At 43.3% G+C, this 70716-nt stretch overlaps 3 protein-coding genes and 1 long non-coding RNA gene across 4 annotated transcripts in view; 2 read left to right on the forward strand and 2 right to left on the reverse strand.

Annotated features, from left to right (window-relative positions):
* Nucleotides 1–20842: 20842 nt before the first annotated feature.
* SOCS1 (suppressor of cytokine signaling 1) lies at nt 20843–23734 on the reverse strand. The gene is made up of 2 exons (XM_066330251.1): nt 23583–23734; nt 20843–21828 (listed from the first exon to the last, which is right to left on the reverse strand). Exon 2 carries the CDS (start codon nt 21751–21753, stop codon nt 21130–21132), a length of 624 nt encoding a protein of 207 aa, XP_066186348.1. The 5' UTR covers nt 21754–21828; nt 23583–23734; the 3' UTR covers nt 20843–21129.
* A 21784-nt stretch (nt 23735–45518) lies between these two features.
* LOC136368171 (uncharacterized) lies at nt 45519–47129 on the forward strand. Its single transcript, XR_010744785.1, has 3 exons — nt 45519–45571; nt 45684–45748; nt 45859–47129. It is a non-coding gene; the product is annotated as an uncharacterized lncRNA (long non-coding RNA).
* Nucleotides 47130–50355: 3226 nt separating this feature from the next.
* On the forward strand, nt 50356–52125 carry RMI2 (RecQ mediated genome instability 2). The gene is made up of 2 exons (XM_066330254.1): nt 50356–50632; nt 51712–52125. The coding sequence occupies exons 1-2, from the start codon at nt 50365–50367 to the stop codon at nt 51858–51860; spliced, it is 417 nt and encodes a 138-aa protein (XP_066186351.1). The 5' UTR covers nt 50356–50364; the 3' UTR covers nt 51861–52125.
* A 5508-nt stretch (nt 52126–57633) lies between these two features.
* Nucleotides 57634–70716, reverse strand: part of LOC136368264 (uncharacterized) — a 70571-nt gene continuing 57488 nt past the window's right edge. Inside the window, exons 55-68 of the mRNA XM_066330410.1 lie at nt 69769–69933; nt 68505–68670; nt 66964–67233; nt 66390–66532; nt 65901–66105; nt 64830–65017; nt 64045–64142; nt 63490–63674; nt 62210–62412; nt 61603–61792; nt 60866–60975; nt 58888–59007; nt 58363–58502; nt 57634–57861 (exon numbers count right to left, since the gene is read on the reverse strand). Coding sequence (XP_066186507.1) covers nt 57819–57861; nt 58363–58502; nt 58888–59007; nt 60866–60975; nt 61603–61792; nt 62210–62412; nt 63490–63674; nt 64045–64142; nt 64830–65017; nt 65901–66105; nt 66390–66532; nt 66964–67233; nt 68505–68670; nt 69769–69933 — 2226 coding nt within the window. The 3' untranslated portion in view covers nt 57634–57818. The remainder of the gene's footprint in view (nt 57862–58362; nt 58503–58887; nt 59008–60865; nt 60976–61602; nt 61793–62209; nt 62413–63489; nt 63675–64044; nt 64143–64829; nt 65018–65900; nt 66106–66389; nt 66533–66963; nt 67234–68504; nt 68671–69768; nt 69934–70716) is intronic.

A 70716-nucleotide genomic window follows, 5' to 3' on the forward strand; every position in this document is an offset into this window, starting at 1 on the left:
GCCCTTTGCTAGCTGACAGTCTTGTTATTAAAGGAGCAGTTTGGCTTGAGGGTAAGACTTTAGATCCTGGGATATGTGAACCCTTTCATAACAGCTTTGATCTTCACCATGGGAGGTCTAAAGCCTGCTTTCCATACCCAGTATCAACAGAAGAGTAGAAGCTTTACAAACAGTGGATTGTTTGCTGGTGTCATTAGTTTTGGCCTAAAACACTGGTCCTTAGCACCTTGCCTTGGAAGATCTGTTGCTGCTGTCACACACAGCATTGCCCTCACCACACAAGCTGCGTGTCCCTGCACCAAGCAGCTGCTGCCTGTGTTTGTTGGTACTGCTGGTGGCAGCTGAAGGCAGTGTTGCAGTCCCTGCAGCCCCTGTTGCAGTCCCTGCAGCCCGAGCAGGTCGCTCTGAAGCAGTGGGCACTGCAGCAAGGCCAAGAGCTGCTGGGGGAGCACATTCATGGGTTGCTCTTGCTTTCAAGCTCTGCTGTCTTCTGCTCTCCCCAGCAGCAATTTAGGAACTGGATTTGGAGCCACATGTCACATCCAGCATGTGATCAAACCTGTGTCAAAATGTTCTTTATGCTTAGAGCTGGAGCTCAGAACCCTCTCTCCACACACAGCTTTGAAGGTTGGTACTTGAAATGAGAAATGTCTAAAACGAAAAGAAAATGTTTTGGCAGCTCTGTGATTCTTGGCAGTGTCTTGCTTAATTGGGGAACATGTTCAACAGATGCCACTGAGTTAATCTCAGCAGGCTGCTGGGGGAAATGGTGCTTTGAAATCCTGCTAACAGGTATACACATTTCCTCTGATAGAGGTCACAGCAACCCAATATAGCATTCCAGAAATCCATTTCACTACACTCTGATATATTTTCTCCACCAAAATATTTTTTCTGTCACTTACCTCATACCCAGATGAAGTTTAGGACAGTTCAAGTGCCCTTTTAAGTTTGGGCCTCAGTGACAGAATTGTTCTGTTAATTCTCTTCCAGGACTCTGAAGTACACATTTTTCTTCTATACTAAAACAAATAAAGCACATTTTTAGAATAAAATAAGAAAATGTGTATACTAAAATATATGTAGAAAGGGAATCCTTGCATGGTTCATAGATGGGACATTTTACTGAGTGTTTTTAAATCAGTATAGGATTTTGCCCCATCTCACATCAAACCATATCTAGTAAAGGTGCCAAAGTAAACTAGGGATAATAGCTTTACAATAGTTGTGTTCCTGTAAGACACTTCTTCCTTATCCATGGACTTTAATTTTTTCTGTGCCTTCTTTCTTATTTCCTTCTTGCCCCTGTTTTGACCATAGAGGGTTGATATTCTCTTTCAGCCCCCTCTAGCCTTTTGCTCTGGGGTCCACTGCAGACACTCCTATCTCACTTCTTCCCTTTTTTCTCTTCAGACATTTCTTTTTTGCTTCTCTGGACCTGTGTGTATTTCTCCTGCTCTTAAAATATTAAAAGTGGTGTCCTTTTAGATATAAGTTCACTAAAAGTACTGTGCATTAGTTTCATTGACTGTGCTCAGTAAGAAGCTGTTATAAATATAGCTTTTTCCAAAAGAACTATAAACAGTCTAAGAAACTGAGATCTGTCAATAGAAGTATAAACATCCACCTATATTAAACAGACTCAGGAAACTGTGAATTGGAGTATTTACCATGTGAGTGTTTTCCTTTTGTGATTTATCAAAGCTAGATTTTGTGCAGGTTTTCTACTCAATGTGATCTTGATAATAGCTGAAGGTGTGTGTTTTTTTTCAGTAGGAGTGAGTGGCATAGTGCAGCCTAGAGTGAAAATAGAAATTGTGTTCAGCTTCTCATGGCACAGCAGCAGGATTTTCCCTTCTCTCCAGCACACTTCCTGCTGCTTTTCCCAGTAATTTTAACTACCAAATAAGGGCCATTCTGGGATATTTTCCTGAGCTAGTTAAGCTCAGTGATATTACACTATATTTGCCTTTGGTGATGTTGAATTCCTTGCCTACTTTCTATTGCTCTTTAAAATCCCCTCCATACCAATAACCCTGATTGTTGGTTGGTGTTTACTGCAGCAGTGTTTGCTCAGGAGAGGAAGGCTCTGTGGTCAAGGGGAGGATGCACATCTGAATGAGCAGCACCACCAGGCATCTCACCACAGTGTGTGGCTGAATGGCTGCTGGGTGCTGTCAGTACCCACCTGCCTGAAGGACTTGCCTGGGAGACAGGACGTGAGTGTGTGAGGTAAAATCTGAGGCCAGTCATTTCCTGTTCTAGAAGAGGTGAGTGACATGAGTTCTGAGGGGGGCATTGCAGCAAGACATTCCTGAATGTCCCTGGTAACAGAGCTGGCAGAAAATGCTCCATCCTCTAACAATGAATCGATTTCCTTCTTTCCATGATCAACATAAGTATAATTCACCTCTGGACGTTGTTACTGCTGCTGAGATGTGGGTTGTGTGTCTGACTGTGGCCAGTTCCTGTAATTTGTCCTGCAGCACTGAAGGAGCCTGTCAGGGGATGACTTGAGAAGAACAATACTATCGATAGTACTGTCTGCCACTTTTCATCACACTGAGTCAGTTCCACAGAGGAGACATTTTTTCCAGTCTGGGGTGTTTTTTTGGTCATAAAGCAAACCCTCGATTCATCACTGAGTAATTCTGGTGCTTTAGTCCAGTGTTTCCTCTCTCCAGCTAGTGAAGGTATAGATCTCCAGAAATGGATAAGGGTTAACTGGAAATGGTGATTAGAACAGGGAATTTAAATATAGGAAGAAAGTAAAATGTGAGTTAAAAATAAACTACTTTTTGAACATTGGTGAAGGTGGCACTTACTCAAAATGCTTATTTTTGAAACGCTAGATGGCATTCGGTGAGGCACGAATTTTGGATGTGGGCTGAAAATAGCTGGACTTGATTCCTGGTTAAAGGACTTCATCTTCGAATCTATATCTTAAAACTTCTGACAAGGAGCATTTCAGCTCTGCCCCAGTCAGACTGGGCTGCAGAATACTGGGATGCAATTTGTTACTTTCTATGTTACCTCCAGAAGCAGGGGGGAATTCTCAGCATATAAATACTTGGCAACGAGATTATTGTTTAAAGAAAAGTTTCATGTGTCTGGATATGCTTCAAAATCCCCTTGTATTTTTGAGGAAGAGCAGTGTAAATATGAATCACTGCTCTCTGTAACCATCAGTTCTGGAGGGCTGCCAGATGAGGTGGCTTTGGAGTCCTGCATTTGGCAGAGATCAACAGAGAGATGCTTGCTTACTTTGCTGAGCTTTAATGGAGCTATTTTGGGACCTGGAACTCCTGGTCATCATCCACACACATCTGAGCTAAATAATTCTCTCACCAGATTACTTTCAATTAAGGCACTCTGTCTCAAATGGGTTGTGGGCACTGTAGAGTAATTCTGGTTTGAATGAACAGACACCAGCTAAGTGACTTACTGCTACATCTGGCTCTAGCTGTATGTGTCTTTCTGATAACAGACCATACAATCAGCCTGTGTTGTGTGTAGGCTAAAGAGAAGTTTGCTGTTTCTTTCCTTGTTTTCAACCCTGAACCTTTTCCCATCTGCTTGACAAAGTTGAGTTGAAGTGTCTGTACTCTCCCTGGACACTCCATGTGGAACTCAACCTCATTTCTCTAGACTCAGGGAAACATTACTGCAATAGCAAAGGCAGCTTTAGCCTGCAGGACACTTGCTTGTGCTCTGTCATTTCTCCCCACAGAAGACACTGCAAACCCAATAAAATACCAGGTATTTCCTGGGCAGCCAGGCAGCACCATGACAGGGGAGACAGAGAGATCCAGGGCTCTTGAGCCTACCACAGGGAAGGAGGAGGGAAGCAAATGCAGTCCCTGTGGTGATAGCTGCTGCTGCTGTTTGACAGTGCCATCATGATGAGGGTGTCTGCTTGCACAGGATGGGGCTGTGAGGAGGAGGGAAATGGGACAAATCCAGTTGCAGTTCTCTGGAATGGAGGAAAACCTGTCTGGGGTTGTGTAAAGGAAGAAATCTTAAAATCCAAGCTGAGTGACACAGCTGCTGACTGGTCCTTCATGCAGGCAGAAAGAAGGTTATAGAAGAGGTCAGTATGCAGCTGCAGCAAAGCTTTCACACACCCTCAGCTGCAGTGCTCCCATAGGATGCAACTGTCTCTCAAAGGAAAAGGAAGCCCATTCTCTGACCAAGATTGATATGTATTTTCCCTTATTTACCAACCCTACAGAGAGACAGCCATGTCTAAATCTGCAGTCAAGTTCTCACCAGGCCTTGGTTTCATTGAAATGATGTGACATCCTGAAGTGCCCCAGTATGGACAAGATTCACTGGGGTTTGGGACCCTCCTTGTAAATAAAACTGTGCTCAGGACTCTTTACAGTACAGGTTCTTCAATGAGAGCATCCTTTGGCCTGGGAATGATGGTGAAGATTTTGTGGTGACTGTCACAAGGCAGTCCCTTAGCCAAATGGCACACTTGTAAATTTTGATTGGTTTTGCTCTTTGTTTTTTAGCTCTCTGCTTATAAACCCAAACTTCCTCTACAGAACAGAAGAATGCTCTGAGGGAAAAGGAAAGTTATAACAATTTCTTCTTAGAAAGCTTTTAGCTTTAACTAAAAATAGCTTAATCATAAATTACGTTGTTGCAGTGTTGAATCCAGTTATTCTTACTAAAAGAGATGAGTCTCTTAAAGGAAAGCTTTGGATCTCTTTTAAGACTAAAATATCTGTCTTTAGCTGCAATTTCTGCTCTTGAGAGTTCACTCTGTGATTACAACAGATGAAGCAAATGAAACTTAAGGTGACAGCTCACACAAGTAATAAGCAGGGTGACTTCTGTCCCATGGACAGGCCAGAGGGACACTTATGGCCATGTATATCTTACAAGGACAAAGCAGAGGGGCAACTTATAAAACTTATTAAACAGAGGGGCATTTATATTATGGTACCACAATTCACCACAAAGTCATCTCCATTTGTAGTGTGTATATATATACATAATATTCCAAAGACAGAAGAGCTAAACTTTCTTTTAAAAAAGACCCAACATAAAACAAATGCAAAAACTTGTCTTCCTGCAGTCCTTTGCCCACAACCCTGTCACCATGTTTCTCAGAATATGCCACTTTCAGCTTTTCCACGTGTCACTTATACTGTGAACTCCTCAGAGGTTTATAGAAGTCAGCTCCTCCCCAGTACTGACACAAACCTGCCTTGTCTCTGAAGTGATCTGGCATTTCAGATAACTTGGATTATGAGAACTGTCAGCTGTAGCACGTTCACTTTCAGTGCTCAGGTCTTTCAGTCTGTGCTGTTCCCTTCCACAGAGGGACCAGGGCACCATCTGCACAGCCCCAGCAGCACCAGGGACACTGCCCTGCATCCTCAGTGTGTGAGGCACTGGCCCTGTCTGCTGGGAACATTTGGTAAATTATGTCCAGGCTTTTGCAATGCCAACTCTTCCTCACAAACCTGACACTTCTAGAGGGAGAGGGAAGGGGTTTTCCCCAGGCCTTTCATGTATCTGTCATGAGGACAAATTTCTTAAAAAGCAGCAGGATTACTATAACACATTTACAATCTTGTTAAAAGCAAAAAAGAAACTGAAATTACACATGCAGTTCTGTTAATGAGAAGTTTGAGGCAATTTTGTTTTAATTCAATGGCCATTTGACAGGAATGAAATCCACTGACTCAGATCTGTGTTTATTTAGTGTCTTTTAGTTGAAATACTCTGTAAAAGCTTTCTGAGTTTTCTTTGCCATGCCACTGACATGTCACTTGAATCCCTGATAAAAACCCAATGTTGATCTAAACCAATGTTACAAGTTAAGAGTGAAATGCTAGAAAAAGGCAGCTTCTTTCCTGGAAACCCTTCATCCAAGGGCTATTTCTGCCACACAGGCTCCAAGCAGCTGCTGCATGATGTGACGTGATTATCTGAAAGGCTGTACTTTGGAGTAAAAGGAGCACTATTGATTTTCATTTTGAAGAGTTACTGAAACCGAGGAGGAAAGGGAGTAAGGGGTTGTTAAGTTCAGGTAAAGTAAAACAGAGATAATGACAGCTGCATGGAAAGCAAGCAGATGGGCAGCCAAAATGTCTGGCTGCCTTTAAAGCTGCATAATTCTGTACCAGCAAACTTCGGGGAAACAGACAGGTTTGTTTTCCAGGAAGAGATAATAATGTAGAAACCTCTTTCTTGTGGCTTTCTTTAATCACATGGAGGGATGGTGTTAAAAACCAAACATGCAGAGAGACGCTCCCTTTGAACTACAAAAGCACAAGGTATCCCAGACTCGGTTCACTAAACGGGCACTTTACTGAAAGTTACAGTCACTTCTCGAGTCGAGCTGACCTCTTGTACCTCTTTTAAAAACAACTATTTTAGCAGCCTTTGCTGCTACAGTACTGTCAAGACAATTCAAGTGTGCAGAGAGCATGTCACATGGACCTGACATCAACACGATGTGCCACATTGAATGTTTCTCTGCAAACGTGTTTGAGCATATTTGACAAGAGCTGTGCTAATCTGGTTAAAATACTTTTCCTAGCTGAGTAGTCATTTCTCCAGAACTGTGCCTGGGAACATTTTGTTGATTTACATAATACCATAATATCCTCTTTTGTTTCAGATCTGTAGGTCACCTCTTGCTTCTAGTGCAGATTGAGCTGTCATTTTTTGTGGATGTGTGGGAACAAATAAATCCCTGTTGTGTATTCCCTCAGTGTTTCCTAGGACAGTTCTTTGGTGCTGTGGATGCTGCATCTGAAGCACCTTCAGAAAGCACAGGTGTGCCAAGTTCTGTCACAGGCAGCAAGACACAGAGACACCTCATCCTGGCAGGGATCCCTGTGGCACAGAAGCATTTTGCTAAACAGTGAACAATGAAAAAGTTGATTTGTCCTGCCCCAGCCCTGCCAAGGGTCAATTCTTCTGATAATTCTTCTGCACTGAGTTGAGGTGAGACCATACTGTAGCACAGCAGTTGGTTGGTGGCCCCTTTTGTTCTCCCTCTAGCCCTCATTAAATCCATGCCACGTTCTTCAGCAGGAGTAACCACAGCAGAGCCCCTGGCCTTAGCCCACAGTCCCTGCTGCTTCTCTGGGTGGGAAGAACATCCTCCAGGGGGAAACTACTGCCCTGAGGGGTTCCTCTCACACAGCCACTCTCTTACCTCATGTATGATTCAAACACTGAGAAAGCTCAAGTTTTAAAAAGTATTCTGCAGGAAGATGAAAGGACTTAACAGCTCCGGTGCAAAAAAATCAGCCTGCTCTTTCTTTTCAAGGAATTACTGACGGGCAGACTGCAACAATCATTTTCCAAATTATAGTAACCAACCACGTTTTCTGTGAAAATAATTTTGGATTCCAGTAAGTTAAAAACTACTGATGTTTTTTCCCCCACTCCTTTTTCCCTTCCTCTTCCCATCATTCCAAGAATTCAGTACTGTCTTGTGTGCCTTCTTTGAAGCAGTGAGGATGTGTATGTACCAGTTATCTGAAGGAAGCCTTGTGGCAGTCCCTGCACGTGCCTGCTCTTGGCCAAGAGAGCCAAGAGCATTTTACATGTTTTTTGGATCCTGCGTGTCACATTATTAATAGACTCTGAATGATTTCTCTCAGTTATGGGATATGGGCTTTCAGTTCAGCATTTTATTTCCAGTCTCATTCTGCCAAACTCAACAGCAGGTTCCTGCAATAGCTGTGCAGTGACTCTAGTGTGGAATGAGGAGTCTGTGTTTTATTGATGTTCTGCATGGTGGATTTGCCAGCTTTGTAAACAAACAGGAGCTGGCCCATCCCAGCCACGTGCTCCTGCTCTGCTTTGCACCAGTGCCCACATTTCTTGGACACTTTTTTTTAGCTATTTTTTTCTCCTTCCTATGACATGACTGGATTTTTTTTTTCCCCTAAAATAACAAGTTGTCTTGGCTTTAGAAGAGTCCAGGAGCCACCATAAAGGATCCACCATAGGATTCCATGGCCCTGGAGTGGGGATGGAGAAAGGCCAGGCTGAGGGAGAAGCAGATTGTCATTGGATTGTCATTGGATTGTCACTGGATTGTCATTGTCGCAGCTGTCTGTGACACCACACTCTTGAGTTGTTTAAAAAATGCTCTGTCTACATTGTTTCTATCATGCAAAATACACAGCCAGTGGCCTTCTAGTTTCTGGCTCACAAAAAAAAAGAAGGATAAAGTTATGGAGAAAAAATTCACTTTCAGGAATGCAAAATGTGGATTGGGACTGTTTTTTACTTACCAGACTTGAACAGTTTTGATTTAGAGCAACTCAGAGAAAGGTTATACTGGATGCTGAGGGTCCCAGCTACTTGGACTAAGTCCTTCAGGTTACCTTTAACACTTTTAAAGGTAAAAGTAAGGTAAAGGGCAGAGACAACATAAACAGTATGGATAAGTCTGGTTTTTCAGAGCTTTTTTTAACCTGCCTACCAGTTTCAGCTTGGAGGATCAACCAGTTACAGGAACAGACTGAGGGCACTGCAGTGTTTATGTGGGAAGTGGAAAGAATTATCTGCTACAGCTAGAAAGAGGAGTAGGATCTGCCATGTGTGAATGGTTAAAGGAATTACCTTACCTATCCTTGGATGGAATGCCATCCTTTTTCACTTTCCATGAGTAAATGCAATTGCCCTACCAAGTAAGGACTTCAAAGTGTAACAAATCACCACTTTAAGGAAAACCATGGAAATTTCACATAGCAAGATCATAAGGAGTGAACAGGCACCACTTTCCCGATGCTAACTGTTTCCATCATTACTTTGAAACAATCCAGCAGTCTCTGATTCTCCCTTACCTGAGTACATTGTTTGGCCCAACGCGTGTCTCTGTGTGCTCACACCACACCCACCTCCTCTGTTCGGTATCTTTCAGCTGATAGAGGTGCCTGGGACTCCTTCTATCAGCGTGCACATGGCACAGAGAGTCAAGCTTGCCAAGAAATAACCGGGCGGCTGTATTTAGACCACTATCAAAATGACTAATGCCTGCTGAGAGCCCGAGTAGGTTGGCTCAGAACCAGCTCCTCCTGTAGTACAGAATTTCTTACACGTGCCAGTATAGACACAGGGTGAGATAGTGCCTGCTCTGTCCTCTGCTGTCATTCAGCTGCAGCAAGTCTGTGCTTGCTCCCTCCCACTCAAAAGGGACAGGGCAGATTCCACAGTTTGTGTAACAGCAATTTTGGAAATCACACAGGGAGGAGACACACAGGGAAATGCCACAATAGTTTCCTGATAGATTTTTCCAGGGGAAGAGGAGGGAAATCCTCCACTTTTAATTCTGGGTGAGGACATGATCCTCTTCCCCTACCGCTGTGTTTTCCAGCTTTTTGAGGGGGAAGGAGTCAGGACAGCCACACTTGTCACTTTTTCCTGTCTCTTCCTTACTGACTTGCAGCCTGCTTGCCATGTCGGAGTTTTACAAGGCTTCTGAATCCAGCAGAGGTTTTTTCAAGAGGGCTCCCATCCCCCAGATTGTCTGTGAGTGCAAATACTCCTTGAGTGTCATCGGTTTGAAGAAGGCAAATGGTGGAGAACAGAGAATGAGGTTGTGACATGATTTCCCTGTGTTGCCTCTATAGGAAGTTCTCTTCAAAGCTCTGCTTGTTCATGTAGAGCAACTGAGCTCCTTTCCACTAGCCAGGTATTGATCAAAAATCCAGTTATTAGAATTATACTATATTAATGGAAATTAATACACTTTTTTTTTTCTCTGATTCCCAGGCAAATAATTTTTCTAAGATATTCAATAATCAGATGTGAAAATCTTGACCCAGATACAACTATGGCTTTTACCTATGTCCTTTGGGATTGTCAAAATAAAACAAAGGAAAGAGCAAAATCCTGAAAAGAAATCTCAGTGTTACTCATATCAAGTGCTAAAAATCAGAGCAGAGCCTCTAAGCATCTGAGCACTGGCAAGCTCCTGAAATGTAAGAGCCACCAAGTTTACCATTGGTGAGATGGCAAATGGAAGACTAATATTCTGATCTGCAAACTGATTCTCCTGACTGCACTTTCTGTCTGGGCAGGAAGAATTGGCCAGGAAGCACTTCTGACTTTCTTGTACTCCAGAATTTTCTGTCAGTACTGACACCCTGTTTCTGTTACTGTCAGAGTTATGCAGACACTTCACAGGTAGGACTGACTGGTGCAGGCCAGCTGATGTTATGTGATGGGTCACACAGTGAGTAAATCTTTGGACTAAAATCAAGACTCTTGACTAGTCCTAGGAGGGAGAGCACCTGCTGTGTCAGCCCAATACGTGTGTGATCCAGTTCTGCTTTTGCTGCCTCTGCAATCCAGAGCAAAACTTCCCCTGCTTCAGCAGAGATTTATAGAATTATTTAGTTCTTGAGAAGTTCTCGTTTTCATACTCTTGGTCTTGGGAAATGATTGTCTTAGGAGTATGGATGGGCTTGGCCTTTCACAGCATTTCCCAATCCAACATGAGAGTCCTGATGTAGTAGTTGTATTTGCCAATACTTTTCCTTCCCTCAGCAGCCAAACAGATCCAGTGCCAGGAGTGGATTTGGTTTGGGTCCTTGTTTTGTCTCCCTCACAGGTGAGGGTCCTGCACTCCCCAGTGCAGAGGGGAAGGCACTGTGACCTGTGAAGGCTGTGCCACCGTGGGGCATCCCCAGGGCATCTCTGGCTTAGCAGAAGAGAGCAGGGGAGGTCTGCAAGCTGCTGCTTCAGTTGCTCCCTGTGCCTGAGAAATCCTGTGATTTAGGCATTGCTCCAGAAATATTTCTGGATTTTATTTGTTCACTGTTAAATCCTTATTCCATCTCCTAAGCACACTCCCATGCAGTTTCCAGATGCTTAATTTATTTTCCTGGAATTACTCCTGGGTTATCAGCTCCATTTCCTCAAGTGGCTGAGGCAAAGGTCACAGACTGGAGTATTTCCAAAGCAGGACTAGTGTTTGCTACTCTGAGCTCCAAGTTGATCATAGGAGTATATTTCTTTCATTTAGACTTACAGTAAAATTAGTAAAACTGATTTTGGATATTGGCTAGTCCATCCTCCTCAGACCTCTTTGTATTGAACTATATAGAGCAGAAAACATGAATTGATTCATAAAGCAGAAACTGAGTTCAGTGGAACGGTGGTTGTTCCCCTCCCCCATCCAATAACATTAGAGAGAATTGTTTGATGATGCTCTTTCCCTCCTCAGCCCTTAATTTCCCAGAGAATCATATCTGACCAGCAAATTTGGACAGCTGGGACTGTGAGATATGTTCTTTAACTGTGGTACTGCTAATGTAGATGTTTTACAGTAAATGTGTCATTTATTGTACATCCTGCATGGAACAGGGCATGACATTGTTTGTTCTGTTTAGATTTTTAAACATTATATCTGTTTAAAATGACATTAATAGCAGAAAGGATTACCACATGCAATTTAGCTGTTAGGAGCTACGAGGAGGAGATAATATTTATGCCAGCTTTTTAATGGCAGGTCAGTTATTTTGTTAGCACAGGCAAGAGTGTATTTGTATTGTGCAACTCTTCCTAGGAACTGAACTGTGCTGGGGAACAGGAAATCATGGGAAGCCGGATGGACTTGAATTAAAAGGAAGGGATTTGTTTTCCCTGTGTTTGAATGCCACTGCCTATTGCACTGGTGGTTTACTGCACAAACTTCTCATCATGCAACTAACTAAAAGAAAAACCTGCAGAAAATAAAAGTGAGTGGACTGAACCTATTCTTACTTTAAATTTTGTTTCTTTTCTCTTAATCAGTTTTGATGTGGTGCCACATGGTCTCCACAGGTCGAGGCTCTAGATTCTCAACAAATTTTCAAGGTGCTACTTTGAAGATCTTTCTGAGCTACATTTGGCCAGAACCATCCCAGTACAAATGTACAAATTATCATAATAACCCAACAGAGAGTAGTTAAAATTCAGCCACTTCTGTATATTTTAGAACTACTGACACCAAGCTACTTTCATAATCTGCCTGCTACATAAACACTTTATGACTCAGACTGGGGGAGTTTCATAAATACTTTGCTAATGGTTATTTTAAAAGATGCTGCCTTAGGAAGGTGCTTAAAATGTGTCTCTTCCTTTTCCTTGTTTTCCTCTTCAATCAGCACATCATCTTAATTGTACCCTTAATGTGAATTAAGCTTCAATAAAAGGAACTGCATTCATTTCAGCTCAAGCACTAGAGGCTGTGAAAACTGACTTGCAGTCAGTTCAAGTGTTAAGAATTTAGACTAACAGTAGTATAACTTGTGTGGAAAATAATTGGCTTCTACAGGTCCTCAGTAAAGGCTCAGGCTTTCATTGTTGTCAGTGGAAGCTGAGCAGTTTTGGACTATGCTGGATTACATAACAGGCCAGAATCTTAGAGTTAGAAGCTCTAAATTAGAACTGTTCTGCAGCTGGGACTCCATTTTTGTAATGGAGATGAGAGCTGGCAAGAGAGCTTGTAAGAACCACCTGTATCCCCTTGCAGTTGTTATTCCCTGTGCAATTCTTTCAAAACCCAGCTCATAGTTTATCTGGCTCTCTCAAATCCATGACCTCCTTCCAAAATTTCCCAGCCTTCCAGAATGGTTTTCTCTGGCATGCTACAGTCTTCCCATATTTCACACAGGATTTTTCTTTAGAAAGAAAATATTTTCTTCCAAGGTTACTTTTCAGCTCAGTTCTGTTGATTTCACTAGAGAGTGAATTAAGCCCCTTTAATTAAGCCCTGAAGTCTGCTGGCCATAAGTTAAACCTGGCACTTGCTTCAAGCTGGTCCTGCAGTTGTTTTTTGTTGTTCCACCAATGGCCAACACTCAAGCTACAACATTCATGGAATTACACATGCACTCATAAATTCACACAAATCCTATTTATACCAGCTTGGAACGTGTCTGTGGGTTGTGTTTAGCATTTATATGCAATTGCCCTTGGGCTTCAGCTGGGCTTATTTCAACACTAACAGATAATAGTTAGCTATTATCTGTTAATAATAACTGCTGCACACAGCAGAGTGTGGGCAGCAGTCAGCTCTTCCCCACCGTGAATCAAGTTCATGTCTGGCAGATAAACTGTAGTATTTTAAACTCCAGGGGATCAGAAGAGATTGTTCTTCCCCACTAGAAATGTCACTGGCAAAACTTATCTATCTGAGCTTCCAGGCCCAAAGTATACCTTAAAATGCAGTATATTTCACATCATCCCAAAGTCACCGTTTTCTTAAACCTATATTGAAATTAGAAAGGAAATGAGATATGTAGGAGAGCAAGGAGAAAATCAGATGGCTGAGAAAGGCAGCCCTGGACTGTGTACTCCTCCCTTGATACTTAGTATACAGAAATAGCCTTACCTGCACTCTTCACTTTTGTCTTTTAATGCAGATTTGGAAGTCCTAAGCTAGTTTAGTACCAGTGATTGAAATTGTCATTGTGTTCACCTTGGCAATGAGGTTGATTATGGTCTTGAATTGTGCATAAATTACACTTATTGGGAAGAAATATTACCTAGGTTTAATTAGTTCTGAAGCATAATAAAAAGATACACAGTGCAAACAGTGCAGTTCACAAGGATAATGTCTTCCTTGATAGACTTATTTGCTTTAATGGCAGATATAAAATAATACTTGGATATAATATGGAAATAATAATAATATGGAGAAATACAATATGGGGAGAATAATCAGCAACTATTCCTTGATACTTAGCTAGGCCTTTGTACTTCTAGTCCCTAAAGACCTTTTCTAAAAATATCTGTGTATTACAGTTAAGACTTCCAGGACTGGAGCATGCACTGATAAAAGGAAGTGAATGCATGGGGAGGTTTATAGTCTGAGTTTGTATCAAGAGACTTTTATTCCACTGTAAAAAGATGTGAAGTTTGCCATTGTTTCAGCAAGGCAGCTGTAAAAGGACTAGAAAGAGAAGAGGCCTTAATGAATTAAAAAAAAAAAAAAAAAAAGAAAAAAAAACCCAAACCTCTCTTTATTGAGTACTCTATTACTGAGACACTTGAAGTGCTGCCTAAGGGTCCAAAAAAAAAGATGGTACACATTCTGTGATGTGCTGTGAAAATCAGTCTAAATTATCTGTATAAAAGCTGGGGGGAGATTGCAAGTAAAGTAGGATCATGTCTAGAATAATTTGCTGGCAGAGTCCAAAATGAAGCTCAAACTGTATAATGCAAGGCTCCAGAATCACAGGGCAAGAGAAAATTTCCTTGTTTGGAGTTCAGAGCCCTAAGCCTCATTTCAGCAGCACTTCAGCCAAGGGCTGGATTTCTATTCTTTCCTATTTTCTTTTCCTAGCCCAAGTACTTGTGTGTCTAACTGGATCATCCTTTGTGCCTTACAGCTTCAGTAGGCCCTGCTGATTCGCATTCCTTCTCACTCTCTGCTCCTCAAAGAAAAGCTGACCTCCTTTATTTGCATTTAGACACCACAGAAAATCCCTCTGACCAGCATGTACATGGCTCCTGTTCCTAAAATTCAAAGCCACAGTAGGCTACACTTTCAATTTTGCCTATTAGAACTTAGCAAGTGTTCCAGGGGTGTTCTGTACTAAGCTGGAAGTCCTCAGAACTGTGATGTCCCTGACACAAAGTTGAAGACATTTAGTGTCACCAGTCCTTGAGACCTTTAAACTGCAACGCACAAACGAGGTGAGATGTTCTTATTTAATTCCCAAGGACAAATGACACTGCAGCCTGTTGAGGAATCCCTTAACAACATCCCTAATGGCAACATGACCTGGACTGTGACAGCTCTGGCCCTAAAGACAAACAAGGCAGCTGAGAAGGTCACCCACACCACCCCGTGAGGTGCTCACTGTGTCTGCCTTCTCAGGCTTCAGAGGAAGATGGAGGCATCACTGTCCCTGTGTGCAAACACTCGTCTCTGAGCATCCTTCTAGACTCTTGTGGCCTCAGTTACCCACTCCAGAAAGGAGGGAGGTGCTCTGTTCAGCGAGGTGAGGAGCAGATGCACATCCCAGTGCATCCCAGCACTCACACTGAGCGCTCCAACACTCTGCCTGAGCCTTGGGGTGCTTTAAATAGCTCTGCCCCTGGGCCAGTCGTGACTTCCCTGTCAGGTCAAACATTTCTCTCACTGCAGCCTTTTCTCCTTTTCTTTACAGACCAGAAACTCAGAGGAAACACTGTCAGCATAGCTGACAAATTAGAAGAACAATATTGGTTGTAAATGCCATTGTATACCTAAATCTTTGTCATCAGCATCCATAGAGAGGAAAACTGCAACAAACTCAGGTTGAACAACAGGTCAGTGTTATGTTCTGTTACCACAGCTCAGCCTGACACAGCCTTAGCTTGTTCTGTGCAGGAACAGTAATGAGAAAATTTACAGTAACCAGAAACCTGTATGAAAATCAAAATTACATTGCCAAATGTACTCGCCTGAGAATACTGGAACTGAAAAATTTCATTTAAGAAAGGCACCATCTACTTTGCATAGAATTATACAAATATGGTGCATGCTGAACACATACAAGAGGTAACAGGTATGTGATACTTTGCAGAGCCTGGGCTACAAGAGTGTACTTGTGCTCAGGACTGCTGTGCTGTTGTAATGTCTTGTCTGTGAAAAGCTTCTGTTGGCTGCCAGTTTTATAGCTGGTGACAAGAATTCTCTCCTTTTCCTACAAAAACATAATATTTTCTGCTTCTTCAAAACAAAAAGACCTGCATTTGCAATAAGAGAGTGAATTATACATCATACCTTTAGTGTTAGGCCAGCGCTGGATTTACCGTTAATCACGTAATTGTTGACTGACTGTGAGAGATTAGATAAAGAAGATTCTGTGCTTGTAAAGGCAAGATCCTATCTCAAGCTGAAAAAGGCTTGAGGTACTGAAATGTAGTTTCAGTTTATTTTAAACAGAAAGCAGTTGTATATAACACTCTTAAAGTTTTCATGGTTCACTTCATTTCACTTTGTATGGCTGGCCGTGCTGGGAACTAGGGGGAAATGTGGGGAAGGTTCACACAGTGTCTTTCTGGCACCTAGTTGGCACATCCTGGCAGTTATGCAACTTTCTGAAAGCTGCTGATTTTCATCTAATTCAGCTGTTTAAATTAGCTGGTGTGAACAACTTTCCTGGTGAGAGCAAATGAGAATGTAAATGTGACAGAAAACAAATTTCTGAAATATTTATCAGAGCTGTTTCTGAACAAATTGTATATGTAGAATAGATGCCAGAAAAGTCTAGCAAAAAGTTTTTTTACCTAGGCAGAGCTAAGAAAATAGCTACTAACCTTACTTGCTGTGTAGCAGATTTATCTCCCAAATCTAGTGATAGAGATAATACCTATCCTACTTCAGTTTCATGAGTCTCTGGGATATATCAGCTCCACCTCCAGATCTGTCTAGACTGTCTGAACAGTGTTGGTAGGACAGGTCAAGAAATAACCAAATGAGACTGTTACATTGAGAAATACAAAATCTGTAAGCCTCAGTCGAGTCTGTGTTGTAATGTTTTGGGGACAATATTTTATGTTTGCTTCTGTTTTCACTGCTCAGTCTGGGAACCAGAAGCTGTTCAAGTCCCAGAGAGGATACCTAAAATCTCAGCCTGAAAGTTCAATCTGACTCAAATTCCAGTAATAATTAGTTTCTGCTGTAGGGAAGTTGATTTGGGGAAAGTTTTGGTTTGAAGGGCAGTTTCAGTTCGAAGGGCACAGGGCTGATTTGCAAATATTCTGCAGAGCTGCAAGAAATGGGGTAGGAAATTGCACACAACCTTGTGTACACACAGCATCAAAACAGAGCACTCCCAGCCTGGGAGTTTGTTGAGGCTCTATCAAGTAAGAAATCCTTGTGATGCAATCATAACTCTTGCATTTAATTTGAAAAAATACTTACTGTTACTTAATAAAACTATCTGCAGATACTTACTGTTACTTAATAAAACTATCTGCAGAAAAGTCAGTCATTCCCAGGAAATTGATTCTGGTGCACCTAAAATTTTACTACAGATGTTTGAACAATATCCTCTGTATCACTTTAAGAGTAATGACCAGATTTACGATTTTTTTACGTGGCTGGGAGCTACAAAGAATAGCTGAAATTAAGAGTAACTGAGATTCAAATGACAACAGAAGGGTGATCCTACTTTGCCTTGCTAAATTATGAAGAACAGAACAAAAGAAACTGAGTGAATGGGGCTCATGGTGCAAGTTAGTTATTTGCTTTATTCTGTTTGGCTGATATTCCACCTTCACAGTGTATCTGCTCCTCTCTGAGCTGAAGATTATAGAGAAATTGTTTTGCTGTGCACAATCATCTGTCATCCTTGTCTTCAGTAGCTACATCCAGGGGCTGTCACTGAGCTGCAGACAGAGGGGAAACACTTCTGGCGTGTGGGTAACTCAGCTGTCATCAGTCAGGAGCAGTTTGTGACCCTGGCATTTGCTGCTTTGCCCTACTTGAGCAGTGGTTTGTGTGGGAGAAGCTGGGTTCTCTGTACGCTTCCTGCCGGCCCGTTTCTGTTATTCCATGGCAGTGCAAGGAGCAAAGTGAACTAAGGTGTTGTCAATTTGGCTGCTGTGCTGGGAAACAGCAACACAGAGACAGTGACACGATCTGAGTTATGCAGAAGCACGGTAAGTTAGAAGCCATGAGAAGTCTTGGCACTTTGTGACAACTGGGAGAAACTTCCTGGAGACTTATGGCCCGGGCAATTCTATCCCGGGCTTTGCCATGGATAGAATCCAAATTAATCCCTGTTACACTGCCTTTGTCAGTACCCGCGGGGTGAAGAGTATTGATGGCTAGATAAGGGCAGCATCTTGCCCTAGGGGACAGAGTTTTTTTGGTTTTTTTTTTTTTTTTTTTTCTCTGTTGAAAATAGCACCAGTGCTGACTGCAGCTGAAGGCTCACTTCTTGTAAATGACTTCAATGGTAACAGAATTAGTGTGACCACAGCCTCAGCGCGGCGTTCAGCAGGCTCCTCCTCCTCCTCAGCCCTCGGTGGCTCTCCACGGCTGAAATAAACCGGTTTGCTCAATTTCTACAGGTTTATTAATTGGCTCTGCTCGTTAGTGAGTGTCTTCCAGCCGTCGCAGTGTGATTTAACGCAGTCAGCAGGTGTCAGTGTGAGGAGGCCTCAGGAGCCCAGAGCTCACACGGCCGCGCTGCAAAGGGCATCCTTCTAAAACAGCCCCTTCCCCACTGACTCTGAATATTGCAGCCTCTTCAAAAGCTTTGCTGTGCTCCTGAGCATGGCAAAAATTCTCCCAGAGCCCTTTAACGGGGTGAGTGTTTACTCCACTCTGCGGCCACAGTCAGAAAGAGCTGGGTGAGGGAAAGGGACAGGAATCACCACTCTTCATGTGCTCTTTAGCAGGAGGGAGTGAAATCTGTTCCATGTTTCTACTGCTTTAGGTGCAGAGTACTGCAAATCCCCTACTTGACCTCGCTGGTGCTTTATTAAAACTGAGGATGAGAGATTTGACAGCTGAAATTGCTACAGAAATCTTCAGGAGATCCCTGCTGTGGCCCTTAGATGTGACACCAGCCTTAAATCAGTGTGCACAGGTAAGCAGAGTTTTGGAGAGCCCTTCATTTGCTCTTACAGAAGGAAAGTCAGAGTGATATTGTGAACAGACATCCTGTGGTTAGGATTTCCTTAGTGCATTGGAGCAACCCACATATACCTACTAGAAGGAGAATCTGCCTGGCCACTGTATTGTGTGCTGGGGAGAAAGAGAGAAGGAAAGGAAGGGGTAAAAAAAAGGGCACATAAAGATAATGTAATTTAAAAATACAAGTCAGCTTTGTCTCCTCCTAAGAGGCATTTTATACAATTCTGACATTCTTCTCCTTATAGTTTTGGTTATATAATTTTTTTCTGAGCTATCCCATATTTCCATTTCTTAATAAAGACAAAATCAAGGTATTTAGGCAACTCATGTAGAAGGATATAGCTTATTTCTACTAAACTTACTCTAAAGCAATAGAAGAAAGAAAGAAAACAAGTTTGTTTCTAATAGGAAGAAAATGATATTAACTCAATCCTTATGCTTTTCATTCCACACCTCTCAGTGGGAAGCCCCTTATTCTGTATCTAGGTCTAGTTTTGCTTTGTTTTCTCAGGGGTAGCAGAGAACCTTCTAAGTGACATTGTGCTTGTTCTACCAGTAATGCTGCCATGTGGGCACTCTTCTGTGTAGCAGGGCAAGCAGCCATTCGTTTGGAGCCTGAAGGGTTAAAAGATACTAGTGTGGGGCTGGGAGTATGGGAAAGGGATAACAATCTCTGCTGTCTGCAAACCAGTCTGGCAGCCTTCACCCTACAAAGACTTTTCTCCAATTTAACAGTGCTATTCACATTCAGGCAGTAGCTTTGCTCCGGTCTCCTATCTGCTGCATAGCACAGCCTTCACCACTTCCCAGATTTATATCCTTGCAGTTGCTGTGGGAAAATGCATCATTTGACAACTAATTCCAGCTTTAGAATTAAGCAGAAATGCTTTCTGCTGTTCTAGGACTGGCCTAAAGAACATTTTTAGGGAAGCAACACACCAGAAACTCACATGATACTGCCTGTGTGTTCTTTTTCCCTTTTTTCATCATGTCCAGTCCCACTGAGTGATCCTTAGTCATGTCTGAGGAGGAAACCTATTCATTCCAAGGAAACATCCATAAGAGCTGATTTGGTAAACATTAAACAAATGATTCAGTATGGATCACTATAGAACATACACTCATTGTCTCCTAAAAGTGGTTTTATCTTAAAGAGGAATGTGAATTACAGGAGACATTTTATCTCCCAAACTCTGAAGATGACTTCATTTACTGCTTGCAGTTCCTGTAAGCACTGCAGATCTGGGCTGATAGAGTACATTTCTGTGAAAGACTCTGTGTCTTCTTTGAAGTGATTTGGTTCAGCTGGTTTTCTAAGTCAGCTTTTCATGGATTTCAGGAAATGCTTGGGGGGGAGGAGAATCACTTTCTCATTATGCAGGTGACACTTTGCCAACTCGGGCATCTCAAGTCATTCACAGCTGCAGTTTCTAGGGGCACTGTTTTTGTGTTTTATGAGCAGATGGAAACAGAGCAGTCTAATGTAGTTTAACTTTCTTTGAATGCAGTTTAGCCACTAGAAATTACAGCTGCAAATGCAGAGGCTTATGTTCTCTGGATCCTGTAATGGAGCTAAGTGATGAGATTCTTTTTATGTGTCAAATCTCTGCTCTGTAGATAAAGAGAAATTTCAGATGAGAAACATCTTTTTTTTTGGTCTAAGGATGTCTGCACCTTTGCCTTTTCTGTATGCAAATTTTCAAAGGGAACCAAGTTATCCTTTCCCCAATGCACCACAATGATACAGTGGTCACAGACTTTAAAATAAATATGAAAAGCATTTCTGGACAGTTTTATTTTTCCCCACCAAGGTTCATGGGGTTTAGTTATGTCAGATAGCAACCTCTTCTAGCTCAGGGCTTTGCACTTTTCAACAGAAACAAGGCAAGGCAGTGCTGGTGCAGTTTGCTCAGCCAAGGGTTTGATTTACTCTGTCAAAAACTGTGCATTGCTGCAGTCTTAATACATTGTCCCTGCTCTCATGGATTTAGGAGAGATGGATTCCTGGGCAGATTCTCCCCGGGTATATTTTCTACTTGCTTGCCCTTTTTTGTTGTAGGCTTTTGCAGGAACCCTCTGCCTGCTGGGCTAGCACTAAGACAGACTAATTTGTAGGGCAAAGAAGCAGGACCACGTGGAGGAGACCTGTCTGCACTTACACACTCAGTTAAGCAGTTAAGTCTGCCAGCAGGAGAGCTGCCAGAGCATTTAAAACTAAAAACAGAGATGCTATTTTTTTTAAAAACTGTGACAATAAAGTTTATTACGTTAATACCGTTAAAAATATTATAAAATAGTAAAACATTCTGCTTGGCAGAAAAATTATGCCAGGGTTTTAAAACCCCAGGTTTGTGCAAACAGTTTTTGTAAACATAAGAAGTCAAGTGTTCAGGTTCCATCACAAAATACAGTAAATTGCTACAAAAATAAGTTTGCTCACTGTCAAACATATTTAAAAACCCAGGAAGCTGGATTTCATTACACATGTCTAATGTGTCCCTATACAGTTAATGCTGCACTTATATCTGAAATGGGAAGGATTTCAGATAGTCCTTTAAAACAGGATTGAGTGGGATCTGATTTAAGTTCTCTCTTCCAAAACTCTTCACGATGCTTTTCCGGCAGAGCTCCTGCAGCGGCTGCACCCGGACCTTGCGAAGGGGGGTAATCAGTACCTTCCTCGGGGAGCTTAGGTAATGTTCCAGCAGCTTAAAAAGACAGTCAAAAGTCTCTTTGCTGCCATCCAGGCTGAAACGCCCGGTCTGAAAGTTAATCCGGATACTGGTGGGTCCAGTCGCAGTCTTAACACTGATGGCAAAGAAGCAATTCTTTTGTGTGCTGTCCCTGATGAGGAAGGTGCCCTCAGGCTCAGACTTCAGCTTCTCGTGGGCAGCGCTGACGGTCAGAGGCCCCCAGTAGAAGCCACAGGCATCCAGCAGGCTGCTGGCTCGGGTGATGCTGCTGAAATCCGCTTGCGAGCGAAAGGTTCGGAAGTGTGTGTTGCCCTGTGCCTGCACAGTGCCGGGCCGGCCGGGGCCCTGGAAGCCTCGAGCCTGTGAGCGATCCCGTGCCGGAGGGTCAAGAAGCCGTCTTGGGTCTGCTCCAAGTGCATTATCTGCTGACACCTTGCTGTGCACTACCATCCTACAGCCGAGAGCAGCGGATGCGGTCTTCCATAGCGTCAGCGGCTACGGCAGGGCGTTCTTCCAGCAGCTACTCTGAAATGCCAAGGAGAGAGACCATGTGAGATCGATCCCCGGAGACTGCAATCGCTGAATGACCAGCTCTTCCATTGATACACCTCCCGCTCATTATAAAATAATAAAATATTCGTTTTCCAATTTACACCGGGCAAACAACTGCTCTCCTTTGGACAAGATTAGCAGCCTTTCGCTACAGCAAACTCCGAAGCTCTAAAAATAGTTAGCAAGGATCATTAACAGCTACAGAAGATAATACAGTTTCCATGCCATGAGCCCTTTCAGGGTTTTACAACTTGAATTACCAATTTTTCTGCCTTCCCAGCTACGATGTCAGAACTCGGCACACAATGTCATTATTTAGCGCATGCATTGTGTGAAAAAGAGAAAATGGGTGATGGCTGTGTTCCCAGAAACTCGGGGAAGAGAGTGAGGTGAGGTGCCACTGTAGGACTGAAGTGTAACTTGGAGGTGCAGCCTGCAACACGGTCACTTTACACAGTAATCCTAAAACTTGTATCCTCTCTCCTGTTAACCTGAGGCTGAGCCATAAAAGGCAATTTCCATTCCCCAAGTTCCCCTCGGGACAGCAGTGCTACAACCTACGAGCTTATACAAATCAACCTCTGTGAACCCTTAAAGCATTACTCCGCCGTCTCTCTCTCTTTTTTGTATCACATGCACTTTAAGTAGCCCAATCTAAATTGCTTCCTATTGATATATCTTTCAACATAAGGGACTAAATTCATCCCTCGTGTTACTTCAAAGGAATTAGCAGCGCTGCACCAGGAATGAGTTTGGCCTGAAACGTCTGCCTCTGACAGTGTGGTTCAATACATCTCCGCCGGCTGCCTTGACCTTACTGGCAAGCATAGATTTTAGGATTTATCCCTATAGTCAGATATAGATCTGCAGCAGCAGCTTGTTGAGAAACCTTGAAGGATTCTCAGAAATGAATCCCTCGGCCGTCTCACAGTTCAAGGTAACATGCTAATGAGGATTTCAAAGAAAGCATGCCGCTGGATTCCTGTCTATGCTAATTTAACAACTTGATGTTTGGTTTAATTTAGGTCATATTACCTCCTCAAGCACCTACGAGGGTTATAAAATCCGTAAGTTGGCAAGCAACAGGCTGAAAGTAGCACTGGGCTTGCTTTGCACAGCAGAAGGAAACTGATGCCAGTTTTTCCAATTACCGGGCCAGGATTATCGCTCAGTATTTAAGTTAAAAATTCAGTTTCAAGGCGCTCTGGGGAGAAATAAGCACTAAGCCCGAGATCTAAAAATCGAAGGACTCGCTAGCAGAAGCCGTAGGGAGCCAAGCGAGAGTTCGCAGTGCCTTTCCAAAGTGCACAGAGCAAACACGGGACACGCCAGTCTTCGGACCCGCAGGCCAGGGCAGGGATCTGGGACAAGGGTGCCACCACTGCGGCGGAGCGGAGCCTCCTGCGGGCCGCGGGTGGTCCCGGCTCCCACGGGCGGCACGGGGCCCTGCGAACCCATCTGAGAGCTCCCTTTAGTGCTCGTCCCACTGCTATACACCGGGCACGGCAGCTCTGTCTGAGCACGGACACCGAGCCAAAAAGGGAGGGGAAAATGCATTTAAAAAAAAAAAAAAAAAAGATTAAAGGGCAAAGACTCTGGAAGCCAGCGCGCTCTTTTCACATCTGGCAGGGCTCCTCCGAAATCTGCGCTCGTCTCTCCGCGGCGCCCGAGCGCTCTCGGTGCACGTCGCTGTTGGCACAATCCCCCGAGCAGAGACCCTCCCTTACCTCGGGGTGCCGCGGGCGGGGGCCGTCCCCGGAGCGCAGCGCACGCTGCCGGTCCCAGTGCCGCTGCTAGTCCTGGTCCTGGCCCCGGCGGCCGGCCGAGCATCCTCCGGCGAGCCGGGGCTGCCGCGGGGCGAGCGGCACGTCCAGCGCTGCCGGCCGCTGCAGCGCTCTGTGCCCGCGCATCGCTCCGGCCGCTGTTATACCCGGCCGGGCTCGGCTCGGCTCCGCCCCCGCCTTCTCGGAAAACATGTGGCCTCGTTCACTTTCGCTTTCCCTAGGGCGGGCAGCGGCCGCCGCTGGGGGCGCCCCTCGGCTCTCCTCAGTTTTCTTCTATCCGTCTGAAAAATAGCTGCTCTCCTCAGAGGTTACAGGGCAGCGGGGACAGGAGAGGTGAGAGGATTACTGTGTAACTTAAATGTTCAAGAGAGGACAAAACATTAGACCAATCATCTCCAAGTGTGAAAAGCGTTCAAAAAAGCTTATGAGCCTTCCACTGAGAAGACTGTAAAGATGCTTCGCTGGGGTTTGAGTTCTCTAAGGAGAATTTCCCTGGGTTTTTTTTTCTAGGGTAATCAGAATTAAAAGTAACTGTTCAAGTCCCAGCTGTATTTATAACCTTGCCGGCAGCCAGTGCAGGAGATGTGGAATGTTCTCTTGCTCACTCAGAAGATTTGAAACCTCTAATACCCCAGCAGTATCTTATGTGCTCCCGTGGGCAGGCTCGGCTCAGAAAAGCGTGCTTTCTTCCAAAGGAGATGTTTCTTAAAGTAATTACCACCAAATTTTAAAGGCAAAGAAGTTTTCCTGCAGTTAACACAATGTTTTGTGACAATGAAAAGGATCTCTGTCGAACGATTAAGGGGAGAGAGGCTGACAATGCCTTTAAGTTGTCCTTTGGGATGAAGCTGAGGGAATGTATTTCCTGGTTTGAGCTAAATACTCTTTTCAAAGTCGAGTGTGGTCACAAACTGACTTAACCTGATGGCAGCTGAGCACCTTACAGTGATGTGCAGCCAGTGTACAATAGGTGACTGGAAATTTCTGATGATTTTTTATCCACCAAAATTTACTGCTTATGTTCTGCCATGCAAGAGCATAGTTGTCATGAATTTGGAGAAGCAGTGTGCCATTAATTTTAAGACCTGGCACAGAGATTCACTTTATGCTCAGACTCCTCTCAGGTTTTGAGCAACAGTGCTTTAGTCAAGGTTTGGCATAAACTGCTGGAGGAAGCTCATCTGCCTTACTGTAAAAAGCAAAAGCATAAAAGAATAGTGGAACTGAAACTTCCCTTAGAATTTGAACATGCAATACTGCCACTCTTTGCTGTGGCATAGTGTGCTCCATGCAGGATTCCGTGGCTGGTTTGGATAAGGCATTGTTGGTGTTCACACAGGTAATACAGCCTTGCCCTTAACTGCTTAAAGTCTTCTCCAAGACAAAGCCCCCTTCCTCCCCCCTCCCCATCTTCCAAACAAAAGAGGTTTGAAGTGCTTAACTTTGTCAAGATAAGGTAAATCAGAACTGAAAGTACAGCTCAGATCCTCTTGACTCCTCCCTCAGTGCCCGAGGTGTCCAGCCAGCTCCCTCCCTGCTGCCTCAGCCTTGTCCTGCTGTCGCTGTGGCTTTAAGCACTCCATGGCTGTAATCCAGCATAGTGGGGTGTGTGTTTCTCACATGAGAAGGAGTTGGCTGAAGGTTGCTGTAGATGTGCCAGGAAAGCTGTTTCACTCTCATGTAATTTTTAATTTTGTAAGATCACAGGGGAAAGAAAGATCCTGCAGGTGCACGTGCAGTCTGTCTGCCATGGACTGTAGTGCAGCTGACAAAGTGCTGGTCCAAAAAGTCGTGTTCACTGAGCAGGAATGTGGTAATAATATTCTGTTGCAAAGGTAAACTCCCAGTTGCAGAGGAGAGTGATGGAGTGAACCTGCCAGCTTGGACACCAGAAGCCAAGTGTGTCAGGCTGTTCCTTATGAAGTTTGACACCATCCTTAGGCGAATCGCAGTGAGAGTGGTCCGGGATGCTCCATGAAATGCCTTAGAAAGGCTTGCCCAGGACAAGCAGGCTTCAGCTGTAGCGGGTGAAGGAGATTTGCACAGTGAGTGACGTTTTTGTGACAGGAGTTGAGGGTTTACATGTGAGGGTCCCACAAGCTGAGCTTTCTTGGGAAACCTCCAGTTTTGCTCACTCATGTTTCATTTTTGCAACCCTCCATTCCCATCCTTCGGTTTCCTTTCCTGCATCCTCGCCTCCAGCCCCGGCGGTGTGTGCCTGGGAAGGGCAGGATCCGACAGGCTGCGGGCACTGTACCCAGCAGAGGGCAGCGCAGAAATGGAGCCGGGCCGGAGCTGCTGGACAGAGCACGGGGGGACACATCTCTGCACCAAGGACTGAAGGTGAAAGCACTGCTGCCACTCCAGGTGATTCTGATCCGTGCTCAGCAGCGTAAGGAGCACTTGCTGCTTTTTGCGAGGTGAATTAGAGGCTGTTTGGTAAGTAAAGCCTTCCGTGTGAAATGCCTGTTTTTCTCCACATGAGAAACAAATTGTGTTCCCTTCCCTGCTGATGGTCTCAGAAAAGAAAAGCAAAATCTGGAGAGGAAACTATTTGGAGACATTTCTCCATCTTCTCTCCTCCCTTGTTTCTAGAGCAGGAAAGTAAATGCTTTTGCTCTAAAGGTTCATATCAGTAAGGCTCCAAGAGCTAGGATAAAGCACAAACTCAGCTTTTGTCGAGCATGAAAATCCTTACCCCTATTTTGTAAAAACTGTTTGGAAAAAATGACAGAAAATTCAGAGGAATTGCTGGGCATTTGTGCAGCAGGAGCACGACTTACTGGCTAGAAACAGGACAAAGGTGACAGAATCTGTTTAGAAAGCACTGGGAATAGGAATGCCAGGAGGCAGCAAGAGACAAAACATGGTTCTGAAGATGGTTTTGAAGGTAGGAGAGTACTGTATCTCTTGGGGATACGTGAGACATTTGCCTGTTGGTCAGTTTTCTAAACCCCACACTCTTAGCCCAACTAACAGAAAAATAATGCAGGCAGAGCTTCCTCTATTTGTGCTCCAAGCCTTTCCTCACCCTCTGAAACCACCAGGAGGGAGGAGGTTGTGATACCATGTGTGGTATTCCCCACTATAAATTCCATTATGGGGCATTCCACACCCTGTTGAATTCATCCCCACTGCAGGGACAGTCCTCTGGGGAAAAAAAAAAATATCAGAAAACTTGAAAGGCTTAGAAAACCAACAGGCATTCCCTATTTTAGCTTTTTCCTAGCTTTTGAGAATAGAAGCAGACCCTGATTCTGTTATGACTCTGGATTAATGGGCAGGCCAATGTGTCTGTGGGACAGCATGTTTAGAGTTTGGTACAGAGTTTGGTATTTTATTTCAAAAACAGTTCAGTAAATAGGGTCACATATTTGAGTCTTTTGAGGTTAGAGCCTCTCTTGTGCTGATACTGTACATTGTAGCTCTTACATGAATGTGCTCAGTATCTAAACTGATCAAATCGCCAACATCATCTTTAGAAAAGGGGAACTGAAGCACCAAGAGATTCAGTGATTTGCTTGAAGTCACAGAGTGAGATAGTCTGCAGAAGGGCTAGGAATGGAACATAATTCAGGTCTTCACAGCACTATACTAGAAACTTAACCACAATACCATCCTTCCTGTTTTAGTGGGTTTTGTTTTCTTCTCCAGAATCTGAATTTTCATTTAAACGAAACCCTTGAAATCGGAATTCTTTGATTTTGCAAGTAAATTAGACACCACACTGTCTCTGAGTCTGCTTTCAGATGCAGTGAAACCAGCAGCACTGAGCCATGTGTGAACCTCTGTCACCCACTGACGAAGTATTTGGGTTAGAGTTTGATGCCTTTAAACAGGACGTGTCCAAGAGATGCAGCTATTGTGACAAGACATTTCCTCACACATCTCCATTCCAATACTATCCAGTCAATCATTTTCTAAGTTAAGAGCTAATAAAGTAGGCCTGATGAATATAGCTCATCTTATCCTTTTAGCCAATTCTTCTAGGTAAAACAGCTACAGATGTGACTCAGTTTACACTGGTATTAGTTATCAAGGTAGGTATCACTGAAGAACAATGTGTGTCAGACCAGGCTGTCAGTCAACAGCAAATTTGTCATTATGCCAAGAACAAAATACATTTTGAGTATGCCACCAATCTGTTAACAAGCCAATTTGTTAACACCAATTTGTACTGGTAGATAAGCATCTACCTAGACAAGGGCAGGCATTGGTACAGCAACAATTAATTCTGTCTGAACTGGAATTTGTGCTGTTTTGCAGAGAATGTACAAGTTAGATCCCATCAAGATGGGATGGATTAGAGGAATTAGTGATTTTATCTCCTAAAAAGGATGTGCACATGTGTACTGACGAGAATGGAGAACTGTGGGGTTGGGAAGTTGAGCAAATTAAGCTGAATTGTGGATTAAGGCAGTCCCCTCAGCTAAGGGACAGCTGACCCTCTCTGTCCCTTAAGTTCCTTTGAATAGTCCATGTTGTCTGAAATATTTCACTGTAAGAGATATAAACTACTATTTTTCAAATAAGCAATATATTAACTGTCTGAGGCTATGAGGAAAGTTTCTTTCTCAGCTGGCTGTTCTGGAATTGTTTATTTTAAATGATGTAAATGACTTTCTCAGGGTAGCTAATGCTGGTTTCCTTGAGCCCAGACTAAATGGATCCTGTCTGATGTTCAGTGGAAGTTCCTTGTTGATATTAACTAAGTCAAATCAAGATTCACATTAGTCTCATGAATTAAAACGCTGAGCACTTAACCACGTGAAAAGGTGGTTTGGACTTTCTGCATTTCAGTAGTTTAGATATCCTTCTTCAAAATTAGTTGAGTGAGGGGAAAAAAAAAAAAAAAAAAAAAAGGGAAAGTCTCAAATTGTTGGTAAAAATACTGTAAAAGGGCAGCCTGCTTTCTGGTGGTTTTTTTTAATCCAAATGACAAATTGGTCTTGCTGGACTGTGTGTGAGTGTGTCTGTATGTGCATACTCCACAAATGATGAAGGAACTTTGGACCCTTAAAAATAATGTTGGTGCTAATTACAGAGGTAGCAGGGTGCTCTTTGGGGGAACTGCAGCAATAAATACTGGGCTGGACATGTTATAGCAGCAGCATATGAAGCTAGTTTGGCTTCCAGATACACCTGCTGGACTGCAGAGCTTTCAGTGCTGCCTGGAGGAACACAGCCCTTGAATTTCAGAGCCAGTTGCTGATTTTATTCCAGTCTGGCTGAAATAAAACACTGGAGTAATCTTTTCCAGACTGAGCCAGTACAGAGCTCTGCTCCCTTTCCATGGTTTCCCTTGCTGGAAGCCACAGTGTTTCTCCAGCTCTCTGTTCTTGTGTCTTCCAGATCCCAAGCCCACGAAAGGAGAGTGGTCCCTTGGCACAGGTGTTGAACAGTGCTGTGGGGTTTGGAGCCAGGGTTATTGTTTGGACATGCAGCTGGAGTCTTCAGGCAGATACAGATCCATGAGATATGGGAAGGGGATTTGACTGTAAAGACTGCATGGGAGAGGAGCTTCAGGAAAAATTATTTTTAAGTGGGAACCTTGAGGATACTAAGAAAAACATCAATTAATAATCAAAAAAAGTCTCCAATGGATCTTTCTTACTATTTCAATGGCATCTTCACTCTCTGCTTTTGTAGTTTCCCATTCTCTCAGGCATTTCCCACCAGTTTTCTTTCCTTTCGGTGCCAGTTTAGTTTTTCCCAAATGGTTTACATGACTACAAATTTTCATTTGCTGCTGCAGGTGGACAGTGTTGATGACTTTCCTTGCAATTCTAGAGGCAAATGCAGAGCTTCTATTGAAGTAAGGCAAGGATTGTGAAATCAGTTTCTGATGTATTTTATTCTTGGGCATAATCAACACATGGGCTGAGATTTTTATGGTTGGGGTGAGGTAAAGGAAATGATTCAAGTGTTCCGTCATCTTTGGTTTTCAGTCCACAGAAAATGAACAAAATTCATTCTTAATGGGGTCAAATGGGTCCAAATCTCAGTTCCATTTCTTTGAATATAGAGAGATTCTACAGTCCAAATTAAAAGGAAGAAAATGGTCCTGTTCTTAAAGTGAACAAAGACTGATGTGGTGCTGTTACAGGAGACAGAATTAGCACACTGGACAGGTGAGGAATGAGAAGGTGATGGCAAAGCAGTGTTCTGCAGTTTCTCAGACATATCCAGGTGGACAATCTTACTTCTTCCACAATTCCCTGAGACACCTTCAGATGATTTGGTTGGATTTTTAAAACTTGAAGCCATCAAACCTGGATGACGAAATTTGAATAAATCACTATCAATAGTCAGAGAAAAGATCTTCCATGGACAATATGCTGACCTCTGTATTCCTACTGTGATTGTAATCTACCTTCATTAATAGTTACAGTTTTTTACAAAAAAAACAGTTGCAAATCCCAAATCATAAACCACCAAACTCTTCTGATGATGAAATACATTAGGTTCTGCAATATCTAATAACTCTTATACCCAACAAATAGAAATACTGAATGTGCACCTTTCATTATACTGTGAAGACTGATCCAATATAGATTTTATTGCCTTATGTTCTTCAAAGTATTGAGAAATTACGCAGATTTCTGTTCCTCCTCTGTCCCTGGGGAAAGGATAGGTCCTGATGAGTGGGTCAATAGGTTTTTTCAGAGTACAAATATTAATTCCTCATTCGCCAAGAAAAGAAAAAGAAAAAAAAAACACGCCACCATAATTGCTCTTGTGGAAAAAGAATTGGATTTTTTCCTTCAGACATTATCCCTCTCCAGGTTTATTGCAAACCTCAGCCAATTTTACATGTGAACTCAACAAGCTGAGTGCAAAATGGATTAGCTTCATCATGTTCCAGCTCCAGGAAAATTTCTAGGAATCAGGAGAATAAGCTGACAATTTCTGATGAAAGATAAAAAAGACTTTTAAATGTAGAATTTTTGGCATCTGATGTTAAAGCAACATCATCCAACAATATTATCCAACAATATTAATGAAGCATTTTTTAATTTTAGAAATATTTTTATTAGTTATATGCAGACCTCACTACACCCACTTTTGGATTAATTAAGAAGAAATATACTGTTATGTAAAATTAGTGTAGCTTAGCATGCAGGCCTTGATGTCATCTATCAGTAAATTAGATAATTGAGAATATGTAAGTGGGAAGATTGCCCAGCCTGGAGGATTTCCTGCAGGAGTTCTGGAGAGATCTCCCAGCCTGCTCTTGTAGGGAGGGTTTCTGTCTGTGGTGACTCACTTTTCCAGGGCCACTTTGTCCTCTGAGTGTGCGAGAAATCCTATTGTCACTTGTGTTAAACTGGAAATGAGTGCTGTGCTGTACTTCAACTGCACATCTATTTCAGTTCACAATAACGTCACACAAGAAAATACTGGCAAAAATTCTTATCATGAGTCTAGAGGAAGCCTTACCCTTAATTGATTCACATAAATTGAATTGAGCTTGGCTAGATGACCTTCAAACGCTTCCCGGACATGTGGGTAGTGACCTGTGATGCCTGAAAGCACAAGTAGTTCTAATACACCTTTACTGACAGCAAAGCCTTTTGAAAAGGTAATTGGGGCTATTCTTACAGAACACTTTAAACTTGTACTTCTCCTGAGTTCTTTGCTCCAGCTGCTCTGTACTGGCTCTGTCTTATACCACTGAATTACCTCTCAGTTTTGCAGCACTACCAAAACTGTGTCCATGAGCTTCAGGATTTACTTATAAACAAAATGATCTATATATTCCTGACACTGCAGCATCATCCAACATAAATTAATACAGCCTTCAGGTAGTTGCTGATTTAGTCCATATCTAAGCTGAAGTTCCATAATTAGAATTCTCCAATCACCAGTTTAAAATTCAGATTTGCTGTGTGATAACTTGTAAAGACAAAGCAAATATAATTCTTCCCATGCCAAGTGTTGGGGCTTTTTCTCTCAAGAGCTTTTGTAGGCAAATAGATACAGTTAAGCGCCTACTACAATGCTAGCAAGAAATACCAATAAACATAGGAATGTGAATTGAATGTAAATTTAAATACTGTGCTCTCTCTCATGACTTCCCATATAAATAGGTTTATATACTCTCTTCCTGGGTCTGTGAGAAAGTTAAATTACTAAGAGGGAGTACTTTTTGCAATTAGACCCTTTGTAATCCTCATCCAGTGCTGTCCTTACCCTTGGCAAAGGTGGAGCAGCTTCAGACAAGGTCCTGCACATCCCGAGAGGTTCGCTGAGCTTCAGAGGCCAGACACACAGAATTTCTGGCTACAGTAAGAATGCCCCAGTATCTTCCCAAATCCATGCCCAGAGTCTGTGCTCTGGTCAGGGGGAAATTTCTCCGAGTTTAGACTTCTTCACTAAAGACTTGGCAGGAGTTTCATCAGAGCACTACAGAAGATTTCCTGTCCCAGTGGTGTATAAACACAGCAACAAGAGTACAGTGGCTGTGTTCTTAGAAATTCTTTCCTTTGTTGTGCAAGGTGAACATTGTGTTCTGTAGTTGATGCTGTTGCTTTTTCAGGAATATGGTGGATGATGCAAATGTGACTTCACATGCAGACTTGGCTTCTGCATCCAAAATGCTGCCAGTGGCAGCTGGGCAGAGGTCTGTAAGAAGATGTTTCTAGCAAAATGGAAAAGCAGGATTGCACCCAGAATAGAGCAGTCCTGACATTAGATCTACTGCTAAAAATAGCCTATTTTTGAAGATATTAAGGACATAGACATTCAAAGCTCTCTTCTAGATACACTTGCATTACAAATTTTGAATTAGCTGAAAGGACACTGCCTAACTCCTCCAATTTATTTCTGTCTTTTTATTCCTTGGATATTTTATCCTTCCTTTCGTAGTGTCCCATTTTCCCCAGGACAGTCATTGATTGACCATTGGGCCAGAGACCAGGGGAGCTCCAGGCAGGGGCTGCCAAAAGATCCCTGCACTGGAGGCTTCCAAGTGTCAGGGCTGGAAAAAGCAGCTTGCCTGGATCAAAAATCTTCACTTTTTGTTTGCTCATGGGCCATACTAAAAATAGTTCACTGCTGATGAGGGTGCACTGTGGTATTCCAGCAGTAAGTCATGGCATTCCACACTTTTACTCCTCTGTTTCTAGGAAATTCAATAAAAAACTTGGTCCAATACACACAGACACACACAAAAGAAAGCATTTACTCTCAGTGGCTACATTTACCATCAAAGTTGGTAATGTTTCCTGAAATTGGTTTCTGATCCCCTGAAAGGCTGTGGGTTTATCTTTCTCTTCTTTTTTTTTTTTTTTTCTTTTTTTTTTTTTTTTTTCAGAGGTTAATTTCAGGGAAACTGAACTACATACGTGAAACTCTAAAATATCAACTCTCCAGATAAACTGTGGCATCAGGGGCGTAATGTCTGTGTGACTTGCCTCCAGTTCCATGAATTCCAGTGAATTCCCAGTTTCCACTAGCAGGTGGCAGGCAGATCTGAGGGTGGCTGTTTTCTGCTCATTTTGAATCAACCCGTGGTTTTGAGGGTGGGGGAAGAGGAGGAGGGCTGTGATCTGGGGTGAGAGGGAAACACTGGACTGGAGCCTGGGGAGGTCAAACCCATTGGCTGGTAGGGAGTTGCACTCACTGAGTTGTTTCAGGTCATGTATGAGTCCTCTTTATGTGACAGACCTGCACAAAATGCCAAAGTGGTTCAGCCTGCAGGGCTTTGGCAAACAGATCATCTCTCATGATTCATGCAGCACCCTTCCTCTGCTCTGCCTATGATGATCTCTCAAATGTCACCTTCAAAGGCAAGAGTAAAGCTGAATCTGGATTCAAAAAATGACCCACAAGCAGAGTTTTGTGCAGCATAAAAACCAACCCTGAGCGTCTGAAGTTGCCAGTGTAGGTTGCTAAAGCAAGTCTTGCTGAATGAACTGTGTGTTTGTACTGGTTATTTAGAAACAGCTTTAAGATATTTTCCTCTCTTAATTTCACTCATACCTTAACTCTGTGACACTGACAGTGTCACTGCCAACTTCCCAGAAGTCCCGTAGCTGATTCTAATTTACATAACCTATTCTGCATATTGCTGTATGCAGACAGAAATGGGTATTGTCTTGGGTTCTGTCTCTTCCATCATCTCCTCCCAGCCCCCTTCTCAGGGCTGGGGAAATATGCCAGATGCAGGCAGAAGCAGATTTGGGAGGGGCTGTGCATTTTTCTCCCCTGGGTTTACCACGCTGAGGAGCACTCCATGACTGGAGACAAGTCCTCATCTCTGGGCAGTTAGTAGCCATTCCCCTCTGAAAATGGGATTTCAGTGCAGTCATGAGGCTATGCAGAGAGCCCATCACTCTTCCAGAGAATCATTACTCCATTTCCTCTTTTGTTCTCCTAATTAGGAATTTTCTACTCCTAATTCTGCTTCAGTAGAGCACATACCACAGCCCTCCTGCCATCCTGTACCCTGGTACACACACCACGCTGGTGGTACGTGGTTACAAAGCCAAGAACTGACAAACTGGGCAGTATCAGATTTATATTTGTATATGCCACCTGAAATCTGCCCACTGACACGTGTGCACTGACTGACACAGGGGTGCTGGGGAAATATGTGATCTCAACTCTCACAAAACCAGAACAGAATCGGCAGGAAACACAAGGAAAGCCCTGTCTCAATTTTAAGGGCTGGAATTTGCAAACAATTAGATTTTTTTAGCACTGTTTCCTATAGATAATTCTGTGTTCTACAAAGTAGAAACTTTGCTAGCATTCCAGAGTAGCTTTTTAAAATACAAACTTAGTGTTATTTTAATTATGTTCATTGCCAAAAAGATAATGTACTGCACGTGGGAGAGCCAGACTCTCCCAGGTGCTGAATGTGGAAATCACTGAGTTGGGGCAGGATAGGCTGGCAGAACTGAGCTTCCTCCTGCTTTTCTGGGTCTTGGAACTCCCACTTTACTTAAAATTAATCACAAGACATCAGAAGCGTTCAAATTTTGAAGATAAGTGCTTTTGTGCTACTGCATCTGCCTGTGCTCACACGGCACACACACCAGCATGGTGGTTTCTAAACAGATGAGCTGAGCAATGCAAAGCCTCTGTGCAGCTCAGGGATGACTCAAACAAATCTGAGTCGATGGAGAGAAGGAGGCAGAAGGGGCAGTATTTCTTCCATCTGAAGTGAATGTATTGAAACCCCACGAAAAACCAACGCTAAACACATGTGGCCTTTTGGAAAGTGTCTCTGTGCAACTGCATCCACAACGTGTAGAACGATAAAATCATCTCCCGAGCTGAGTCGAATGGCAGAGCTGAAGGAGAGCTGTAAATAAAGTGGTAGGTGGTTTCCTGCTAAAACTCCCCTGCATGTCCAAGAACCCACTGTGACTCAGCCATTGCAGTCACTGGGAACTCAGCACAGACACCCTTTTCTAGTTGGGTGGTTTTACTTCTCTTTTTGCACCATGCCAAGAGGGGCTCCATTCATCCCTGGAGGAATCGAATTGACAAATATGACCCATTGCTTTTTATTGGCTTAAGGTAATGATCTCACAGTAGACCCAACAGGACTGTTCAGACTTCTTGTCTGGTTAGCAGGATGGCTGCAAAATGATGTGTCTGCTTGCGTCTTTCATGTGAAGGTTCTTGGGACTTATATTCGCATACTTTTACTGGGCTCTTACATGCATCTCTTGATGGCCTAAAAATCAAAATTTTGGTTGCTTTCATTTCATGTGCAAGAATACTCAGAAATTACCTTTCTTTTTCCTCTCTTTTTTTTTTTTTTTTAAGAGTATGTGTGTAAATATGCTGAAGAGGAGGCAATTACTATTTGTTTATAATACATTTTCTAATGTACCTACGATTCCTTCAAAGAATTAACACCTATGAAAAGATAAACTGACCTGGAAGAATCCCATATTAAAATAACAGCAGTAGCAATGTCTAGTAGCTTTTAGATCAGCAGCATCCACTCTCACTTGCACTAGAATATTTTATGTCTGAAGCAGTCAGATGTCATTTTGCTCCTCTGGGCTCAGGGTTGTGGAACATCCTTTGCCTTTGAGATAATGCTTTCCCTGGTCCATTTTGAATTTTTATGGACAGTTGCCTTCCCATGTGCAAAGTTCTGTACACACAGAGCTTTAAACGTGTGTGCATTGGGAATTAATAAAACAGGTTTGGGAGATCTGCAGGTTTCCATGAACTGTCCTAGAACAAGGTGTTCTTTTTCCCTCTTTATCCATACAATATTATGCTTCTTCTTTCTTCACACTTCTGTTTGTACCTTGTCTCTTCTCCTCCACAGTCCTTTTCCTTTTTTTCCTTTTTATTTTATTTATTGTACTCCCTCTGTGCTAGTGCCAGCTAACTCCTCATTGGTTTCCTCCACAGCAGTGCTGGAATGTTGTCCCATCTGACCTTCCTCTGTATGAACAAATACCTACCGCCCAGGTTAAAATTTTACTCCACTCTGTTTTTTTCTGCTTTCCAGCTCAGTGTTATCTAAGTGACCCTTTAATTTCTGTTTAATACCTCTTTTAGTTTCAAGGTCCTGTCTGTCTTTTGCTTTCTTTCTCTTTGTTATATTAAGTATACTTTGTACAGGGTGGTTTTTTTCCCTTCTGAGAATTGTCTACTTTCTCCAGAGTTTTCAGTTTGGCATCTGAAGGTTATCTGTGGTTCCTTGTTAGTGAACTTCCTTTCTGGGAAGTTCAGCCTCCTTGTATTCTGACTCAAGTCATTGATATAAAAGTACATTCTTCTTTTTCTTGCAGATTCCTATAACTGCCCACTTTTCTTTTCTTTTCTCTTCCCCAGCTGTGGCATGGACGAGGGGCCTCAAAGGCAGCAGGGGCTGGGGCTCACCATCTCTCAAAGCTGGTGCCATCAGCTGGGATCTGGTTTGGGGACCAAGGACACACAAAGTGACCTGCCCCATCCCCCTTCCTCCCAATGGACTGCCCTAAACTCCTTTTACTTCTACCAAAAATACCAGAAATAGAGTCAGTACATAGTACATCCACTTCCACAGAGGAGGTTTAACAGGCCATCTGATCACTCTGATATCCACACTAAATGATCGTTTTATTTCACCAGGTGACCAGAACTCTCCTCCTCCTCCTCCTCCTCCTCCTCCTCCTCCTCCTCCCCCACATACTCTTAATTTAAGTATATTAGTACTTAGGGAAAATGATGGGGCTATGTGGGTGGTACCCCACAAACACAGAGTGGGTGCTGAGATCCTGCCTTCTGAGAAGAGCTCACCAGAATGACCAGTGAGGGCAGTGAGTGGGCAGAGCCCAGTGCTGGGAGTGCTGCACCTCCAGCATGCTGCAAGGTGACTGCTGCCTGTGGCTGTGACAGTTCAGCCTGTGCCCACGTCAGGGAGGGAAAGTGCTGCACCCTTACTGGTCATGTTGAGTCATTTGAACCTTCTGCTACATCTGGCATGAATTTCAGTTTGAGTTACTCCTGTGCATCATTATTTTCAATAGAAGCTGGAGCCACAGAGGTGAAATTACATTTACCAGAATCTGTCATTAAAACTGACAGCTATTTCTTATTAGAAGTAAAAGAATCAGGTTTTGAACAGCACTGAACAGTGCCATTTTCAAGTAGTCGCATGTGGAGTAAGACTATTCATCAGAAAGAATAGAGAGAATATAATCCCAGGTATTCAAATGCACCTGCCTGTACTCTTCCCCTATTAGAGCTGAAATCAAGCAATGAAACAGTAATTGGAAGACAAGTCCAATTAACCATGGAAAACAGGAATTTACCAGTGACTAGCAAGCCTGTTTTAATTTAAAGGGAAATCTATGTCACTCATTTGTCTTTACAAAACACTGTGTGCAGCTTAACACTAAGCATTAGCTTCAGGTGGGCTTTTGTACCACCTTGGATTACATCCACACTTTTGGTCTCAGCCACACTGTGAGGTTGCCAGTGTCTTTTGGCCATCCAGATTTATGTCAATTGTTTATGGCTTCAAATAATTGTACTGCAAACTCCTGGACTACTCAGAGGAAGTGCTCTGCCTACAAATACACACCTTTGTTGTAGCTTGGAAAACTTCCACCAGGACTTCTTTACCTTAGTGCCTTCTCTGTTTTTTTCTTGTGTGTGTATTGAAGCATTTTACAGGGACAGAATTAACAGGAACTTGGACTCTGCTTTTCAAAGGAATTAGGAGCAAAACCTTCTTTATTTGCATACTGCCTGTCATGTGTTACTGCAAGGGCTTTCTGCTGAAATGGAAAAGCCACACTGAGAAATAAGGCAAACCAAGATACCAGAACAACAGTCAAGTGGAACTGTGTCTGTTCATATTTGAATCTCTTGTTTGGAGGAAGTTCTGTTTTCACCTACAATACTACACAAGTTCCTACAAAAATCAGTTCAATGTTCGTGTTACTCAATTTCTGAAGAAATCATTTGGTTTTGTGTTTAGAAAACTTACTGCCAAGCCCCCTCTGCTGGAGGGAAAAACCATATTTTCATCCCTGCATGCTAAAGGCATCTATTAAAAGCATTCCAGCTTATTACTGTGCAAGTAATTACAAGCTCATAGTTCACAAGATCTTTACTACCTTTCTATTATTATTATCATCTGTCATTATCTGTCATAAGTTGTGCTTTAGAGAAGAGTTTGGATTATCACTGCGAATTTGTTCAAATTATTCCATCTGTATGAGTCAAAGTGTTGAAAATTCATCTTCTCAATTGATTCATTTATCATCCAAGTTATTTTCAATAGTGTCCACCCTCTTCATCCCCCTGCTATATCTCCTATGTATTATTTACATCCTTTGTCAGCAATCATTGCACACTGTTAGAGTGAACTCACATAATAGAGCAAACAGGAAAAATCTGACTGCAAGAAGCCCACATGGTTTTTCCAAGGCAATTCAGACTGCAAAGGTGTGCTTGTCTCACAGGCGTGACAAGAGCAGATCACTGGGTGAAAGACAAGACGATGTGCTGGTTAAACCACACTCATTATTTGTGTATGACAAATCCTTTTTGCAAGGAGCAGCTTTACACTTACAGATCAGGAAACAGGCACAGCAAGGAAAAACAAGCCCATAGCTTCAGCACTGAATGAGGACATGGATTTCAGCACTGCTCTGAAACACACTGCCTGGTGAACTTACTCTAGTGAATCAGGCTAAAAGCCAGAAAAGAAGTGTGTCACAACATTGAGCATTGCCCAAGAAAAGTTGGAGGTTTCTGTGATGAAGTGCTAGACCTGTTTATGCTTCTTTGTGGTGTACATTGAGAGCACTGAGTTTCTTTGGAAGGAGATCCAAAGCAGCCAGTGTGCCGTGCAAGGAACGATTGCCTGCATAGCTGAAGCTTTTCCCCCCTCGAGATTGTTCAAAAATTGGTCTCTGAAGAAAGGCAGTGTTTTAAAAATGGAGCAAGCCAAGAGAGCCTTGCTGGGGCAGCTGATTAATACTTGGACCTCCTCAGAACGTGGAAAAGTGAGACTCTTTTCCCTGCTTGGTGGAGAGCAGTCAAACTTCAGTTTCTCCCTTTTCTTGCAGTCGTTAAGGAGTTGGTGGCAGTCTCCTCTCACTGAGAGGGAATGAGGAGTACTTGTTAAGTGTTTGGGAACTTACCATCTAGAGCAGTCACTTGTCACTTGTCTAGAGCAGTCACGCTGGATTCTGGTGACCCCTGTGAGTGCTGTTAACTTACTGCACATGAATAGGTTATTAGAGGAGTTACCGAAGTGGTATTTGAAGCTGAGACAGAAGTCAGTGGCTCACCTCTGTGAAATGAAAGCTCCAACCTGCAGCCCTAAAGGCAAGGCCATTCCTCCTGTAGATCAGTGGCTCTTGAAAGCCTTTCTGTCAAATAAAGCAAGTTCACAGGAAGGCCAGAGAATGTTTCCTTCTATGGCTTTGTGGTGTAAGTCCTAATTTCAAAATAAGCTTGAGAAGCATGTCCTTGAGTCCGTGCCAGCGAGGGATTTGAGCTGATTCCCCAAATTGAGGCCTGAAGCCCCCACATTCCCACAAAAGATCTCACTAGTAAACTGCTGGATAAAACTGAGGAGGTTGAAAAGATAATGATACCCCTTTATGAACGTGTCTCCAATGAAGTCTCTGAAGGGATGAGAAGTGCTTCAAGCCTCTATTATTTAATTCAGTTAGAAAAAATAGTGACAATTTTCCCACAAACATCAAACTAGCCACAGTGAGGAAAGGTTGAACTGGTGTCTTATGTTAAAAAATCTTTTACAAATGTAATAATATTTCAGATGAAAACATGAATTAAAGTTTCCTAGAATATACTCTAAGTACAGCATGTGAGGTTAAATGAGTATACAGCCTTAGCTGCAGTAGCCAAATAAGTGTTAAAGTTAACAACAGGTTTGGACCAGAAAGAACTAGCCCTGAGCTCTAGGGAAGTTGGAGAACCCTGTCTTTGGAAACTGATGCCCAACAAGGCAGAGGGTTAAAAACAAGTAGTCTCAGTTCTCCTGTATGCAACATTTTGTGACTATGCAACATTTCCTGGCTGATGAAATGCAGCTGCAGTACCTCCCAGGTGTAAGTCATCTGTTGCTTTAGAATTTCAAAGCAATAAAGGGATTTCCCTTTCTTTCTGACTGAGAAGGTTTTATTGCAGGCTCTGTGCACACTGAAGGAAGAAGAGAGGAAGGGGGGTTGGGAAAGGTATTAGGAAGTGCTTCAGTCCCAATCAGTAGATAACCTGCAACAGGAGGAGCAGCATCCTGCTGAAGCATTTGGACAGGTACACCTCAGAGTTTCCAGGTCTGCAGTCTAGGGGTCTCATCCCACCTTCACAGGACTCTTGTGCTTGTATGATCAGAGCTAACCTGCTTCCAGAGGCCAAACTGTGCACAGACAAGTTGTAGCACTTAGTGCTGGAAAAACAAGCAGAAGTTCCCTCCTGGCACTCAGTGGGATGTAGCACAGGGACTGACCCGGGACACAGCTTGTCTCTTTCCAGAGGCCTCTGTCTGCAGAACCTGTTCATTCCTTACCATCTGAAATGCACAGTCTGCCCATTTAGGCAGAGCTGCAACATGAAGATACAACTTAAGGCCTGTGCAGCTGAGGCATTGCATATCCAGACATTTATACACAATCTAAGCGTGTGAATGAAAAGCAGCAAACGAAAACCATGACGGAAACTTGTTCTTCAGTATGAGCCTGCAAGAGACAGCTACCAGGAAAGATGAAAGCACTACTCCTAGGGTATAGATCTGTAACTTCTCTGATGAAATAATAAGCAAATACACTCTTTCCTACTCATGTACCAGGAATTTAACCAATCTTAGTGTAAAATTACAGACCATAAACTATAACTTGAGGACACTGCAAAACATGAAAAATGCTTGGAATTCAAGGACAGAAACTTCCCCCACAGTTTATGATTAAGAATTACATGCCATTGCTCCTTTTATGACTTTACAAATACTCTTTACAAGTGTTATCAGTTTGCAACGCTCCACAGCTGTGGGACAGAAATTGCAGAAGTACTGGTGGAGGCAGCTTTACTGCTTTGTGTCTGGGAAATGCAGCCGTTAGAAGGAAATGCATCTATCTATTGTACAAATCAAAAGATGAATGAGAAAGACTCTCCAGTTACTTTCAGTTCTGTTTCCTTTGGCTGGAATTTTTGTTTTCCCCAGACAATCATGTGTCCAGCCAGAACCCAGGGTGGTACAATGACATTTCTAAGAAACACAAGGGAAAGCTGCCACAAGAAAAAGGGACATTCACCAAACACTGCCAGTTTTGAGTAAAACGTGGCACTATTTAAATGAACACTCCTGTGACTGTAAACTTCAGAGATTTTCTTAGTAAGGACTGTTCCTCCCAGCCTTGATTTCGGAAGTTGATAGTGACCATTACTTGAGCTGATACCACAGGAAGCCTGAAGTGTGTTGCATTTTTCAGAAGGCATTGTGTACCCATCAAAACATGGAATAAACCCTTCAGTAAGAAGATTGAAACTGAGCAGCACTGGTTTTATGAGCACTATATACTGTTATTTAGCTGGGCCAGCAAAAGTGTTTTGTGAACTATCCACATTATGTATTCTGAATCTAACCTAAATACCTGAATGCTTAATTTTTCCAGGCAGAGAAGAGCAGTGGACCTGGAGAGTGATTGGAGCCAGCCCAGTTGCATATGAAAAATGTCTGCCCAAAGGTATTAATTCCTTCATCAATATTCTTAACTGCTGTTCACAAACCTGAATGAAGGTAAAAAAGGGACCTGGAGAATATTTTTGCTATCCCCATACACTCACTCAATATTTCATTTGCCAGAAATGAATGTAAAACCGATTCCATTAAATGGGCGTGTGAAAGCAGCAGTGAGTATGCTCCAGCCTCCTTAGTTCCACCGGTGAGTGCTGGAAGCTCTTGTGGTCTGGAGTGGTCTGAAACACCACTGAGTTCCCAGCAAAGGAAGAGCCAGAGGTACCAGAAGGGAAATAAACCAATGGTCTGTGTCAAACAGTAGGGTCAACTGTTCAAGCCTCCCTTGGCCTTAAAAATCTATGAAAACAACAAAAATGAAAATACCTAACCCGCATCTGTTACGGTTATTAGTAATCACAGTGTTATTTTTATAGGAGCCTAGATAACGTATTGACAAACCAGAGATATCTGTAGATAAGAAAAAGAAACTTGCATGTGCCTTTCACTTTCACCCCACACTATTTCTCATAAATGAAGCTGTAACCAGCAATGGAGCGCAAGATCTGACAAACTTTGCCTTGCAAATCCAAGGTCATGCATTGCTCTTTTCCGTTCTCAAGTGCCCTCTTCCATTATTAAGTGCCTATTGTCTGACATTTGTAGTTGTTCAAATTGTAGCAGAGCTACAGCTCTTTAAATGCTCCTGCGTATGACTTGAAATCACTTGAATATAAATGCTTGATATTTGGAATGTCAAAATTCCAAAGGTGCAACCAAAAGTGTGCACACAGTGTCCTGGCAGCTCTGCACAGCCACTCTGTGACATTTGCATGAGTCTGAGGCACCATCTGCACTGAACTGATGTCTCCTGCTTGGCTCTTAAAGTATTGACAGTTTCTATTTTGAACAAACAAGCACTGATGGCTTTTGCAATAGAGTGCACTACTGCAAGTCTGGTTTTGTGGGCTTGTCAGGTTTTGAAAATAAGGCATACCAGGTCTGCATTTATCATTTATTGCTGCTTTTCATGACAAGCTGAAAGCTTGCTAAGTTTTTGGCTTCAACATATTTGGATCCCTGATGAGTCATTTTTTGGTTGTATTTGAATTTCAAGTCCAAGTTTTGTTGTTTAGCTTCCAAGGCTTCCCTATATGGGGCTACATTTAGAAACAATCATTGTGTTGCACAACTGTGTGCAATCTTCTAGCCTTCTATAAAAATAAAATATTTTCATAGGAGTCATTAGTAACTAAATATATCCAGGTAGATAAATGTTCTTACAGTTGCCTCACTGCAGACTTCACACAACCATTAGTTCAGCAGAAAGGTCAGCTTACCTGTACATAAAAAGTTATCTTACCTGTACATAAAAAGTTATTTTAATATTTTTTCTTTGAAGTAGGTATTTTTCAGAGTTTTTTTCTATGTTCCTCTGGTTCATGTTGTTTTCCTGTTTATTTAATACCATGAGGTTCTAAACTCTCAGTGAATGAACTGGTTAAAATCTTGGAGCACCAGTAGGTGTATTTACCTTCACAAAAGCTGAGTACTGAGATGCTCATGGATCACTTGTCAGTGATGGCTATTCAAGACAGTGAATGCTAGCAATAAAATTCTGACCTTCATTCCATTAAATTCATATTTGAGCCTGCATATTCTGGGCTTAGTGGAGAGAGATTCCACTTATAGTGTCTAAATTAGAGAGTTTCAGCATAGTGCTTAACATAAGGTGCTGTACAAACCACAAACTAAAACCTTGATTAAAATTACTACATCAAGAGGTGGAGGCAGTTTGTGACATTTTAATGTCAAATTATATTTTAAACGTGGCATTTCCATATGGCTTGTGGAGGTCTTTCTAAAATGAACTGATGAGATGTCTTCCCATTTGGTTCATGCAGTCTTGTGTCTTTTGACTTTTTTCATAAATTCAAGAAACCTAAGAATGTAAAGACATACTTCATCAATTATATTATTGAGTGTTCTGATTTAGGAAGAACTCTGTGATTTAACATGACATTTTATGTCCTCTCTTAGACCTATTAAGAGAGAAGTAGGCCTTGTATATCCATATATTAATGTGACTTCCATCCAAAATTACTGCTATTAACACGCCAACATTCGTTCACTCATTCATTCACTTGTGCCAGTGGCTGGGGAGCAGGCCCAGCTGTGGAGGGGCTATGGCAGTAAATGCCATAAATTAGGGCATTTATGTAAATTATGGCAGTAAATGCATTCTGCATCCAGGCTTGTAGCTACTTCTGGGTTTGAATCTTGCCTTACACCGTGTACACCATAATAAGAAACTGGAAACTCGAGCTTCTTTAGGTCCCAGTCCACCTATGTACACAAAACCATGTAATATTGTTGGGCAGCTCCAAAGTTTCACTGCTGTTGATTTCCTCTTTATATTGTTTTTGCCTTTTTCAGTCATTCAGCTGTTTGTTGTGAATCCATGCCTGGTGTCCCCCTGCTGAGCAGCACAAAGCCAGCTGCTCCTCCAGCTGTGTTTTTTGCTTTTTCTTTCTGAAGTACCAGTTCTGGGGCCTTCCTGCTGAGCCCTTGGCAGCATCCTCTGCCCCTCCAGGTGTTACTGCAAGCACCAGGGGAGTTAGGAGACCACTGCTCACAAGCACTTTGTGAAGAAGATGCCAGTGCTGCTTGGTGCCCTGTGTCCAGTCCAGCATCCTTTTTGTCTGCATCCCTGGGCAATCACATGGACAAAGCTTTAGTCACAGCTTCATGGAGAACTAAGTGCAGCCGTTTTACACACAGATTCTCTGATCTCAGAGCAAAATTCGGTTAAAGACAGTCATGATGTGTGTCTGAGGTGATACTTCATGGGAATATAGGTAACAAACATTGGCCAAAGCACAGGGAGTAATGAGGACAACTCACTTTTCACATGAATTATCAGTGATGAGAAACAGCTGTCTGCTTGGCTGTGCAACCTGCAGCTGCCACCAAAGCTGCTATTAAATGTGTGCTCCTGAAGCTTGCAGAGTAATACCCCACACAGCAGCAGACGTGTGAGATTTCCCCTCTCTGGCTCCCTGTAGCTCTTGGATATACACTTCAGACTTTCCTCTTCAAGAGGCTTGATGCTAACTTCCAAAAGCTTTTTCCTAAATGAATGCATGCGTGTGCTGAATGTGAGATTGGGGCAAAATTCTTGAGTTATTATATTAAAATTCTGAATTCCTTTCAATTGTGCTCTAACAGTTTCTTAATTTGAAATTACCTTGATTGGTGGTGCTGTAGCTGTGATGTTTTTAGTTTAAACAAGATAAAGTTCATAGGGAGAGACAGTCTTCTTGATTGAACCTGAGAAAGATTTTGTCTGCATGAAAATTTGGCTATTAGTAAAAGCCTCTCCCTACTAAGCACCAGATATTTATTTCATTAATCTTTGAAGTGGCCTTGAATATTGCAGAATCCTGCTGCTGTATGCTCTGGAATGGCTGTAGCTTCACAGCCTTACTGGCTTCTATGTAGATGTCTATGTGACAGCTCAGATTTTAAGGTTTTGGAAGTAAAATGTCATTCTTCTGCTTACTGTTCTTTTCTTTAGGAAAATTATTCTTCAGTCACATTGCTGAATGACCTGGATGCTGACCATGCTGATCAGAGTGTATTTATGCAAAAGCAGCAGCTGTCAAGGGAAGACACTGTGATCTGTATTCCCCAACACTGATTATAGGTAAGCTTTTGCTAAATATCCAATTCTTTTATAAAGTGAAACTCAGTCACAAAGGTGAGCGACTGAAGTCTCCTTGCTACTGGCCCAACTCCAATCAGGATGGCAATCTAATGCTTTGGATGCCATTGTTATTTCCTGTTTAAAGAGTTCTTTTTTTCTTGTGCAGGAGTTTGAACAGGCCCATCTGGAAGGCAGCTCTGCAGACTATTTCCAGAGCAGCAAGCAACAGGGGTAAAGACCAAGCAATACTGGTAAAGACTGATTAATTTTTTTCTTTAATCGTGTCGTAGTCCTATTCCATAGAACACTGATTTATTTAATTTATTTAATTTACATGCTAGCATATTTATACCATGGAAAGAAACAAGCAGGTGACACCCACTTCTGCAGAACACAATGGGAGTTCTCTAAGTATTCTTTGTAAATGAAATGAGTCAGCTAAGCAGGAGAGCAGAGCCCTTTTCACAGCCTGCAGGCTCTGTGGCAGGGATGTGTGGTGAGTGACAGGAAGTTTGCATGCCAGTGGGAGCAATGAAATAATTTCTCATGCTAAGGCTGGCTGTACTAGCTGAGGTTTTCCAACTCTCTGAGGAGGTGATGTTTTTTCCTCTCCACATGCTGGGTGCAGCTGGCATCTCCTGGCAGCTGCAGGAAGGCTCTTGCCATAATCCAGTACTGATTCCACTAAGTGTAAACTTGCATGCCATTTAGAGCATCTATATTAAGTTCTCAAGGAAAAAGAGCACTGGGAGGTGCCTTGCTAATGCTTTAGCTGATGCTATTTGCCACAAAAGTTGGGTCACCATAGCTTAGAGTGACTCCTCTGTCACTCTAAGTGCAGAATTTGGCTTGATGACAACATGGGAGAGGCCAGACTCTTCTTGTTCTTCTAAGTAGTGGGATTCTGATGTCTGCTTTTCACATTTACCAGCCTTGGCCAAGTCACATCTAAAATACCACTTATTCAGAGCCACCTCCTAATTAAAACCTTGGCAGGTTGCAGCTAGAGTTTTCTTGTTTCAGCATATGACTTTGCTGGCTCCAGGTCTTTTGAAATTCCTGCCGAACACAATTTAGTATCCATCTGCCAGACTGCTCTGTCCCAAAACATAAATTACCAGCAGCTGAAGCTCATGCTAGGGATGTAAATACAACTGACTTCAAACCCAGCTGATTGATCCATTAATTTCGAATCATTAATTAAATTCAGTGATGATGAGGTAGTCTAAAAAAACCAAAACATTGAAGGATGAAGATGTTTTCCCCAGACTTCAGTCAGCATGTCCACATTGCATCTGTTATGCAATACAAAACAAACACCAGGAACAACTGATTTTTATGTTCTTGTGTTTGTGTCATATCATTTTGTGTGCAGTGTAAGAAAATAAGTCTAAATTAAGACAGATCTATTGAAGGTCAAACCTGATACTGGATGTGCTAAAAGCTGTCCTTCAATGAAGTTTCATGTGAATACCAGGGAAAGGAAGACAGTCTCAGACCCCTTCACTTGCAGAGTAATGCATTACTGCAAAGAATTGTTTTCACAGCTTTCTTCTGTGGTGCTGAGCTCCCATGTGCTGCTTCCTTCTGCTGGACGAGGATGTGACAGGCTCAATCATCCCTTTGCAGTCAAATCATATCCCTTTGCAGTTTACTCTGTGACTGTGGGCAGGCACTGGAGATGCCACAATAGAGCAGGTGTTGGCCTGTCCCCATCACATCCTCTGAGTTTCTGGGCTGCCAGAGTCATCTTGTTTTTACAGATCTGTTTTATGCACATTTGTGGGCCATTCAGACATAAACATTATGATCCATCTATGTTTCAGCTCCACACTTGGTGACTTTTCTTGCAGTCAGCTGTGGAGCTCCCAGCTAGCTCTATTTCTAAAGCTACAAAACACTAAAAATAAAATAAAAATTAAAAAAACTCCTCATGATTACTCGGATTCTGAATCCTAGGATAAAAATTAAAAACGTGTTTGAAACCCAATTCGTAACTTTTCAGTACTAGGAAAGAGAAATGAAATTAAGGAACCTGTTCTGTACATATTAGCCAATGGACTGGAAAGAAGGATTTTTTAAAACTCCTTTGGGTAGGATGAAAGGCTGTAAAAGATCAGATTTCCTGGCCAAGGGAGGATTTTTTCTGCTTCTGTAATAATCTTTTACCAACATTAGGGAGAGAAGCAGGGAATTTCTTCCATTTTTAGTAGTACTGTCAGTGGGAGCACAAAAAGGTCTGAGCTGGGGAGAAAATTTCAAGTTGCTGCTTCTTTGGAAATCTCTTTTCACAGAGATCTGGGGTCAAATTCTCTTCTAAGCACTCCTGGCACCATACCAACAAAACACTGCCAGTGTAATTGAGGGAGCCCCGACTCCTGCTTTCATCTGGATTTTGTTGTCTATGTGTAGTTTGACCTTTTTTTTTACCTACACTGTTTCCATCTCGTGTGTGTGTGTGTCAGCCTGAGGAATAATGTCCTTGAGGATGACTTTGAAGTGAGGTGCAGAGTGGAGTAGCAGGCAGAAGATTGATTCCTCCTTTTTTAATCCTTGCAAACCAACTCTCATCAGGCGTCCTCTCAAAAAACCTCCTCGTGTTTAATCCAGTGTAATTCAGAGCCTGGCAGGCACCAACTCAGTGCCTTTTCCAGCTTTTCCTCTGCTCCCCTCAAATCAGAGGATGATCACCGTGGGGTCACCTCCAGAACAGTCTCTGGAGGCCTCAGACATTTCCCCTGCAGCTGCAGAGTGTGTCTGTGCTGAGCTGCACCACGTCTTGGGGAAGAGCTTTGCAGATAATTCAGCATAACTTTGCATTTTACTCAAAGATAAGGATTGGCTGGTTTAGGTAAACAAATCCATTTCTTGACGAAGGTTGACAGTGCTTTTGCCCTTCTTATAACAGTTTCTTGAAGGCAAATCTTTTAAAAGGGACCTTTTAGTCTCTCCTGAAGCTTACACTCTTGTAGGGGTCTTGCCTTGATCTGTAGATTTAATGGCTTAATAAGCATTAGACCCTCCTATTATGCAGTAAAAAATAGGAATACAATACTTTTATCAATATTTGGCACAATTAATTTTTTTTTTATGTGAAACTAAATATTGATGCTGTCAAGTGACTGCAGCTTAAAGGCATAAATTACAAATATTCTCCTGTGAGCCTCGTTCAAATCTTGCATTCATATACAGTAACCATCTAATGTCTTTCTATTCCTGTAAGCCATATGATTTGATTGCCAGATTACATGGTTCTGTATTGTGCTTAGATGTCAGTGTTTTTATTGTTATTACCAATATTATGTTTTATTCTTACTGTAAGTGGTAACAAAAAATTAACTGCTTCCTTACACTATAAAAAGAATACAGTCTCATTTACAGAATGTCTCTAAACAGAAAGTATCTTTGGGGAAAAAAATACTGAATAAATAATTCACAATGTGATGGGTGAGTAGAAAAAAAAGGGCTTTTGATGTATTTTGCTACTCAGGAAAAAACTAGATTTTTAAAATAAAGTAACTGCTTATTTTAATGGAGAACAAAAGCTCTTCTAAAGCAGAATGCTTGCAGTCCGTGCATTTTTACCCATTCTGCACTTTTGTAAGTAACAGGACTTGTGAAAGTATTGGACCCATCCCTTTGGCTTTCCTGATTCTTGTCTTTGTTCCATCCGCCTGTTTCTTCATTAGTTCATTTCTTGGCTTATTTTCTAAATGAAATGTAAACCTACCCACCCAAAAGAAACCAAAACATTTCAAGAATACCAGACTGCAGCGAAGTGAACTAGCCTGTCTATATAAACAGACAGTAAATAAATTCCTAAAAGCCTTGGAATTAAAATCATCCATCTTAAAACTGCCCACACTTTCAGTGCATTATGCTGCGGATTTCCCCAGATGACCATCCCTGGGAAGATCAGCATGTGCATTTTCCCGTTTTCTCACGAAAGCGGAGTTTCACCCAGCCGCGGTTAAACTCGGCGGCCCCTTCCCGCCGGGCAGGGCCCAGGGCCGGGGCCACAGCACCGCTCACACCGCCTCCGGCACCCAGACCACCGAGGTGAGGGCTCCGGGCTCCTCCAGGTGAGGGCCGCGGGCTGCTGGGGCCGGCACGGGGCAGCGAGGGCGGTGGGGCAGGTGAGGCGGCAGCGGACACCGAGGGCCAGGTGAGGCGGCCGGGGGCACTGAGGGCGATGGGGCAGGTGAGGCGGCCGGGGGCAGTGCCCGCTCTCCGCACAGAGCCCCGGCTGAGGCGGCCGGGGGCACCGAGGGCGGGCTGAGGCGGCCGGGGGCACTGAGGGCGGGCTGAGGCGGCGGCCGGGGGCACCGAGGGCGGGCTGAGGCGGCAGTGGGCACTGAGGGCCAGGTGAGGCGGCGGCCGGGGGCACCGAGGGCGGGCTGAGGCGGCCGGGGGCACTGAGGGCGGGCTGAGGCGGCGGCCGGGGGCACTCCCGCTGTCCGCACAGAGGCCCGGCTGAGCCGGCCGGGGGCACTGAGGGCGGGCTGAGGCGGCCGGGGGCAGTGCCCGCTCTCCGCACAGAGGCCCGGCTGAGGCGGCACTGGGCACCGAGGGCGGGCTGAGGCGGCAGTGGGCACTGAGGGCCAGGTGAGGCGGCGGCCGGGGGCACCGAGGGCGGGCTGAGCCGGCCGGGGGCACCGAGGGCGGGCTGAGGCGGCCGGGGGCACTCCCGCTCTCCGCAGCCCAGAGCCCCGCGGCGCAGAGGCCTCATGTCCCGCCCGCTCTCTCCCGTCCCGCCCGCCGTTCCCCACAGGCCGTTCGCGGCCGCCGCCCGGGGGCGGGCCGGGCCGAGCGCTTCCCGCCCTCAGCGGCCTCCGGCGGCCCTCAGCATGGCCGCGGCGGCGCCGGGCCCGCCGGTGAAGGTGCTGGCGGCGCAGCTGCGGCGGGCGGAGCGGGGCGCGGGCGGCTGCTGGCAGCTGCGGCGGGCCGAGGCGGGCCGGGCGCCGCTGTCCCTGCGGGCCGTGTGGATGCAGGGCACCGTGCTGGAGGTGCAGCGCGGCGCCGAGGGCGGCTCGGCCCGGCTGCAGGACGGCAGCGGGGCCTTCACCGTGCTGGGCGTGGAGCAGGTGCCGCAGGGCCGGCCGTGCCTCAGCGCAGGTACCGCGGGGCGGGGGGACCGCGGCGGGCGCTGCCCTGGCCTACCCGGGCCTGCCCTACCCTGGCCCAGCCCTACCCTGGCATTGCCCTGCCCCTGGCACTGCCCTGGCACTGCCCTACCCTGCCCAGCCCTACCCTGCCCAGCCCTACCCTGGCACTGCCCTACCCTGGCACTGCCCAGCCCTACCCTGCCGAGCCCTACCCTGGCACTGCCCTTCCCTGGCCTTCCCTGGCACTGCCCTGCCCTGGCACTGCCCTACCCTGGCACTGCCCCTGCCCAGCCCTACCCTGGCACTGCCCAGCCCTACCCTGCCCTGCCCTACCCTGGCACTGCCCTACCCTGCCCGTGCCCGCTGTGACGGGCTCGGAGCAGCCCCTCCGCCAGGCCAGGCCCGGGGCCCCGCAGGAGGCCCTGAACGGGAGATTATTCTCCTCTTTCCTGGTTTTTTTTTCTTTCTTTCCTTCTTTCTTTCCTTCTTTCTTTCCTTCTTTCTTTCCTTCTTTCTTTCCTTCTTTCTTTCCTTCTTTCTTTCCTTCTTTCTTTCCTTCTTTCTTTCCTTCTTTCTTTCCTTCTTTCTTTCCTTCTTTCTTTCCTTCTTTCTTTCCTTCTTTCTTTCCTTCCTTCTTTCCTTCTTTCTTTCCTTCCTTCTTTCCTTCTTTCTTTCCTTCCTTCTTTCCTTCCTTCTTTCCTTCCTTCTTCTTTCTTTCCTTCTCTTCCTCTCACCAGAAATGCCGGTTCAAATGGGGAAATACTGGTCTTCAGAATTGCAAAAATTTTATTATGCAATAGGCACATTGCTTAAAAATTCAGCCTTCTGACCTATCCTCAGTGCACTTACACAGTAGGACAAATTTGCATTTGTTTGGCTCTTACTGTATGTGAAAATGTAGTTAAATATGCTGTAAAAATGGCTCTACAGATAATGAAGCCTTTTTCTGAAATTTAGTTCCTCAGTTTTAATTCCTGAGTGTTCTTACAAGTATTGGCATCTTCAGTTTACACCGTTTACTTGGCTTTCGGTAATTTGGTTTATGAATGTAAGTGATAATAGATTAATTCATGCTTACTTGTTTTTTAGGGAAGTATGTAATGGTCATGGGTGTGGTGCGGTCCTGCAGTCCTGAGCCCATTCTTCGAGCAATAAAGATGACAGATCTCTCTGAAAACCCCATCCATAAGAGTATGTGGGACCTTGAAGTGGAGGATTTGCACAGAGTCATCCCCTAATACTTTTACTTTCTGCATAAAAGAACTGGAAATTTGGTTTATTTTGCTTTTTGGTGCAGGACATTGGACTATTCTGTGTAACCACTTTTGGAGTAAGCCAGAGTGAGGAGTTGACCTGAGTTAGGTGTAGTGACCAGTATTTATCTGATAATAACCACAGTGTTCATGTCTGCCCGTCTCTGTTTGTACCAGCATATTTGAGAGATGCCTATTTGATGTTCTGAGTAAGATGTCCACACTATTAAAAAGGCTGCATGTTTGTTTCTGTCTGTGTTAGCTGGTGTTTGTGGAGCACGTGTTGAGGCAGTCGTTCAGCAGCCAGGGCTGCACAGGACTCTGTTCCCAGGTGAGCTCAGTACCTGGCATGAAGGCAAAATGTGTTTCAGCCCATTTAGGCTGTGGTTGGAAATAATCGTTTTCACCTGTATTTTCTGTTTCAGTAATCACCGTGTCTGCTTCCAAGACAGGTGTCTCTTGGTAACCATTAGCAATGTCTTGTACTTAAAATACCTCTCTAGTTTCTGAACCGGCGGAAGTGGTAATGGCCCCTCTGTTCCAGTGAAGTGAATGAAAAGATGTGATGCAGGATTCCTTGGAAAAGGTGCTCCAGGTGCAAGGTATAAATATTTTTTACCTCCAGAAAAAAGCATTCTGTCCCTAAGTGCATTTATGTTTTTGAAGTTTGTTTTTTTTTTCCTCCCAGTGTATGCTATTTTTAACTGTTTAAATAATTCTAAATCATGTCCTATTCTTATCTTTCCTTCTCTGAAAGATAAAATAACCTATGAAATCGCATCAAGAAACCTATAAAAATATTACTATTTTTTATTTTCCATCTTGTCTGAAGAGAATTTAGGTCCTGATGAATTATTGCATTATCTGTGTGGGATGGCTTTGGCATTGGGGGCTGTATTGTTCAGCAATAGAGTTATGTTAATTAGGAATGTTATTGGAAGGGAAGAGAATCTCTGACTGAATGCTCTGCAATTTAAGATGAGAATCAAGTGGTGGTAATTAAATTTTTTAATTGTGGGATTAGGTTTTCAAAGCATGTGGAAACTTAACTGGCATCCTTTAAAGATCTGAGGTCTTTGAATGCTAAGGAGTGGATTTCAGAGGACAATTCCAGTCTTAGAGTTTGGTATTCCAAACCAGACCACGTCACAGGCAGTTGGATAGTGGAAGTCCTGTGCTCTCAGATCCTGCTGATGAAATGCCAAAACGTACACAGATAAGAATTTTGGCAGTCTGGGTTTATTTATTGTTTGTAATTCTGGAAAACACCCACTTGTGGAGTGCTGTAGCCTTTCAGAAATAATCCATGAGACCAGCATATCAGCTGGTAACTGGTTCATATTAAAAATTGCTTTCCTAGGAGTTCAAAGCAAAAGACACTTGTAGCCAGGGTGAGTGTTGTAGTTCTAAACAGAAGACTGCAGGAGCATGCTTTAACTCCCAGCTCAGCTGTACTTCACTTTGTGAGAGGCTGATGCAGCTTGTGGCTGTTTAAGGCTGGGCTGAAGGGCCTTGTTTCTGATTTCCACAGTTTAGCATTGTGGGGCTCTACTGAGTGCTGGGAATTCTCCCTTTTCCTCATCTTACAGCCAAATTCTGCAGTTAGAACATGGGTTTGTGATTTTTGTTGCTGTTGTACAGCAGAGTATTTAATTGAGGAGTTACAGGATAAGGGGGTTCTTTAGCCCTGTGTTGAGGAGGTCAGAGCTGAGCTCTTGTTACATCTGTCTTGGGGTTAACTTGGTGTACTGTGTAGAAATTCTGTGAACTTTATAGATCATGGGGCCTCTGTATAAAGAGCATGTTGGAGGTGAGTTGTAACCTCACCTCCTGTCTGTGCTCTGTGTGGGCAGGGGTGTTCAGAGTGCTCTCACAGCAGCAGTTACAGAGGCAGCAATTCCTGTGTTGTGTGGTGGGGAGATCCATGAGATATGCAGTGGGTATTATCTGTTTGCCATATGACAGCATAGTTCATATACTGCATTACTGGCATTTGAGGCATAAACAGTTTGGATTACTTCAGTCAAGGTGTTCAATAATGTGCAGCGTTGCCAGTAGTTGTCTACTAAAAGTTTGGTCCTGATAAAGCCAGGGCTAGTGCAGTGAAAAAAGCCAGATTTGAGATACTGAAGCTGATGGATTGATCTGATAAATGCTTCAGTCAAACCCTTCCAGGGTGATTCTTTTCCAGAGGTTCATGTCCATGAGAAATCACAAAGGTCTCAGTTGGCCTGAGGGCTGCTTTGTGTGGAGCTGGCACACTGCCCTGCAGGGACACTGCTGTCCCTCCTTCCAGGTCTGCCTGGCACATCCTCCTGGCACTCTGCTGATGTGTTTGCTGACAGGAGCTGCCCTCTCTCCTCAGCTGGGCAGGAGGGCGATGTGTTGGCTCCATTTTTAAATTCCCCAGAGGAGACATTACCATGCAGTAAATAAGGCATACTTAAAAACTGTTTGGCTGGATGGTTTTATTGGTTCATTAAAGGGTTTACAGTTCATTTGAAGAACCCAGTGGCCTGTGCCACTGCTGTGTTTGTGGGCAGGTATTTGTTGAACAGTTGTGACAGAGCTTTTGCCTTTGCATTAACAGCAGAGTCTGGCAGGGAGCAAAGGCAGCACTGTCAGTGCAGAAACATGGAGATAACACTTTATTCCTGACAGCTATGAATCAGTGCTGAACTCCAGTTGTGAACATGACCTGGAACACTTCATTTCAGTGTGGGGTTGTTTGGAGTTTTTCTCTGTGTCCGTTTTCCCCCCTCACCCCTGCTGGTGGCTGTGGTGGCCCTGCTCAGTGTAGGTGGTGTCCCTGTGTGCAGTCAGGTGCCCTGGGACAGGGACAGTCCAGCCATGGCCTCAGCAGCGTTTCCTTGGCTCCAGGGCTGGAGCAGGTCTGACTCCTGCTGAGCTTCAGGGCTTGAGGTGTGTCAGAATTCCCGACTCTCTGAAGAGTATCCAGACAGGAACTCTGTGCATGAGGAACCTGGGAACAGCTGGGAGGTACCAAACAGCTGGGCTGAGCAAAATGGCTGCAGTTAAAAATGTTTATTGGTAGTTAAATGGCGTCTTTATTACGAGTGATAAGTTATAAGCAGCTTTTGGAGGAGACCTGGTGTCGGCATCCAGCTCAGTGTTCCTGACTGCAGTTAGCATTTAGTTAAATTCCTGTATTTCTCTACTGCTGACTGAGCTCTTCTCAGTCTTTTCCTCTACCTGCTGATGTTTTCCTTTGTTCCTGAAACTGTCACCGCAGGACTTTGAGAGGTGCTTGGTGTGGTTAGCTGGGGAGTGAAGTGACATTCAGTAACTGGGGAGAAAATTATGTGGTTTTTTAATCAGTAACTGGTATAAATATTCTGCCAGAAATATTACATACAGTCTTAGCTTTTTGCAAGGGTGCAGGTATAAAATTACTACAGAGAAAGACTTGATTTCTAGCATCTGATGTGTGGGAATCCTGAAAATTGCAGGGTTTTTTCCTGACTTGTGTAGGAATTATGTATTTAGTTTGTATCCAGCCAGAGAGTAAGTGTTCAGAAAGTGACTGCAGCTGCAAGCCCCCTGTGTGAGATAAGAGGCAGCTGCTTGCTTTGTCTGTGAGCCAAACCCAGCCAGTTCCAACTCCCTAGGTCAGTACAACTTTGTTGTTACAGATAATCAATAAAAATGTACTCCAGCATAAAAATAAGGCAGTCCAATGTTTATTAGCATGACGTCATAATACAGAACACCATTATTTCAATGTTTGCGTATTATGCAAGGACATTGGATGGATTTTGCAATGTTACCAAGGAACAGCTGCATTCCAGGCACTGTGTGGAGAAAGGTAATGCAGTTTTTAAATCAAGTGACCTACAATAACAGAGAGGAATTTAACACATGAGACATTCACAGACAGTAACACCCTCAGGTTACTTCATGGGTAGGGTAGATCTTGGTCACCTTTTCCCAACACATCATCTGACTGCTGACCAGGGGCTTCTACAGACACACAGGGAAAATGTGAAACTGGGGCACAGAAACCAAGAAGGCTGTTTCTCATTAACACTGTGTACATTAACAAGGGAAAAATCAACCAGTATAAAAATGAGAAAATGATTAACTGCTTTCCATTATTTACCATCTTATTTCTGTCTTAGCCTTCTTGTGTGTTGGAGCACTTCCCTGGAAAGACAGATAACTTTCTCCAGAACTGCTGAACAGTGGGGTTTCATTTCTGGAGAAAACAGAAGTCAGCAACTCTGCTGACTCCAAGCTGATGATGCTGCTTTCACAGAGTAGTCCACTTGTAGTACTTTGAGCTGGAAGAGAGCTTTTCTCAGCTTTTCAGTGTGTTTGTGCTATGGTTCAAGGCTTGTGCAGAGGCAGTTTTGCCACCAAATGGGAGAATTTTTTAGAGTAACTGATACTTTGATGTACAATTTCTTTTGGTTGATTATAGTTTCTTGTCAATGTATTGAAATAATTCCTCTTGCCCTCAGGTGTTCTGGGTGGAAAGCTTTCCTTTTCTACTATATATACTTCATTATATTCAGAGTTAACACTAATGCATTCACACTTCTAATGCTGTCTCCCTGTTCTTGTCTCTAGCTTGTCTACCTAAAATAACTGTTCTGTTTTGGGTGCTGAAAGGGTTCTTGCATCTTCAGGGTTGGCATTTGCCACTCAGGACTGGCTGGAGCTGAAATGAAGAAGAGATGAAGTCCAGGTAAGTGAGTACAAGTCACATGTAATGTAAACTCTCATTACAGTGAAGTACAGAAAGTCTCTGAAGGGAAAACAGCATCAGATATATTTATGACATCAAAAAATTGTGGGGAAAGTACGCCAGCATTTTAGGTATGGTTTTATGTTTGCTCACTAAACTGAAATAAAGATGTAAGATTCTCTCATGTTTGATAAATTCACATTAAGGAGGAAAAGGGCACCATTATTTCTAAAGTTTATGAGGTCTGGGTAGTTCACTATTCAATGGAAGATCCTTGACAAGGATGGATTTCTAAGAAATAGTGCAGAGGTGTTTTCTGCTGACAGCCACTTTCTGTTTTGCTCTCATGTCTGTCACTGCTTATCAGTTACTGTGCATAACCCAACCATTACTGACTCTTTCACTGTGTCAAACCTAATTCTTAGTTTGGTCTGTTCAACTTCCTTCTCTTTAGAGTGTTTACATATTTAGAGACTTAACTCATGTCTCTCCTCAACCCTTCCATTTTTTCCCCAGAATTGTGCTCCACTGGTTCACAGTTTAAGGAAAACATGGTGTCCAAAATTGGATACATAAAATAAGCTAAATAGAGAAGAAGTATTTCCTGGTTTAAATATGTTGATTCATGTGTACATCCCCAAGGTATTTTGCTTCTTTAATAGCATGTTCTCGTTAACTGAGCTTGTGATCCACCTTCATTCCAGTCCTTTTCCTCAGAAATGGGATAAGGTAAACTAACAGCACTAGCTGACTTCAATAATTCATCTACCAAGCTATTCTAAAACTTTATTTTCAGTTAAATACTCTGACTCAGATTTAACAGTATCTGTCTCAGTATTTCATATTTATATGATGAAGAGTTTATTACTGGAGCAAAAACCACTCACTGCCTACAAGATGCTCCCCAGAAATGTCCTGATGCACTGCTGAGGGGCTGAACAGCTCAGGCACATCCTGACACCTGATGTTTCAGTGTGTGGGGACTGTGATGTGATGCACTGAGGGACACAGTGAATGTTGTTCTTCTAGGTGTTTATTTTATGGCAAACCCATCTACAAATACTACTCCTTTTCTTAATGGGTAAGAAATCAGCTAATTATAAATATTTTGAGGCATACTGCAGATGGGTTTATAGTACACAAATTCAGACAACTGCAGAAGTGGGAAAGGATTGTAATTATAAGAAAAATCAAGCAAGTCCTATTGCTCTATTCAGGATTTTCATCTTCCTTAGCTATAGTCCAGGAATCCATTTAACAGTGCAATCTGGATGACAGCTGCATTAAAACACAGGTATTGAGAATCTGGATATTCTAGGTTGAAAAGATAGAAAAATTTCATTATTAGACTGAAAAGTACAAAAATAAATCTCTGAGTATTTTGTGTTGTATATGTTTTGTTGTTAATATGAATCCAAACGCATTATTCAGACAAAAAAAAAAAAAGATGGAACCAGAAATAGTATCCAAGAGGAGAAGCTGCTGGGGCTGTCACACAGTGTTCTGCAGGTATCCTTCTGTCCCTCAGCAGATCAGGATAAGGTAAGAAAGGCAGCAGAGTGGGCAGTGGCTGGACTCTGGTGTGCAGGTGAGTGAACAGCAGGAAGGGGAGGTAGCCAAGGGGCCAGGGCATTTCTGGGAATAGGATTAGTTTTGTTCTTGGCCACAGTCAGATTCATTATAGTTCTATTTTTCTTATGTATTCTTGAATTACAGATGTGTAAGTACTGGAGCAATGCAGTCAGAATATTTAGGGTGATAAAAAGAAATTAAACTTACCACTGTGGAGGGATTTCCACGGGGACAAAATTCCGGTTGCACAAATGAACAAAAGCTGCTGCTAAGCTGCAGGCAGCCCCCAGGGCTGGGGAGTCACAGGTGTCCTGGGTACACATGGTGTAGAATGGCTGAGGCAGCACCTGGGCACAAAGGGGTGGGGTAGGGGAGCAGAGGGACCTGCAGGTGAACCCAGAGGGTTGGGTTCTGTCCCCTTCCCCTGCCTGCTTAGGACCATTCATAAACTTTTATTTCCTTCTAACAGTGAGGAGGTTATTCTTGTTTCCACATTCTAGACCTGTATCCCAGAGTATCCTAGCAGTGCAGTCATGCCACTATTCTGTGGATGTCAAAAACCTCCATTTATATTTATGGTCATAAAAACACCTTTTTTCTGTCTGGCTTGCTGTTTTGAGTACTTCTAAAGTTCTCTGCAACTAGATTTCTATATCCTTGCAATGGTTACGTGCCCTCCCTGGAAGTATGACACATAATTGAGATAGTGATTCTGGCTGAAGTTCTACTTACAACTTTGAAGCAGTTCCGAAGAAGTGAATGTGGTTCTTCAAAGAACACTTTACAGATGTTTTGCTTAGCTGTAATTGGACATGGCTTCTCTTTCTTCGGTACAAGGCTGCACTTATTCACCTGTGGAAACAGAATTACTGAAGCTGGGGTATTTGGGGCATTTTTTGCATACGTCAGGGTCGGATGAGTTCTTCAGATTTCCAGTGTGAACTGGTTTGAAGGACAATATGGGCAGCTCAGTACCCTGCTCTAATGTTTATTGTTCATTAATATTGAGAAGCACCTTGCAGATTAGACCTTGTTTCCTTTTGCTATTGATTCTGTTATTCGCTGAAGGGTTTTGGTGTGTAGTTGCTGATGTAGCAGGGAGTTGGCTAGTTCTCTTTTATAGAGATCTGACAGGTCAAAGCTGTGCTTTTACTGGATCTTTCTGATGGAGAAGGTAAAAGTTCATACCCTTGCTGGATTATTCATAGGTAAAGGTGGCTTTAAAAAAAAAACAAACAGTAAAACCACACCATCAAGAAGTTCTCTAAGCAAGTGTAAGTTGTAGTATTTTAGTTACTAAGGAAAATGAGCTGGCAGTTTACTCTGTGCTACCCTCATCCTGCAGGAGTCAGACACTCAGTCCCTGGCCCTGGGGTGGTGGAGCTCTGCTGACGTCCTTTGCAAGGTCGGTGCATCACAAAGGCTGTGATAAAGCTCCTGGGAGCAGTCAGAGTTCACAGTTCAGTGTGAGCCTTTCCAATCAATTGTGCAAGTGCAGCCATTCTGCCCCTAGAGAAGGGCACTCGGGACTGCCCTGCTTCTGCATGATACTGAGTTTCCTATGGATTGCTTTTAGTTGGTTCTTTTGTTCCTTGTCTCTGGGGAGTTTTGCATTTTTATGAATATAATAGAAATTAATATTTGTAGCAATTAAGAAAATTGTGCCTGTGGTCAGTCGCATTGTGATCCTGCCCCATTATTAACATAAACATGGGCTGCAAGCTCATTAACTGTATTTCAGCAAGAAATACAAGATACTTGAAGCAATTCTGTCTTTTACAGTAAAGTACTGACATAAAGCTGAAAATGAGACTTCTGTTCCCAGAACTTGGACATCTTCTGTGAGACAGGATAAATGGGAGAGTCACAAAATCTTTGTGGTAATAAGATACACTGGTTCCTTTTCTTTTTGGTAATATATTTTTAAAATTAGACTTTGGAAGGGATTTAGAGGATCCTGTCAGCGTGGCTTGAGAGCATATTAAGGCTAATTTTCTTGGTTGGTTGCATTCACAGATGGTTCTGTACAGCTGCACATTTGTGTATTTAGACTATTTTCAGCTAGTGACAGAGTACACGAATTAAGCAGAGCTATAATGTTACTGGTATAAAATTGTTACAATATTTATGATAGTTAGAGGAGTCTTTCTATGCAAGTCAGTAACTGACAGCAGCAACTAACCTTCCAAAGAGGTCTGAACACTTAGTGGTGCAGTGATGGAGAACAAATTTACTAGTTGTTTGTTTCTAAAGTTTTGTTGATTGAAAAGATGTAAAGCATGAAGAACAAAGAAATTAAGAGGCTCACCATACCCAGCTAGAACTAACAGCTCTAAAGAAAATTTCAAACTGTGGCCTGAGTGATGAATGAACAGGTTTGGCCCAGCCCTAGTACCACCTGTCTGCATTCCAGGAAGAGGTGCTCTAAGGAGGAAAACATCAAAGATACCTGGCTCCAATATCAGTTTCTGCTAAAATCAGCAGCAGCCACCTCTATGTTTCACCTTATCACCTAGGCCAAAAATACTCAATGCCTATTTATAGGGAATTCTTGAACAGTTTTTAACACATATGTGCAACCTTTTCCCTGGTCAGACACAGCAAAACAGGGCAGTGTGCTGCTGTTTTCACTGTCGAGCTCCAGTTCATCTAAGCCACCCCGGGGTGTCAGACAGTGCCCTCTGTGCTCCGGAGCCCCTCAGCTCCTTACCTGCCAGCTCTGTGTGAACTCTTCCACGTTGTCACTGAGGGAACCATTAGGCACCATCCATTCGTTTCCAGCTTCATTATCGTTGGTCCCAAAAAGCCCAGCTGAAATACCTGGGAGGAAATTGAAATGGAGTAAAGTAGGAGTTGTCAGGAGTAGGTGCAGGAAAAGTACAGCAGCTGTCTCTGGGCTCTGATGATTCTGTCCAGCAGAGCTCAGCTCCCTGTGGAAGAGGGGAAGCTGCCCAGCCTGCACTGCCATCCATGTCTCAGCTGGTCATGGCTTCTGAGCACATCAAGGCATCAGATCCATTCTCTGCTGATCTTTGGGGGTGACTTCTAGAATACTGGGGGGTATATGGATGCATTCCAAGTATACCAAAACCCCTGTGAGGTTTTGGGCCTCTCCCTATAGTTCTCTTGCATGTCTCACAAGCTAAGCCTGCTCTGCAGCAGATTCTCAGCCAGGGTTTGGGGCTGGGCTGGCTGCAGTACCTCTCCTCTGATTTCTGTCTGCTTTATTGCACTGAATCAGCAGTAACCCAGAACTTGCTCTTCTCCCTGGAATGGTGCATTCTGTGCCCTATTTGGCAATTACTTGGAATGCCTAGAGCCATTTCCAGGTGTCTATAAATGAAGAGGGGAAAAAGAAGTGAAAGCACAGATGCTGGTACTACCAGTAATTCAAAGAGATAGCAAAAATGACTAACAGCTGACAACAGCTGTCTGATTGATACTCACCGTGGTGCCACCCAGCCAGAGTGACAGTACAGAGATCATACTGAAAGTCACAAGAGACAGAGACTCCTTTCTGATCAGAGATTTCTATTTTGTTGGTTCCTCGCCTTGAATTCCTGGTTCTGTTTTCAAGGGATTGATCCAGGACTTGGCAGTTCTCTTCCGTAAAGGAGAAGTTATACATCTTGGATATCTGTTTTAAAATGAAAATACAGTTTCAAATCTGTCACAGGGAAAGTTCAGTCACAGGCAAGCACAGTGGATTTGCAGGTGTGATGAGGCCAACTTAGCCCAAAATTAAGGGAATAAGAACAGGGTTGTGTTAAATTTCTGAAACAGCAGGAAGCACAAAGCCTCCCTCTCAGTGCCATTCTCTTAGACTATTTCAGAAGAAAGTTGAAAAGTTTCTGTCACATACAGAGAGCAAAGAGGCAACCCTTGAGTTAGTTAAACTGGTTTTGTTTTGGAGGGGTATTTTCTTTTTAAGAAAGCATTGCCTGAGAGTGCTTCTGATCCATGTTTTGAGTATTAGTATTTTAAAAACTTCTCTGTCAGTTGAAGAAATTTTTTTGCCAAAAATAAAAAAAAATGTTTGGCTTGATCTTCCTACCTTTAGTCGTGGGTAGATGGTGATCACAGTCTGGTTCATCTCCACATACAGTGATCTTGAGTTCCTAGTTTCCTCATTTAGTATTATAGTGAAAGTGTTGTGAACAAAATCCTTGGCAAGAAGTACACTGCACTTTGATGCCAAATCATATATTTTTCCATCAAAAGTCACAAGATGCTTGGTCCCCACTAACATAGCATGGTCTGGAGGATGATATTTCAGAAGAAACATCAGTGAGTTTCCACAAAGCACTAAATGTTGGGCATACTGCAACGCACAGAGCTTCTTGCTGGCATATTCTTAAAATAATTTCTCAGCTTATTATTACACTGACATTACTACACTTACATTTTAATTACTTACACTGTAGTTGCTCTGCAACAAAACTTTTCTCAGAAACAAAACAATTAATGATTTATTTTTTGTTATAGATTTATCTGAGCGCCGTAAAACTTTGATAAACTTGAACTGGGATTCAAAGCTCATCTTGCTTTGTCATTGTACTACAGGATAGTCATATTTATAAACACACACACACATTATGCATTATGCAGAAAACACAGGAATATTAATTCTCCAAGATTGTCTCCAAAAACAACCCTTCCAAACCAGAGCATCGAACAGCTGCAGTCCAGGAACCTCTGCTGACACATGACTCAGATTATTGGGTCACGAGGACCTACGTTTACAGCCCTCTGTTGTAGCTCTCTCTACTGGGAGGAAACTATTAAAAAGGGTTTTCTGGAAAAGCCAGAAAGTTCTCTCTAAGGGACGCTTGGGACTGTTGGTGCATTCCTTTAGCATTTAGCAATATTTTTGCAGGCAGTACTGTCACTGAAGTTTTTGGTAGAGCTGAGCTTGCTCATCCCTAGAGGCAGCAGAGGTGAAGTCACCAGTCTCCAAACCTCTGTGCCAGGACCCAGAGCCATGAGGTGTGACTGGCACAGAGCCACAGTATCAATTCACAGGACACATGGATAAGGCAGATAAAGATCACCTGCTGTTTCTAGTCTCAAAGAGTAGGAAGTCCAAAGAGTTGCAAAATTTGCATGACTATTAAGTAGAGCAGTGTTACTGCATGTCAGCTTTGCCCAGAGTGTTGGTCTTACACATACATACCATCACTGTCTTACAAGAAAGACTATATGTAAGTTGATCGGAAAATTATTAATTAGTGACCATCTCTATGTAAACTCCTATTCCAAATATGATTTGTAAAACAAAGAGCCAAGTGGAAATAGACCCAGGTACAAAACAAAGCAGCACTGTGAAAGGCTTACATTCAAAGGGGCTCTCCATCATCCTCCGTTTGAATCTGTAGTACTCTGCAAGTATGTTGAGACTGTAGAGGTCTTGCAGAGGCCTCAGTAGTTTTTCTCCAATGAGGTAAGTGGTAACATTTGCCAGCTGCAGGGACAGGTCTGCTTTAGGCAGTACTGGCAGCTTCCCTGCCACAGAACAGTTCCTGTGGGATACAAACACAACACCCCTTATCTGCTGAACTGATGAAACGCTGCTGCTTTATTATTAGAAATTTGAAGTGAAATATTCCTAAGAACTGTAGTCTGGTTAGAACAGCAAAACACAACCCTGCTGTGGCCAAGAGCTGCGCTGCCCCAGGCCATCTCAGGCCAGTCACCAGTTGCTTATACCCCGTTTGCTGTCCAGTAGCTCCTTTCAAACACAGTGGGCCTGGCAGCCAACAGACATAAACATTAGGACATGATGTGGCCAAAGAGTGGTTGGGTGGCTGTCAGAACCCTCAGCTGCACACTGACAGGAAGAGTAACTATGCACAAATCCCAGAGCAGGAATCCTGCAGAAGCACCAGTTACCTGGGGGAAAACCTGTACAGGTTCAGCAAGGGCTTCCGGATCTTGCTCACAGCTCTGGAAAACGTGGCCTCTGCCCACCTGAGCACCTGCTGTGTAACCTGTTGGAGAGTCACAGATTACAAAAGCAATTTCACTATGGCTTCAGGGAAGCTCAGTACTTCCAGATGAGTTTTAAATCAAGAAATAAATACCACTTCAATGTCTCTTGCATTTGTCTCCTGCCTTACAGTGTCTTGTCATGTAGAGGTTAATATGCAGGGGACAGACTCTAGTCACACCACCAACAAATAATGGACAGAAATATATTCTTCCTGAATAACATGACTTATGGCAATGCTTCACTAAATTAATGTGCTTCAGTACCTTGGAAAGGACTGGTATCTTTAATAGTATAAATTAGCCTCATTATATAACTTTTATGCTTCTTATTTCAACTAGAAGAGCCCAGATTTATCTGTACACTGCTTATTGGAATCACAATTTCTCTTCTCTATGCAAGAAAAGTGAAAGCTACATGAATGACAGATTACTGCTGCTGTGATTGCAACCAGAACTAGTAACACAACCTCTCCTCTAGCTGGAAAACTGCTCTTTCAAAGCAGAACAGATACTGCAAGAACAGTAAATTGGCTGTGCACAAGCTTATTACTTGGAAAGATAACAGCACTATTTCCGTAAACAAAACCAGTTAACTCTTTCTGTGTATCCATAGTTCAAAGCTGAGACTTAAATTTGTAGGCCCTGTCTTTCAAACCAATAGAAATGGAGAACTGAGTTATACCAACCATATCCAAGCCTGCTTTCACAACCTTTAATGTCATCTGGATTGGTTCCATTAGCCACACATCTTTTACAATCTTGGGTAAGAAAGCCTGGATTTTCTTCATGTGCTCTTCTGTCTTCTCCTTCCAGACTTCATCCAGTGGCTTCAAGGTTACATCATAGTAGGCATCCTTCAGAGTTGCTAATGGCTCTGAAGCAAACACATTAATGAGACAAACCTTAGCTGGTTTGGTACAAAATGGCTGTTTGCTTGTTTGTTTCCACCCAACTTCCAGCATAAGTGAAGAAGGAGCACAGAAAAGTGGAAGAGGCAGTCAGGCACATCTGCAAACCAAAAGAGCCGTTTAGCTGTGACCCTGACCCCCTTATAAATACACTGCTGTCCCAAAGGAATGTAAGGGATGCTCTACAGTGTGTCCCCATCAGAGCTGTAGTGCACGGGCTGCTCCTGCTGAGCAGCAGGACAGTTTGGTCACAACTGATTTCAAGCACAGCATATCAACCAAATTCAACTTGGAGTGGGAAGAGCCTAGAGCTAAGTGGCCCAAAGTGAGTTTTTACCCTTGTGGGAACTGAAGGTTCTTGCAGCTAATTCCAGCTGACCACATTTCTCAAAGGTTTCAGTAAGGGCCACAGTCCAGCTGAGCAGTGAATTAGTGGCTGCTGGATAGGCTTGGAAAAAACCAGATCAAGTGAAATCCAATTAGTAAAAGCATTAAAAACTCAAGGGTGGATATGAACAGCCCTTTGGGAGGAAAGGCTTGCCAGGGAGCTGTTAGCAGAAATACTTCAGCTTAGGAATTAAAGACTCCCTTCTCATCTGATTGAACCCAGCCTCCCGAGGCCAAGAAAAAGCCTCACCACTGATTTCATTAGAAAGGTCCTCACAGAGCCTTCTTAGAGCTTATTGCGTCAAGGCTCCCACTCTGTACACTAAGAGCCAAGGTCAGCACTTCTTGCTAGATCAGAATAGAAATCTTTGTGCTGTTCAGTATGTTTCAGAGTTTACAGTGAAGTCTGGTTTGCCGTGCACTGACATTGCCCCTATTCTTGCTTTGCACCGTTTTGCTTACTTTGCAATTCATTCTGCATTTGCTGGACAACATCTTGAATTTTCCCCAGATAAAGTGGGATTTTGCTTCTCAGAATGTGCCCGATTCCACTTCGCTTCCACGCGTGGGTGACAGCTGTACCCCCGCTGTGCAGGAATCCTGCTGCCCTTTGCAAGGCCATGGATGCCCAGCCAGCTGCTTCAGACAGGAAACCAACATGCTGCACCTACAGTGGTTCCAAAAAAGAAGCAATTTCAAAATACACAGTGATCTCGAGCAAAGCTTTGACTTCATTGCAAGGCAATTCTCAGTTCTGACTCGGCAGTCTTGGTGCAGAGATACAGGATCTCCACCGTTAAATATGTTTTTGTCTCTGAGTTACAGGTCAGCACAGGAGTAATCACTGAAATGTTTGAGCAAAACAAAACAGCTGCAGGCAATATAATGGTGTTTAATTAACACTGCATGAACACTTGATGGTGTTTTCACAGATCATGTACAGATACTTACTGATTTCCTGAATCTCCACAGGTATCCATCAAACCTCTTTATTTTCTCTGTCAGTGTCGCTTTCAAAAGGCTCCCAATTTCATTAAGCTTGTTCTGTGAGAAGATAGTTAAAATCTTGAATTCATTATTTAAAATCGCTTGTGCTGGATCCAAGTCATTCAAAGACTGTAATAGTTTAAATGCCGGCAAACACCCACAGTGGCCTCACATTCCTTCGGGGAAACTACTTCTGCATTATTCCATGGATAGACAAGGGAAAAGTCAAACGATTAAAAGCAAAAACCTTCCTCAAGCAGAGAGTATGTGAATCCCTGCTGAAAGTGAAAACACGTTCAGGATTCTAATAATTCGTTTTGTAACCAACATGCTGAGCAGTTGCTGCTGCTCTCATTTTATTTACTTACCCTCCTCAGAGGATCCACACTTTAGAAGAGGGTCCTGTATTTTCTATCTCTAGGCATGGCTGAACTCTTTAATTCTCACTGTGGTAACTTCTCACATCGACGTGAAAATAATTAAAACATTCCATCATTTTGCCTGGTGTTACTCACCCGAATTCACACTTGAAGCTTACGTGGAAGGTGCTCCATCAAAATGACAAAATCAAATAATATTCTGGGAAAATCCGGCTGCAGGTAACAGCCACTCAAGGGTCTCACCTCAGCCTTCAGAAAAGGATCCCCACATCCCTGTGCCAGAAAACTCAAGCTCCCATTAGCGGCTGCTAGAGTCACTTGTCCCACGTTTTCGTGCCTTTTGCCATTGATGCTGAGGTAGGTGTCAATGGCAGCCATCTGTTGCCCATCAGAACAAGCGCTGACTTCCATTCCTTCTTCCAAATCCCCTTAAGGAATGAAAAGAGAGCGCTTCATTTACAGGAACAACACTGACAGACATTGTTTCAAGGCCAGCTTTTAATTACTTAGGTGATCAGTCAGAGTCTGACTGTGTTAGGTGTGGAGAGAAAAAAAACCCAGAAGAGATAAACAGGAGACAATCAGATCATTGTCAGGGTTTGATCTCTCAATGAATTACGAATCAATGGATTTGTCAATGAATTACAAATACAGATTTGCTACTGCAAAGGAAGCGCTGGATTAATGTAAACCTAATTCTCTGATTTACAGGCCTTTTTTCCTACTTTAGTCCTCACTGTGCCTTGTTGCAGATGTTTCAAAACTGCTCAGCCCTTAAATGAAAGCCTGTCACTTCCAGCCACCACACAAGTCGTTTCTATGGAAGCAGTGATGAGCATAAACAAATGGTTGGTGAAGTGCAGGTAGAATCTGGGATGAGAGCTGAGCTGAGTCATTTCTACAAACTTCTGACTTCAATGATTCGTAAACTGAGTGTCCTAATTCAAAAACATCATAGCAGTTACAGGTGAGGATATGAACCTGAGAGAAACTCTGCTGCAGAAGTGTGGAATGGCAAATCCATAAGTGAAAGGACTGGATTGTCAGTAACAGGAGTTTGAGATAACTGGGATAGCACCAAATCTATTTGGTTTGTGCCCAACTCTAACGTAGCTGAAATGTGGATGAGCCCCACCTCTTTCACCTCACGTTACTCATCTACAGTTTAGGCATAACTTGAACCAAGAGCCTTTTCCCCTCTGTTGTCAGTCAGAGCTGACTGCTGTGAGACAACCCCTGCAGCCAGTGATGGCACACATCCCAGTTCACACAGCTGTTCCAGCATGTCCTGTGGTCAGTCTCTGGAGGTGCCTCTCATGTCCTTCACTGAATTTGGAATGCAATGGTTATCTTAAACAAGGCAGAAAACTTTAGGATGTTTAAGTCAAGAGGAATCTTTTGTTACCATCTGTTGTAATCATACAGAAACGTCTCCCAGACTGACCTTTGTAACGAATTTTAAGCTTCAGCTTTACTTTATCTGAAAGACCATCGCTTGAATGAACTGAGCCAGCTCAGTGCTAGAGACAAGGCCTTTTTCTTCCTGTCTCTTCATAAACACTGAACAGAACAGAACAGCTGCTCTGGAGTCACAGAACAGCTCCAGTTGGAAAGGACCAGCAAGTCCAGCTCCCTGCTCTTGGCAGGATGACCTAAAACTAAGTGCTGTGGCTGAGAGCATGGTCAGTGAGGTACGTACCTTGCAGATAGCCCATGTAGTACTGAACACACTCCTTTCCTTTGGAAGCAGCTACTTTTACTTTCTCTTTCTGATCAATAATCCCCTCCACCAGGATTTGGCTCTGGACAGATGAGGAAGCAGCAGTTCCTGTCAGGCCAAGCCAAATATCTTCAAAGGCTCTTAACTGCAGCCATAAAGGAAAAACATTTGTTCAAAGCCACCATACAGAATTAATGACCGTTCAGAGATGCTGCTCAAATATCAGTGCTTTCCACAAAAGGGTAAGTGGTGAGGGAAATGTTTCCCAAAGCTTGTGCACTATGCAGGAGTTACACTAAGACAGGCACAAGCATCAGAGTGACTGGCCAGGAGCTGAATGGTTGGATAGTACGAGGCTTGTGGACAAAATTTTAATGGAGGCAGTGAAAGAAACAACGTCCCAGACAGTTCTCTGTGAGGCTGCTCATTTGTGCCATTTATTCCAAAGCACAGAATGGAGCAAGCTTCTGCAGGGCAGCTGATACTCATTTCATCTCCCTCCTTTCTAAAGAAAGAGGAATGGAATTTAGTATTTGTTACTGATTAAATCATCATCATAATTTTGTTAAGGGGTGATCTGCTGTCTCAGTTAGTGCCTGACTACTCACATTCCTGCTAATGAAGAGTTTGGATGGTGCTGACCCCGGTTTTTTGTGCCTCACTATGTTGTCTCCATCTGCCTCTCCACCATATTAATTTCTCAGGAAATTAAAAGTAAATGCAAAATAGGGGTGAGGGGAGAGAAAAAGGAAGAGATTTATCTCAGAATGTGCATCATATGAGCTGTTCTGTGCCTTGTTTAGTTCTTTTTTTTTTTTTTTTTTTTTTTTTTTTTTTTTTCCAGTTCTTTTTTCTGGCAAATTATGCCTGGTGCAAGCATTGTATTTTGTTTCCCTCTTTCTTCTGACGAGGTGAAAACCCCATACCTCACACGACAACGCAGTCACACCGAAGGGGAGTTAAAACAGCACACAGCTTCTTAAAATTGATACACTCCACTAGAAACACGCTTGCTTTATTTGTGCCAGCGCCACAGAACTAATGCTAGCGCCTTCCTTTGTTCAGTCACACCACAGGACGCTGCCTGGCTGCTCCTTCAGACACGGCACTAAAGAAACCAGGAGTGTTTTGTGTTTCCTGCTGTTCTGCAGCCACTGTCTGCACCTGATCCGTTTGGGAGATAGATGGCAGCAGGCCTTTGAAAACCAAACCTCGGTGCCAGTAAAACAAAACAGAAACTCACTTCAACTTCCAGAGAATAGTTCTTCCCGTCAGCAGTGCTTTGATTCTTTATGGATATTCCAATCAACCCCTCATCTCTCCTGTGATTAGCAAGGTGGAATCTGCCCTCTGACTGCAAAATGATGTCATCTTTGTTGAGCAGGTGCTTTCCAGATAAAACAATTTCCTAGGTATGCACAAAAAAGAAGTTGCACAGTGGCAACATCCCCATGAAATTACATCACAAACAAAACCTGTAGTTTCAGACCCTAGCACATCTTTCTGCTCCTCACAGCACTGTCTCCACTACATCTTCAGTTTCTGTGCTCTCACAAAGCATGTTCAGTGATTGCACCTTAAGATCTGAGGAACAGCTGCAGAGAACTATATTTTATTAAAATCCCCAGTGTTTTTTAATCCCACAGTTCTCGGCTGCTCTAGCCAGATGTTTTGATAAAGTTGGAGCTACATGGGAGGTGAGGTGAATATTGTCCTGGTTTTGACTGGGATAGAGTTAATTTCTTCTCAACAGCTGGTGCAGTTTGGGGTTTGGAATGGGGTTGGTTACACACTGATGTTTTGGTTTTGCTCAGTTGTTTATCCTAAGTCAAGGACTTCTCTGTGAGTCTCTCTTGCTCTGCCAGTGAGGAGGTGCACAAACCCCACCTGGGACAGGTGCCCCAACCTGGCCAAAGGGATATTCCACACCACAGAATGTCATGTCCAGTTCATAAACTAGGGGGGATTTACCCAGAAGGGGAAAATCTGGGTTTGGGAAGGGAGGTCTGGCACTGGGCAGTGGGTGATGAGCAATTGTATTGTGCATCATTTCGTTTACTTTTTTCCTTTTCATTATTATTAGTAGCAGTATTAACTATTATTATTGTATTTTACTTTGTTTTCAGTTATTAAACTGTTCTTATCTCAATGTACAAGTTTAACTTTTGATTGTCCTCCCCATTCCACAGGG

This window comes from Sylvia atricapilla, chromosome 15 (genome assembly GCF_009819655.1).
Source record: "Sylvia atricapilla isolate bSylAtr1 chromosome 15, bSylAtr1.pri, whole genome shotgun sequence".
NCBI classification, from domain to species: domain Eukaryota; kingdom Metazoa; phylum Chordata; class Aves; order Passeriformes; family Sylviidae; genus Sylvia; species Sylvia atricapilla.

Coding starts and splice junctions, on each gene's coding strand:
- SOCS1 (XM_066330251.1), bottom strand. CDS start 21,753: ATGGTAGTGCACAGCAAGGTGTCAGCAGATAATGCACTTGGAGCAGAC.
- RMI2 (XM_066330254.1), top strand. CDS start 50,365: ATGGCCGCGGCGGCGCCGGGCCCGCCGGTGAAGGTGCTGGCGGCGCAG. Junction 50,633..51,711: donor CCGGCCGTGCCTCAGCGCAG/GTACCGCGGGGC, acceptor CTTGTTTTTTAG/GGAAGTATGTAATGGTCATG.